The 71078-nt window shown below is 50.2% G+C and overlaps 2 protein-coding genes across 2 annotated transcripts; one reads left to right on the forward strand and one right to left on the reverse strand.

The window, feature by feature from the left end:
* Positions 1–22736: 22736 nt before the first annotated feature.
* Positions 22737–24850, forward strand: RASD1 (ras related dexamethasone induced 1). The gene is made up of 2 exons (XM_024205257.3): positions 22737–23090; positions 24155–24850. The coding sequence occupies exons 1-2, from the start codon at positions 22805–22807 to the stop codon at positions 24703–24705; spliced, it is 837 nt and encodes a 278-aa protein (XP_024061025.1). The 5' UTR covers positions 22737–22804; the 3' UTR covers positions 24706–24850.
* Positions 24851–28539: 3689 nt separating this feature from the next.
* MED9 (mediator complex subunit 9) lies at positions 28540–33669 on the reverse strand. The gene is made up of 2 exons (XM_024205281.3): positions 33469–33669; positions 28540–29354 (listed from the first exon to the last, which is right to left on the reverse strand). Exons 1-2 carry the CDS (start codon positions 33666–33668, stop codon positions 29138–29140), a joined length of 417 nt encoding a protein of 138 aa, XP_024061049.1. The 5' UTR covers position 33669; the 3' UTR covers positions 28540–29137.
* Between the last annotated feature and the right edge of the window lie 37409 nt (positions 33670–71078).

Raw genomic sequence — 71078 nt, forward strand, 5'->3', positions numbered from 1 at the left:
CGTAGACAAACCCTTACCCTAGTCCTGGTCACGTCAGTGGGGCCGGTCGTGTCAGTGCTCACCCTGGGGAGACAGGGTTGCACAATCTCCTCCTAAGCCAGTACAATCACTGGGGCAGGGGCAGCCCTTGCTTGTGTGTTTGTGCAGCACGCCACGCAGTGGGACCCCTGATCCTGATTTGGGCCTCAGGGCAGCATCTCCATACAGAGAAATACCTTCAACAGCCCCCTGCAGCAGTCAGTGGAGAGACTCTGGGTAGAACAGGGGTAAGCTCAGGATGAAACCAGGGGAGCTTAGTCTCAAGGAATCATAATTCAGAGTTTTCTTTAGATGAAAACATAGTGGGGGACACGCAGAGGCTAAGGACACTTCAGAGCATGGTTTTGCATCCCTGCCCATCCTGGACCTATCCTCCAGGAACTTATCTAGTTCTTTTTTGAATCCTGTTATAGTCTTGGTCTTCACAACATCCTCTGGCAAGGAGTTCCAAAGGTTGACTGTGCGTTGTGTGAAAAAATACTTCCTTTTGTTTGTTTGTTGCCTATTAATTTCATTTGGTGACCCCTAGTTCTTGTGTTATGAGAAGGAGTAAATAACACTTCCTTATTTACTTTCTCCACACCAGTCACGATTTTATAGATCTCGATCATATCCCCCCTTAGTCGTCTCTTTTCCAAGCTGAAAAGTCCCAGTCTTATTAATCTCTCCTCATACGGCAGCCGTTCCAAACCCCCTCATCATTTTTGTTGCCCTTTTCTGAACCTTTTCCAATGCCAATCTATCTGTTTTTGAGATGGAGTGAGCAGATCTGCACGCAGGGCGTACCAGGGGTTTATAGAGAGGCAGAAGAGAAATGCTAGGGGGAGTGGCCCTCAGGGAAAGCCAAAGAGCAGTGTGCTGGGCTCTTTGCTGTTTTGGGGGAAGGAGGTGGAACTGGGCCATTGCACCAAGCTGCATTTTAGCCTTGCTAACTCTTGTGAGGCATCTGGCAGTGTGATAGGTACAATAGCAATCAGCAGCGGGGCAGGCCTTGATTAACTCGCCACCAGTCACTGTGGGGCTGAGCCGATAGACCCCACCTGTGCTGCCTGCCGTCCCCCATCCCAGGCAGGTGCGGTCCATTGCTCTGAGGAGAGGCCATCCCTCTCACTGAGTCACTCCCTCTTGCCTTCCCTTAATTAGCTGGTCTGCCCCTTGACTGTGCCGCACACCTGCAGGCTATAAAGAGAGGAGGCTTGGGCCTGCTCCATGTTTAACTCCATAGAGATGTGCATGCCAGGGAGGGACTAGGTGGGAAAATGAGGCCTAGTTCGCTACATATAAGAACAGGGACCTTCGTGAACAGGGACAGTTTGGGAGTGGGTGAGTGAGAGGGAAGGAAAGAAAGAGCCGAGCTGAGGTGCAGGCCAGCTTAGAGCACAAGGCAGAGCAGGGGCCTGGTGCCTGGGCTGCTCCCCCACCCGCACACTGTGGAGGACTTTGCCTGAGCTTAGGCAGAGCAAAGGGATCGCCCTGCCTGGGTGCAGAATGGCAAATGCGGGACGGGAACAGCCAGCGCCTGAGAGGTGGAGACAGAGCCTAGTGGATTGCGGACCCCTTCCCACGATGTGGGGCTTGTGCTGGACGGAGGGTGTAGCTGAGCACCCCCGCCAGGCGCTTCCCTAGAGCAGCCGAGAGGGGACAGTTGCTCCTGTCTTGCTGAGAATTCCTGTAGGGCTGGCTCAGGGACATAGCTGGGTTGCTGGGCTGTGGGTGGGGAAAGGTCCTGAAGCAGAAGGGCCCCTGGACTGAGTGCGTAATTAGCCAGCTTCCGGTTACTCATTTGCATCTCTATAACAGGGATGCTAATGATACCTGACAGCCCTGATCTTCTGGGCTATTCAAGACCCAGAGCCAAGTCTTACAGTTTGAGACTAGCGCTACCATTGGGTCAGTTAAAATTGGAGTCTTTGCACCCAACTATGAAACCTCTTTCCCAGTTGGACAGCCCGAGGGCGAAGTCTGATCTCGTAGTAATGATGTAGCTCCATTGGCTTCAGTAGTGTGACTCTGAGCTTACACCAGAGTCAGTGTGTGGAGAATCAGGCCCCTAGTTGCTCAGATTGCTTTGCACAACTAAGATCTTCAAGCCCTGACCCCACCACCACCAAAACAAAAAACAAAAAAACCCAAGCCCCACCCAATGTCTAAATGCACTGCTCCTGCCACTCTCCACCACGGCTTTGTTATTACATTTAACATTCAGCTTCTTGCCATAATCTTTCCTGTCCCAGGCTATACCTGATGTCTTACACCAATTACTCAGTACTTCCCTTTCTTGACTTTTAAATATACGGTAGATATTTTGTTTTTCACTTACAAATCCTGGCTGGAATCCTTACCATTCCTTCTCTGTATTTTTTTTTCTTTTGTTGCTTTACCCCTCTGTGGTGTCACCCCCATGCAGCAGTCAGATGGGGAAAGTATGCTGACACTAGCTACAAAGGACCTGATTCTCCCATCCGTTTCAGCAGAAGCTAAGCTTACGTCTCTCCTTTTTTCCCCTTAAATTAGTTACAAATCCTTCTGGTTGCAAAGGCTACTGTACTAATATCTGTTGCAGTGCCGTCTTCCTGAATCTGCTAATGAACAGTCTGAAACACTAGTTCTGAGAGAGCTGAGCTGCCCTATTTGGCTCTTTGGGAGTGTTGACTCTGAAACCTAATAATGTCACTTTAGCTTTTCATTTTTTTTTCTTTTTTGCTGACCACTTGAAGAGAAATATTCAGCTACTCTAGGTTCATGGGAGGAGCATGGGTTTGTGGGCAGAGTGTGACTACTCCCACTCTGAACATTACCCCCCATTCATGCAAAAGGTCCTTTACTACAGTGCAAAACCATAGCCCTTCTCACTTTAGTTTTGCTTGAAAATAGTTTACAAACAGATTTAATTATGATTTAAAATCAGAATATTCTAAAAATGGGGGTGAGGGGGTTGGACCTCAGTCAGAACCAGGCCTGCTTGAGGTTTTGCAAAACTACTTCCACCCTTCGATTAGCCAATTTTAAATCAAATTCAAGCTACTTTGATGCTTCCCCATTTTTACATATCAGTCATGCACCAATTTTGTCCAAAAACGGGGACATAAGATTTCTCTGGTTTATGCTAAAAGTGTACTGTTTTTTACTACCTGATCTAATGGCATTGACATCTACTAATATACTCTGCTGTATGTTTGGAACTAGTTTTGCCTGTTGTGAATCTGGGTTTTGCAAAAGTCCGTTGGTAATTCATAGCCATCTGCTTTACTCCTTTAAAAAAAAAATGAGGCTACAGGTTGTGTTATAACAAAATTCTGATTGGGATCCAAGGTTTGTCTTTTTTTCCATACAAGTTATCGCTTAGATTCCATGGGTACCTGCATGGTAAACTCAGGTGTGACTTGGGTGGAATATCCTTTACTACGAAGGCCACAGTGGAAAAAAAAATACAAAGGCTCCCTTTAGAATTTGTGGACAATGTTTGACTTTCAGGGAAGGATTCTGAGGTTTAACTCCTCTCTGATGAACTAGTGCAGTATTTCTAAGAAGTTGAAAGTACTGCTTTGACATAATCTCTGAGTCTGGCAGCCTAGTTCTCGCCCCAGTAGGAGCCAGTAGTTATTTCCTCCATCAGTGGGGAAACCTACTTAGAACTAGATTGGATAAAGTGCTAGAAAACAAAACTGGAAGGGAACAATCTCTCAATAACTTGGGGATGGACTAGATGACCTAATAGATTTGGTAGATGTTTGGGCACTTTGTCTGAGCTCCTGCATAACACAGGCTGAAGCAGTTCACCCAATAACTCCTGCAGAGCGTCCAACAATTTGTGGTTGAACTCCAGCATCTCTGTTAGAAAGACATCTCGGCTTCATTTGAAAGCTTCAAATGATGGAGAATCCAACACCTCTCTTGGCAATTCATTCTAGTGGTTAATTACCCTCACTGTTAATTATTTCCAGCTTCAATGTTACTGGCCAGCCTCTGGATCTTGCTCTGCCTTCGTCTGCTAGATTAAAGAGTTTCTCGGCTCTTTGGAACTAAGATCAGGTGTAGTATTAGGTATCTAATAGGTCTTTTCCATCGCTGACTTCCAGGAGTCTCTTTTAACGTTGAACCTGGCTGGATGGTAATTGACAAGCTAGCCTGACTATTTATGAATGGCCCCCTTGTTGCACAGATCCATATCAGCCAACGTCTGGTCAGCACTTCTGTTGTGCATTGCAATGAAATTTCATTCTGAGCATCAGCGAGTGAAGTTACCCCTCGGTACCAAGTGAATGAGGAAGCCCCAAGAAATCATGCACAACATTGCTGATCCCGAGTCCAACTCCACCCTGGTGCGAATTGATGCAACTCTGGTGAAATGAATGATGCCTAGATAGGAGCCTTAGTGAGACCAACAGGGCTGATCTAGCTTCCATGGGGCGGGGAGTGGGACAGCATTGGCACGGTTTATGAGCACAATGAGGTGAGCTGAGTTTGAGGTGCCCGATCTTGGGTTCAGCCTTATCTTTGGAGTGCTGGATTTGGGTAGGTTTGTGTCACCCAAGGGATAAATTGCTCATGCCATAGGAAAGGGCCCCGGAGTCCCATGGCCATTAATGGGACTCCTGTGGGCTGATCCCAGTGTCCCCACTTATCTGACTAAGGCATGGACTCGATTAGGGGAAATGAGACACTCGAGGGGACATAACCCATTTCCAGAGGATTGGGTGAGTGGGGGTTGCATGAAAGGTGCTTGTATAGATGGGTTCTGCTTTACTGCGGCTGCACTTAACCATTCCAGCAGCATGGGATACATCTTGCATGGATGCACAAGGGCACACTGTCCTTCAAGGGGAGCCCTTTGGCAAAGCGGAGACGATAGGCCACGATAGTTCCAAGGCAATACACAAGAAGAGCCCCCCACGCCTCTTTGCTGCCCAGCAACAACAGAAAAACCTTGACATACACACGTGTCAGAAAGAGGTTCGTAAGTGGAGCCCTGATCCTCCTCAGCTCGGGGCGAGCAGTGTAATGGCAAAGGCCGTCTGTGTAGCTGCCAGTTCTGTTCTGTTCATTCAGAGCATAATTATTCTGAATCAGCTGCTCATAAAAATCAGGGTTTGTTTGCTCAGCCTCCTACGGGCTGGATTGAGCCCTACTGAAGCTCTGTTACTCCCCAAGAGCACCATTCAGATTGTGCAGATACAACCTCTACCATGGTATACAAAAGGGTGCTTTGGGGTACTACAGCTTGTCTGAGAGAATGAAATAGTATTGAATTGCTCCTGGGTGACAAAGTCCCAACTTGGTTACTCACATAAGAAGACACGTCTTTCCAAGTCTTTAATCCCACAGTGGGAACTTCCACTTTATTTGTTTAGATTTGAGCGACCAAAGCAGCTGATCGTGCCACTCAAAGGTAAGTGTCATGTGGGCTCCAGTCCCTTCCATGACCTCAAAGGCCAGGCTAGGACTTAGGGAGACGCTGTGTGGTTGACCTTAAACTGCACAGGAGGTGTTTGTTTAGTAAGTCTTGGAGAACACCCAGGGTTGGGTTGTGTCCAGCAGCCTCAATACAAGCTTCCCCATTAGAGTTAGTGAGGTTGTCTTCTGTCTCTCCCCTACAACAAACATCAGGAGAGGCAAGGTGAGCCACAACGTTTCATTCCTGGCCCGAACGTCCCCTGAGGGTTGAATTGGCGTGGTGGGCCCAGCTCTGCTTCGGAGTGACTATTTATTCAGGGATCGGAGGCACCTGGCATCTGCTGAGGCGCTAACCTACAGTCCTTTCACTTCAGGTGACCGCATGTTGTTCTGAAAACCAAAGACAGACCTCCAAGCCCTTCCTAACAGCTCTGGGGCACGTGTGATCAGTTGCTAATGTTTGCTTTTGCCCCCGCAAGCTGCATTGCTTAGACTGAGCTGGCATTGGGAGGGAGGTCTATCAGGCATTCACCACCTTAAACAAACACTGTTAGCCAGTGCAGACCTTTGAAGAATAAACATGGGCTTCAAGGTAAATAAACCCTGATCGTCTCATCTGAACTGGCACGAGTGGAAAATGGTTTAAAAAGAACTAGCATTTACTCTGCAGCACACCATGTGCTGCCCCACAGCACGGCTGCACTTGCAGTAATAGTATTTGAGAGGCCAGAGGGAAATGAATGCTTCCCGCTGTTTGCCCAGCTCGACTGCATGTTAGCTCCAAGACTCTGCACCAACATTAGCTAATTCCTCCTTCTATCTCCCCTAGGAGTCAGGCTGTGGTTCGGGATCTCGGGGAAACTGAGGCACAACAAAGTGACAGGTCTTGCCAACGGTCAGACAGTGAGTCAGTGGCAGATTAGAAATTAGGAGTCCCTGATAGTGACCCGTGTTTTAGTCCACTAGACCACGCGGCTTCCAAGCTGAGGGAGATGCAGCCGTAACAGCGTTATTAAGAGAGAAATCCTCCTGCATAGGCAAAAGCATTGGAGTGTTCTCTGCGCCAGGAGAGATCAGTTCTGAACAATTCTACCCACAAGAAGATCCCCAGCACGGCAGGGAGTGACAATGCACTCAACTAAGGAACCATAAGGTAAAGTCATTATCAGAGATGGGCCCAAACCAAAACCCTGGGTCCTGAGCCAAGCTCGGATCTGAGTTTGCCACTTGGGAAATCCGGGGAGGTTCACACTGGGATCCAGTTTTTGAATCTACAAGTCCCAGAGTGCAGGGATCTGGGATTCTGGTTCTGCTCATCAGGGAGAGATCCAGATCCTGGATCTGCAGTTTTGTTTTGGACCCTTCATTGGCCGTTCCATTGTCAACGCAACTCCCATTGGCTGACTAATGATCTCCTAAGCAGACCAGTGCCACTTAGCTCCTTTGTACATGAACCTTTTCCCGGGCCCCAGACCACAACTACAGGGGAAATTTCTTACACAAACACCGACAAAGAAATGTGGATACAGGAAAGAGGCTGTTGTGTAAACACACCTGGCCCACGTTGTGTGTCTTTCGGCCACCTTTAAGTGTTGCCCAGGAAGTGGTTTGTGGCCAGGAATCTCAGGCTTGTTTGCTTGTGGGAACTTTCAGAACCTCATAATTAAAACCCTAGGCTAACCTGCATCTCCTAATCAATGCCGGAAAACACCATTTTCATAGGAGACCCTTGGGCTCCCTGATCTATAGGAAACAGTCACTCCCACATCTGATTCCAACCAGGCTTGCCCTGCTATCCACTGTCCCTTGATTTCCATCCGTTCTTCCCAGTCCATTAAATTTTCTCATAAGAACTAATATACCAGCCTGGGAAAATGATTGAAAAAGAACAATAACTACAGAGCACGGATTCCTGGAGACCATTTTCCTGTTGTTCACAGGTGTTGTGGTTGTTGTAGGCTGATCAGCACACTGGGTTCATATTTGAATCCCTATTAAGAAAGTAAATGGACAGCAGCAAATTGCTGGGCTGTGTTGGGATTTCACCTAGGGTATAATCCAGTGGTTCTCATCCTATTTACCATTGTGGGCCGCATATGCAGCTCTCTATGTGTTATATGGGCCGCAGCCACACAATATATATACTACCTGTATGGTCCTGAGGATATCACATGGGCTGCAGCTGTGTGCTGATCGGGAAGTGGCCTGTGGGTAGAGAACCACTGGTATAATCTGTATTGAAACAATCAAGTGTGCATGTCTGTTTGCCAGAAGCTGGGAATGTGCGACAGGGGATGGATCACTTGATGATTACTTGTCCTGTTCATTCCCTCTGGGGCACCTGGAACTGGCCAGTGTCGGAAGACAGGATACTGGGCTTGATGGACCTTTGGTCTGACCCAGTAGGCCCATTCTTATGTTATGTTCTATTCCTTTTCTCTGCTGGCTGGCGTAAGAACTGCTCAGTCATGCATCATCGGCCTTATATTGCTCACAAGTTATTGCAGATTCTGCTTTGGCCAGCGCTTCTGGAGCGGGAGGATCTGAATTCCACCCTTGATGGTGGCGTGAAGTTCCAAGCGGCCAGGGTAGTGCTGCTAAGCGGTTGTGTTGCTGATGTGCCACCAGCTGTGAGTTACGGGCAGGTCCCGGGTCTCGGGACTACCAGCACTGGTAGTTTGGTGGCAGTGGCATGCGCCGGAGTGACCCGCCACACTCAGCAAGAGACTTTCAGAAAGTTCCTGCTGTTCGAAGCTCCCCAAGCACAGAGTGTTCCTTTAGAGGCTGCAGATACATCAGCTCTATGCACTGTTCTGTGCTAAATATTAGAGGCCACTAAGGATCTCTGACTGAGACCCTCTTCAGCCATCCCACTCAGCTGAGCACAGCCAGTACATTATCGGGGAAAGAATCAAAGTGACAGGCTTCGCTCTGGCCATTTCGCTTCCCATTAACTCCCTGAGTCCCCTGTCAAGAACAGGCACTGGGAGAGGAAGGAAATTCATCTTCCAAGTAGCATTCATTGGCACATCAGCTGGCTGGATGTTTGCCTCTTGCCGATGAATTTCACTGGAGTCAGAGAGTCAGTAGCAACACTGACACGCAGTTAACTACATGCAGGAATATTGTTTTGTGGCTGTAAATAAATAGCAAAAGATGGGAACCTCAGCTGCTTCGGAGGGAATCCTTCGTCTCCCCAGGAGACGATAATCCCGTTATGCCAAGTTGTCTGCAAGGCGACTCCACAGACTGCAGCCACATCAAGTATTGTACAGGCGTACTTGAATCACTCCTCATTCTCCAGCACAGGCGTTGGGCTCGTGGAAGTCTACGGGCCATTACACCCCACCTACCTTGATGTCATAAGGGACCTACAAAAAGAGGAAATTTTCAGGAAGAAAACTGACCCGCCACATTTCCTCCTTGGTAGTGTTCCATCGGCTTTGCATTGGAGCGAAGGGGCCGGTAGCACCAGCTGTGTTAGTACAAGATGATGCCCTCTTGTGGAAAGCTCAGCTGGGTGAAGAAAATGCAGCCATTCACCCAATCCAGCACAGGCCGCAGAAATGCCGCCACCTTCCCCACTGATGTGGGACATGCGCTATTATCCTATCACAACTGGATGGTCTCGGTGGGGCACGGCTGACTCGATCTGATGGCAGCCCAAGAGTGGGAAGGAACAGATTGTTCCCCTCAGATCCCCTGATCTTGTCCTCTGTACCTCCCACCTACCCTGAGATTCAGCTGATTGCCTGGAAGACACCTGAGAAATCCCAGAATCGCCCCAGCTTAAGCAGAAAGTTCCGTTTGAGTCACCACATCCACATCCCCATTTGCTTTGAGCTCACCAGCCAAGCTCAGTAAGGACAGGCTAGGTCAGTACTTGGATGGGAAGTGCCCTGCTCCATCCCACAACCCTGCCACGTGTTGTTAAAGGCCTGTGCATTTTAGTTGCTGCATCATCCTCCCCAGCTAGTCCTTCATACTCCTTCCACTTAAGGAGCTACTGGGGTACATGATCCTTACTCTCCTTTCTTACACGCTGTGATAAGCAGTGAAATATTTAAATATCAGTACTGTTAACTATCATCATTGGCATCGGAGTCAACACCCATTGAGATGAATGGAGCACTTCTCACCTCATATCTGTTGTTTCAGGCTCTCTGCAAACTCAAGCAAACATCACTGCTTCACATTTACACGTTTTCCTTTGCCATCATAAGAGAGAGAGACTTTCAATTTTCATTTTTTTAAAGTGACTCTGGAACAATTGAGACTCTAGCCACACACCCACAGCTAGTCCTTCATGCCCCCTCAAGAGGAGTACACTCACACTTTGAGAAACACTGCATTAGCGGGATGTGTCAGACAACACAAATCCCCCAGTGCTCTGTGAAATTGCAATACACCTGATAAGTTTCCTGCCCGGCCAAATCAATCCATAAACTGATTTATCTATCTGCCTCCTTAGACACACAGGGTAGAGTATGGAGATCGGATTGTTCTTCAACTGGCACAGTAGGGACAGAATCCTAGATCAGGTTGGAGGGTTTTGCGTTTCAGACTTTTATCCTATTTTGTCGCTAGTATTGAGAGGCTTGGGTTTTTAGATGCACTTAGAGGGTTTGTTTATTTATTTGAGCCAATTTCTGTTTCATCGAGTTGGTGGATGAGCTTGGAACGTGTTTGCTCTTTCGAATAGCTGGCCACTGAGCTGAGCCACTGCAGCGAAGGGCGAGTTGCTTTCCAATCTCTGTCCAGCTGGTGCCGTCTTCCTCCTCCTGCAAGGCCTTGAGCTCTGTACCACTGAAGCGAGACATGGTCTCATTAGACTGGCCTGCCCAGCACTGATGGGGGTATTCTCACACTCTGCCAGCGGAAGGCGTTCCCCAGCCCCAGCCATAGGAACGGACGTTGTGGCTGACCCCTGGAAAGTAAATCAGACACACTTTATAAATCCTGATGCCTTGAGTAGGCTGGTAGGTGAGGATGGAAAAGATGTGGAGGAACTGAATGACCGTGACCATTTCCACACCTGTGTGTTTGGGGAAGGAAAGTCACAGCAAGAAGCAGGGGGTCCCCTCTCTCTTTTATTTCCTTTCTAAAACCACAGCCACCCCGCCTCCATGAGAAAGTCTTGAGAGAAACACGGCCTGTTGCTGGGCTTTGCTCCATTACAAAGGCCATGAGAAGGGGAGGCCTGGTATGGCAGGCGGGCTTTGAAGAACAGAGGTTGCTGCTGGAATGATTGAAGCCAACAGCACAGAAAAGTCCGCCAAGGTGCTGGTAAGTTAGAACTGTGCCGGTGGAAAATGAGCACAACCCAATGATGGGGCCTCCTAGCAGCCACGTGCCCAGCTGAGCTGGGTGAAGGCCAGTGTCTTGAATCCGGAGTCCTTTGAGCTTCGGAAAGTGGGGAAGAACAACTTGAAGCCACCTTCTGAGCTCAGACTCCGTTCCGATGGTGCGGTTCCAAGCTGTAGGGGCCAGTTTTCTGGTTGCGATCGATACATCCTTTGGGGCTACCAATCTTGCAAGAACCGCTGGTGAGATTTGGATTCTTCAAATCCCAACCCTGGCCCTGCCTCAGCCTAAACTCAAACCCCAAACTCTAGCCCTGAGCCGAACTCAGATCCCAAAACTCTCGCCCTGATTTGACCTTGAACTCAACCCCCAAACCCTAATACCAAGCTGCGCTCAAACCCAGAGCTTAAGCCTAACTCCTGTCCTGGCTCCAACCTCCTCAGCTATCTCTAGGCAGTGGGGGGCAAAGCGAAGGACGTGGGGCAGACAAGTGACACGTCTAAGTCTGTAATATAGTCTTCTGAGACCCTGGCCCGTGCAGCCCTTGGCACTGTCTCGTAGTGGTGAGGTTGATGCGCCCTGGTATGCTACTTCTGTCCTTTGAAGGGCTTTGTTTCCGAGATGTTCCATTGGTAGCAGCTGATATTTCCGCAGGAACCTGCTTGAATCCTGCAGCGACTTGGCAGCCGGCTCCCTGCTCTCCATGCCCTAGATTTCAGGGAGGGCTGTACTTTGCTCAGGGTGTCTCTGGTTACAGGTGACATTTTCTCCCTAATCCCAGGTAGGCTGCCATGCTTTTAAAGCAAACAGAAGGGACAATTCTGGGTACAGCTCTGGTACATGTTAATGCCTCCCACCCCGCTGTCAGACGGACACTGAGCCATTCTTCTAATCACCACAGCACAATAGCGAATGTTATTTCTAAACAATCGGTCCTGCATAACCACTGTCCCAGCTGTCTAACTAGGTGAGGCTCATGTGAACGGGTTTCATTCAGTGCATCGCTTATAACCAGGTAGGTATAAAGCCTCTGGTTACGGGAGACAGAACAAATCAAGGTACATTGCTTCTGCTATCCATGTGCCGTGCAAACAGCTGTGCTGTTGCGTCTCTATGGCGTTAATACCAGCATGTGGCCCATGTTGGTGAGCCCTCCTGCAAATGAGGAGCCGGTCTCTGCACCTTCAATTTCATGGGAAAGGGCCATGAGTGACAATGCTGTGCACGAGCAGGTTCCTAGGGCACGGTAACATAGTGGGGAAAGTGCTAAGTGCATCTGGGCCTTGTCTACACTAGAGCTCCCAGCAGCTGGGCTGCGCCCTTTGGGAGTCCCAGTTCCAAGAGGGCCTTGGGCAGTCAGAGAATTAGATATGTTCATGGCAAAGGCCCATCAATAGCTATTGCCAACATGGCCAAAAGGTGCAAACCCATGCTTGGGGGGACCCTGAATCTCTGACTGCCAGCAGCCGACAGGGGAAATAGGAGCAGATCTCTCCAGAACTGCCCTGTTCTGCACACTCCCCCTAAAGCGCTGGCAGTGGCCACTGTCAGAGACAGGATGCTGGGCTAGATGGACCACCGGGCTGACCCAGTGTGGCCGTTCTTATACTGAACATTAAAGCTCTTTGACGCTGAGATACGTTACCATAACTAGCTCCTGCCCCGCGCTGTACTACCTGGTGTCCCTTCAATATCCCAGCCTCATCCATGCACCACCACTTGCAAACCAACGGTGGTGAGGCACACTGCGTGTGTCTTGTTTGCGCCAATCTCGCCAGCACTCCTAAAAAACTCTTTAGTCACCTGTTGCTCTACACCCAGGACAAGTGGGCGTGTGTTTCCTCTCCATACAAACGGTAGGGAGGCAGCGCTGATAAACGGGGGCTGGGGAGGAGGGTGCTAGACAGTGATCTAAGTTATCAGCTGTCCCTTTCCAGCTAGAAAGATGACTGGGCCAAAGAAAAAATCCACCACCTTACACAGAGGCCGTCGCACCCAAGTGCTAAGCACCCAGGAGGGCTTCTCCTACTTGCCAATGTTTTCTGGAGGACTGATGATTAGAGTGAGCAAATAATTGATTTTTCGGTTTGGGGGCCAAACTGGACAAAGAAAATCGCTTCGTTTCGAACCAAAACTGAAATTTTTTCCACATTTTTTTCCTGCCAAAACAAAATGGAAAAACAAATTCATATTGGTCAAACAAAACATTTCAAATGTCGATTCGAATCAACATTTGCTAAGTGAAATTGTGAAGCGTTTTGGTTTGAAAACGTCAGAATGAAACAGTTCAGTGTTTCCAGGTTTATTTTTTCAGGTTTATTGTTTGTTGTTTTTTTTCGGGGGTGGGGGGTTATGGCTAAAACTATTGGCTACATTTAACCCAAATTCATGAATAATTTCACTGCCCTGAAACAATTATTTTTGGGCAAATTCACCAAAAAAAATTCACCAAGCTCTGCTGAGGCCAATTTTTTTTAAGACTTATGCAGCAAGAAGAGATAGATCTCACCCATCTCCCTGGCTCCTTCACAACTCCCAGCCTCTGCAGTATCCCATCTGGCCAGGGGGTAGCGTGACCAGGTAGCAAGTGTGAAAAATTGGGACACTTTTTTTTCCGGGGGTGGGGCAGGGCGGGATAATTGCACATATAAGACAAAGCCCCTAATTTCAGAACATCTGATCACCCGAGGCAACAGGTGGAGTCTTTCCCCAACCGACCTTTGCTGCTGACATCACCCGAGTCTAATAAGGTCACGGAATAATTTTTCAAGTTTGTGCGGATGCTATTGAGTTAAATGCTGTTTAGCCCCACAAAAGCTGCGGCCGGCATTGTGTGCTTTGTTAATAAACATGAGTTTACCTACCTAGTTATGGAAATTAAAAGCACTGAGCTATTGATCGCAGCATGTGTGACTTCCTTATGCACCAACATTTAGATACAGTAGGTAAGTCCCTTTGATGTGTTTGTTAATGATAAAAAAAGTGTATTGAATTTCACTCGGGTCGTGCTCTGAGCCTTGAATTGTCAGGGGCTGTCACTCCTGTTCACACCCAGCGCTATCCCTCGCTCCCCGGATGGGAACCAATAAACAAAAGAGAGAGCAGTTCAGCATGCTTCCAGGCAAAAGACCTATTTGAGTCCTAAAGACAGTCCCACCAGGAGTGTGTCCCTTCGGATGCAATTTAATAAGAGTCTACATGTTTAGATTGTAAGCTCTTACTCTTACTCTAGGTACGTACACCACCTTGCACAATGGGGCCCCGACCTCATTCGCCTGTGGGCACTACCACAATATAAATGCTAACTTATAATACTTTAGTGCCTTTTACCCCAATGCCACCAGTGCTGGAACCGGGAAAAGGGACCAGGGGGCCATGCCCCCCCCACTTTTTAACAAAAGAAACATAAGCACAGAATTCATGTCCCCTGCAGATTCCCCCCCGCCCCCCAGAATAATTGATTATGCTGGGGAGGTGCTGCAATTACACCTTTCACCCACCAGGGGCTGCCATGGTGCCAGAAGAGAGGGCAGTTGGCTCACTGCCAGAGCAGCCAGCCATGGAGAGGGAGGAGGCACTTTAGCTTTGCCCCCCCACACACACACACTTCTACAAAGTTTCCTGTGCCCTTGCCTAAAGTGCTTTACAAACTATACATCCATCATCATTGAAATGCAGCCACCTCTGGGGTGGAGGATTATGGCCAGCAGATGCAGAGCACAGCAGATGGGTAGAGGAAAAATGTTCTGGGGCAGACCCCATACTCTTACAAATATGGGCCAGGGGTTCTGTAATGCTCACACAAAGCAGAGAGGACCCTGGTTCTTAAGGATCTGCACCCTGTAAACTACACAGAACTCATTTTGTCTGCCTCAGAAGGATCAGCCATCCCTGCTGGGGTTTGAACCTGTGTTTCCCGGGCAGCCTGATTTGCAACTCATGCTGCTTGTACCGAAGCCTGAGTAAGTCGGAATAAATCAGTGGCAATCTTCAGTTCAGTGCCAATAGCCTCTTAAAACTGCCAGCTTGGAAAGCCACAAGACAACAAATTGCCAATTCAGACAAGAAATAAGGCATGCCTGGCTGGGTGCAGCTGTCAGTTTGCAACTCATATGCTCCGTGGATGATCTGCTGTTTCCCAGACACCCAGGTCTGCACTAGAAGCATGTGAGCTCCCAAGGCAGATATGCCATTGCACAGTCTGATCACTGACACAGCAGGGAGAGCTGAAGAGAGCATCCAGCAGGGAACTGACAAGAAACAACACACCCTGCAAATGTAGCATAAGCAATGCAGGAAGCTAGCACTTGTCTGCTGTGGGGGTGCAAGGTGTCTGTCTTCCAACACTCGGGGTATATCCACGCTGCAAAAAAAGACCCATGGCAGAGCCTGGGTCTACAGACTGGGGTTCATGCGATGGCAGTGTAGATGTTTCTGCTCCAGTTGGCGCTCAGGCTCTGAAACCTGGGGAGGTGGGGGGGTCTCAGAGCCCAGTCTCCGGCCTGAGAAAGAACCTCTCCACCGCTAGGTTTAACACTGTAACATGAACCCGAGTCTGTAGCCCCAGGCTCTGAGACTCACTGCTGCAGATTTGGGGTGGGTTTTTTTGCAGTCCTTGAAGAGTCCAGAGCCAGCCTTCAACAAATTAATAGCAAGACTTGAATTGACTCCAATGGAAGGTGGTTGGAACCTGCAGTACTCACTAAAAGTAGGGTGGCCAGATTGGAATCACCAAAGCACAGGGTGCTAGAAGAACAGCCCAAATGAGGTGCAAGGTCTTGCCTCCATGTGCAATCAGGCAGAGGATGACCTCCATGGGCTGCCGAACTTGCAGATGCTTTGTGCACGCTGTGGATTGCTGGCAAAATGCTCAGCTTGCAAAAGGCCTATCCAGGAAATTGTGACGGGGAATTCAAAATGTAATAGGAACTTATCGGAGGTGGTGGAAGGGAGTTTTATGGAAGAAGATATGAATTGCCTTGGAAGGCTATTGGAAGGGATGCTGCATGTCTAATGCCCTCTTTCTAGCAGACAACTTATCTCTACAATACTGTGACTGTGCTAGTGTAGACTGGCACTGTTTTGCCTACACAGTGCACTTCTGCTTTTGATATCACTCTGAAGCTTCTTTGTAGAGTGTGCATCCATCTCCATCCATGGTATCTTCCAAAGTACTTCCACATCTTCCTTGCCTAGCCTTGTGTTCTTCCAGGCTCTTCGATTATATCATAATGTAGCTCCTTGCATCAAAGAAGGGACTATCACTATCCTTCACTGTCACACACCAAAGAGCAAAGGGCCCCACAGTCAGTAGAGGAAGGGCCTAGAAAGAAAACAGCATTTCCACTTCTGAGCAGTCCAAGATGGGTTTGAGTTTCTGGAGTGGGCTAATTCTTTGCTGGGAGGAAATACAATGGACCCAGACGGCATGGAACCTGGGGGGAAAGGCAGGAGTTGCAGTAGGGAAGAGTTTGGAGGAGACGTCAGGAAATCAGTCCGTGTACACATGGCTGGAATGTTAAGCAGCAGCTGGAACAGCTCTGCAACGAGTTGCCAATGAAGAGCCTAGCCAATGCTTAACCCCTCAAAATAGAACTTTCCACACGTGGGTGAATGGCACGCAGTATCTGCACAGCTCCCATCCACCTGGAACATTATTGTGTGATGCAGCAAAAGGCAGCAGCCGAGCTGAGACACAAGTCGCTCTATTTACTCCAGCTAAACAGAGTTCTGGAGTGTAGTTCCCCAATTCCAGGGTGCCTCTCTGTGGCTGTGTAAAGCCTGTTCCCCACAGCTGGGTTCCACTCAGACTGTCTCAACCCCACCCCTAGCCACTTCTGTGTTAGAGGGGCCACCCTTGAAGTCACTGTCTCAGTACTGCCAACCCCAAACATTCAAAAATCAAGAGATTGTCTTAAAAATCATGAGATTTTTTTTTTTTTAATGTGGGTTGTTTTATTTACTTTCTGGTTTTTGCACCTTTAGGCTACACTAGGGTCTTGTTTTTAAGATTTTATCCCTAACCCTCAGGACTAGAAACTTTTTTTTTTTAAATGAAAGCTGAGAGTCTCATAGTTTCACATGACTTGAGTGGCTGGAGCTGTAAGAAACAGACCATGTCTCATGAGAATCAGCAGCACTGTTCCCTCAGCCAGTCAGAACCAGTGCCCAATTTGAGACACCTTGTCTTGAACGCGCCATGCGGAGAACCAACCTCTTTTCTGTTCTTATTTGCAGTGGCCCTGTACCCTCCCCTCCCCCCCAAAAAATCCCAGCAAAATGACAATATCTTGGTAATAAATGCAGTCTGTCTGGAGCCAATGTCATGCCATGAGTCTGATCCAAAACCCATTGAAAGAGTCTCATTGTCTTCAATTTGCATTGGATCAAGACCTGTTTTCAAGATGATTAGTGATTTCCCTGCTTTGATGACTCAAGAAATTAGGGAAATCTCAGGCTTTCAAGGTGGTTCTGTATCAAATCCCAAGTACTGGAAGAAATCGAGACACACACAAAATCACTGCCAGAGAAATGGGCAAATCCCCCCCCAATCCACTAATAAAATACTTAGGGTTCTGTATTGCATCCCAGCTGGGAGAAATTATATGCTGCAAAGTACATACAGCTGTGGAAAAGTCTTAGAGGTGATTTAATAAAATGAGGCAGGCTAATAATATATGGAATTAATAGAACCAATGGCTGTTGCATCTTGAGTTAATCAGATGCTTTCCCCCAATGGATGTAGCTGTAGCACCACTGTTGGGCCCCCCCTTTCCCTAACCAGCATCTCTCCTCTTCACCTTAAAGCTCTCTCATTCTTCTAGCCATGGGTCAGTCCTGCAGCGCTGACTTCAGGCTAAATCCGGTCCTCATGTATGGGAAGCCAGTAGGAATTGCATGTAGCCGAACACCGAATTTTGACCTTTGTGTTATTCATTATTATTATTTAGTATCCATATTGCAGTATTGGGTGGGGCCTCAATCACAGACCCCCCATTGGGCCAGGCGCTCCACAAAGGCAGACCCAAAAGACAGGCCCTGCCCTGAGGCATTCACTCGCCCCCCCCTGCCAAGGAGACGTACAGCCCTGTCGTCACCTCCTGCCCCCGCCCAGAGAAAGGACGGAGGTGCAGAAAGTTGGGAACGTTTCTGGAAAGCAAGTGACAGCAGCAGCGGCCCTGGGGACGAGAGCAGAAGGAAGAAAGAGAAAGCTCTCCTGTTAAGAGGGCTCTGGGGAGCCATAGCTCATAACTGGCTCCAGGCTGACGTCAAAAGATTGGTGAGAAAAAGCCCAGAGTAATATTTACCAATTGCTTTCCAAGCCCCCTCTGTTCCAGCAGGGAGAGATGTTATTACAGCGCTTCGGACGGAGCATAACAGAAGGCCCTTAATCAAGAGAGATGAAAAAACCTATGACACACAATGCATTTGGGGCTCTTTATTAAGCTAAGTGAGGGGGGATAATAGAATCAATGCGCTCCTCGTAACTGCATGCTCTGATGAAAGGAGCGCCTTTTAGAGAGCCGTGGTGAGTCAGCACCACAACCCCAGTGGGGAGACATCAGGAATGAAGTCCCTCCCATTTGGGGTTGTCTCTAGAGGCTACAGCAAGGGACTGGAAATCCGGACTCCAGGGTTCTGTTCCCAGCTCTGGGAGGAAGTGCCATGAGACTGGGAACCAGGATTCCATTCCCGGCTTGCGGGAATTTGATTTGCTGGTTAGACCAAAGGGGGACTGGAAGTTCTGTATGGGTCCTGTCATTGGCTCCCATGTATGATCTTAGGCAAATTGCATAAGCCCATTTGTTCCCCCATCCACCCATCTGTAAAATGTGCAAAAGACGCAATACCATCCTCCCCGCGCTGCAGGATCCAAACTGGAGAGCCAGGTAATAACAGCCATGTTATGCTGATCAGTGTTAACTGCTGCCAGCAAGGGGCTGTGTGTCTTAGATCCAAAGACAATCACGAACCTTGGTAAACCCAATGGCTGGGCCACATGCTCGCTGAACGGTTCAACATATGTTCACCTGACGTGTGTGTTTGTAGGGATTCAGCAAGCTCCCGCCGCCCTCACGCCCCCATGATCGAATGCTGCTTTGAACACTGTTTAAGCCTCATGAACTCCCACCAGCTTTTGATCCCGCAGGGTAGAAATCTCACAAAATCATCTCTACGCCTGCACTTTCTGCTGACTTGGGCCCTGCGAGAATGGCTGCTCCAGCATCTTGGGGTGTGTGCAGCCAACCGTGGATGAGAAAACAGGTCGCTGGAAAACAGATGAGCCTGGCACCGTACCCTGAAAAACAACACAGTTGCGGTTTGTCTGACCGGAAAGGTCAGTGGGTCTGATGGCCCTGCATTGAGAGCTCCCTGGCCCTGAATAGTCCCACCTGGGCATGGTTAGCAGAAGTTACCTAGGTGTCCTCAGCCATTTCAGTCATAGGACAGGGCTTCTCAACTAGCTGTTGACTCATGGAGGGCCTCAAGAGGTCATCTAGTCCACCCCCCTGAACTGAGACAGGGTTAAATGCTCCAATACATCTGTTAGTCTTAAAGGTGCCACAGGACTCTCTGTTGGTTAAATATAGTGAGACCATCCCTGAGAGGTGTTTGTCTAACTAACCTGTTCGTAAAACCTTCCAGCGATGTGGATGCCACAACCTCCCTAGGTCACCTGTTCCAGATCTTAACTAGCCTTAGAGTTAGAACATTTTTCCTAATAGCTCACCTAAATCTCCCTTGCTGCAGATTAAGCCCATCACTTTTGCTCTGTCTTCAGCCGATACAGAAAACAATTGATCGCTGTCCTCTTTATAAACATCTTTGAAGACTGTTATCATCAGCCTTCTCGTCTCTAGACTAAACATGCCCAATTCTTTCCTCGTAGGTCATGTTGTCTAAACCTCTTATCATTTTTGTTGCTCTCCTCTGGACTCTCTCCAATTTGGTCACATCCTGCTTGCAGCTTGCACCCGAATGGAAAACTCAAGTCCATTCCTGATCCTAGCTGCACCTTCAGCCATCGTCCCAATTTCCGGGCGCCTGGTTTTGCCGTTCAGCATGTGTCGGTGGCATGGAGCAGTGTCTGGATGAAGAACACGCTGCCTTTCCTATCACCGAGGAGCCTCACAAAGGGAGCAAATGGATTTTCCACGTACTGAGAAGAGCTAATTTGAGAGGAGGCTTTGAACAAGCTATTTTTACTCCCCCGGGCGTGATTATTAAGCGTGTGGTTAGTGATAAATTCTGATTGAGATGTTCGATTTGTCTATCCCCAAGGAACAGGCAATTCCTAACTCCCTTGTTGTTTTCAGTCAACCACTTCTATTAAGTGATCTTTGTTATTTCGGGGATTGATCAACTTGTGCTTTAGGACCTAATAAACCACCTGGCGCTCTCATTTATAGATCAGGAACATTCCCAATTTGGGAATTATACGTTCTCTGCCTAAAATCCCTCTTGCAGCTTCAACTGGCTATGATGTTTCCCAACACCTGGGTTTCTGTGTGCTGTTTAAATAGCTGCTGCATTCCCCCCCCAGAGGCAGCAGCATTTTATAGCCGTAGGGATGGCCAGTGTTTACAATCGCTTCTGGATTAGGATTCGGCTAGAGTCCAGATTTACGGCCAATGCGGATTAGGTTCAATGGTATCAGATTTTCACGCACTGTTCTTGTGAAACGTCCATCATCTTAAATCTTACAAGGTCAGATATTTGGGGTGGGGGGATTTCTCTCCAGCCACATCTGAAAATAAACCCTTCCAATACAGGGTCTGCTCTACAATCAAAGCTGCTTGGGATTTTAATCCAAGCCATCTCATTTCCGTGCCCCAGCTATGGTGATCCTGGCCTGCATCATAGCGACAAAACAGCCATAATGCACCAGTTCAACCAGGGTAATATGTCCCCATGGGGCTCCTGAATCGATGGGGTACTTAAGCAAGCAAGTAGGTTCTATCCCTTTCTCCTCTGTCTTGTCTGTTTAGATTATAAACTCTTTCTAGGCAGAACTATTGATTGCTGTGTTTGTACAGCACCTAGCACTCTGGGCCCTGATCTTGGGTGGCAGTACTGTGAGCAGTATGATTAACTGGAGAACTTTAATCACATGGGTAGTTCTATTGAAGCAACTGACTTCAGTGGCACTGCTCCTGCTCATGTGCTTGATGCGTATACACTTGCATAAGTAGCTCACTAACTCAAGGTCTACATAAGCCCTGCCAATGGAGCAATGGAGCCCAGGGCCATATGGCCATGCCAATGGGTTGGAAAACTGCCATAAAAGCCCTGACTGCAAATTGCCATCTTCAGATTAGTCAAGAGCTCTGTTCTGCTGGCGTTCCCCGCTCCCTTTGACACCCTAATGTCTCCCCACACTTTCACCTGGCCATGAATGTGGCTCACTGCTTGTGGTTCCATCCTGGCCCAAAGCAATTTTGTTTCAAGCACTTTTTCATTTCCTGCTAACTCTGTCTTTTGGCAACTGATGCAACTGATGCTCTACAGTCATCTGCGTGGGTGACTGAGTTTGTGGGGTTCCATCTGCTCACCTAACATCTGTTTACTCCGGTGCTTTTTGACCTGTGCACCCTTAATAAAACCTAACGTTGCGCCCAGGAAAAGGGACCAGCAAACCGCACCCTCTGCTGCCCTCTAGCGGAGACACTCCGCATTACACGGCACTTCAATTTGGCCACTTTCTGATCTCGGCATCTCTTCTCTTTTCAGTGATTCGTTTTCCCCTGTGTTTCGAGGCATCCGTTTTTTCTTTGCTAATTTTTTAAATGGGAAGAATAACAGCCCTGCTGCAGCAGCACATAAATAACAGCGCATACGGCGTAATGAGCCAGTGGAGTGGACCCTTCTGGTTTGTTAATGCTTGCTGACGATTACTGGACCTGCTTTGCCACTGCTCGCCCAAGGTGAGTGGCTTTTAGGCTGTGAGAAGCCCCGGGCAATACAAAGAGCCAGACTTCAATAATGCATCACAAAAGCTTCCAACCAGCAGCATCAGGAGGACGGGAAAGTGTAATGGATAGTGGGAGCTGACCCGCAAAAACCTGTTCCATGTTTTATGAGTCCTCTTCTCTGCAGACTGTTTCCATCGAGAGAGGGAAATACACAGGAAATGAACCCACAAGGGAGCCCAGTTCCCCAGCCACCCGCAGCCTGGATAGAAACATGGGGCTAAACTGAAACGAGAAAATCGGGGGGGGGGAGGCAATCATCGGAATAGATAGGACCCGCCGGAGAAAGGGAACTAAACGGGCTTTGGGTGGTGGGATTGGGAGGCTAACTTTGGTACCTACATTAGAGGGGGGGAAATCGAGGCAGCTAAATAAGTGACTCTTCGGTGTAAGTGACAAGGGGCTGAAAGAGACACCAGAAATGGTGCGTGTGTCAACAACAATCCAACGTGTCCCGCTCAATCGACGGCCCCTTTTCAATGTCTTTAACCGCAAATATCCCCTGTCCCCCCGTCTGTGGGGCTCACAAAGCCTTATCCGGCATATTTGTATGTATAATTGACAGACAATAGCCATCGATTGTTCCCCTCCCCCGGCTCCACTTCTGCCCGGGAGCAGATCCCGGAACCGCCCGGGAGCCCTGAAACCAGCCCGGAGCTGGGTCGGTTCTGGCGGAGCGGGGAGCCGGGGACCATGTCTCCAAGAGGGAGGTGGCACCGAATCCATCTGGAAGTGGGGAGCGGGGGTCATTGCAAATTGCCCAGGGAGATTGCACGAGCCCCGTCTCATCCAGGGGTGGGGGGCTCTGCATGCCCCGGGGATCGGGCTCCAGCAATGCCGCAGGATGGTTCCCCCCGCCACCCCGCCCCAGCGCAGGCAGAGCCAAGCGGTCGTGCCCCAAGCCGCGCCCCCGGAGGGCCCGGCCAGCCGGCTGCAAGCGGCAGCCTCCCCGGGCTGTGACGCTGCCGAGGGGCGGGCGCGGGCAGCTCTATATAAAGCCAGCGGCGGCTGGGGCCGCTCAGACCGGACTCGCAGCCTGCGCAGGAGACGGGGCGCCCAGTGGCCAGCCGTTCCCCAGACCCCCGCCGCCTCCTTCCATGAGACCCGCCGCCATGATCAAGAAGCTGTGCCAGAGCGAGTCCGAGCTGAGCATCCCGGCCAAGAACTGCTATCGCATGGTGGTGCTGGGCTCCTCCAAGGTGGGCAAGACGGCCATCGTCTCCCGCTTCCTGACGGGCCGCTTCGAGGAGCAATACACGCCCACCATCGAGGACTTCCACCGCAAGTTCTACAGCATCCGCGGCGAGGTCTATCAGCTGGACATCCTGGACACGTCGGGCAACCACCCCTTCCCCGCCATGCGGCGCCTCTCCATCCTGACAGGTACGGGGGGGCCGGGGCTTGCGAGGCGGGTCCCCCAGCCATCCCGGGGGCTGGGGGCTGCGGCGTCCCTCTGGGTAGGGAAGGGAGCCGGGGACAGTCACGGCTGGGAATGCTCCTTGTGCCAGGGTCAGGGGACAGTCAGTCGGGCACAGCTCTCTCTCGGCCACTTCTCCCACTGCCCCACAGTTTGCATGTGCCACTGATAGGCACTGGGGGGATCGAACCTGGGATTGCTGGAGTTTCGTGCATGAGCTAAAAGCCAGAGGGCTGTTAGCTAAGACTGGAGAGCAGACTTATTAATCTCTCTCTCTAAGTGGTCTTGATGCCACTAGATGGGACAGAGCACCACACCCAGAAGCTGTGTGGGTTACACTAGGAAAGCGAAGGAAGCAAGGGCCGGGCGGGTGTGTTTACCCAACACCCATGCAGGGGGGCTGGAACAATTTCGATAGCGGGGATGCTGAGAGCCATTGAACCAAACTGTAAACCCTGTATAGGATGGAAACCATTACAAGCCGGGGAGTGCGGCAGCCCCCCTACTTCCAGCACCTATGTGTCCCAGGTGGTTTGGATGGGGTGTGTGGGCTGCTCACACATGGCATGCCTTGCAATGTAAAGCTAAAAGCAAAGCCTGGAGCTCACATGGCTGCTTCTCTCCCCAGCTGCCCCCTCCCAGTCGAGCCAAGCCCCTCCACCCAAGCTGGAATTTGCATGCAAGCTCAGCAAACAGCCTGGTGCAGGGAGTTTGCAAACTTTATTTCCCTAGGCAAACGTGGGAGCAAATAGGGAAATGCAGAGCACTGCTGCTGGTTAGTGGCAGGGTTAATTAGGGGCTGTCCATAAATTACCTAAGGCATATTTTGGTGATTTTGTTTTTGAAGAAGCCCCCCCCCCCCCCCCCCAGCCCTGAAACAAACACACAATTTTACATACTGCAGTGCGGTAGTTTATGGACAGCCCTTAGGGCAGTGCTGAGGTTGGTGAGCTGATTGGGGACAGGGCTCTGCCTCCATTCAGGACCAGGTCCTAACGTGCCCTCTCTCTGTGCCCCCTCTCTCCTACAGGAGATGTCTTCATCCTGGTGTTCAGCTTGGATAACCGGGACTCCTTCGAGGAGGTGCAGCGGCTGAAGCAGCAGATCCTGGAGACCAAGTCGTGCCTGAAGAACAAGACCAAGGAGAACATGGAGGTGCCCCTGGTCATCTGTGGCAACAAGGGCGACCGAGACTTCTACCGGGAGGTCGAGCCCCGGGAGGTTGAGCAGCTGGTCGGGGCAGACCCTCAGAAATGTGCTTACTTCGAGATCTCCGCCAAGAAAAACAGCAGCCTGGACCAGATGTTCCAAGCACTCTTTGCCATGGCGAAGCTGCCCAGCGAGATGAGCCCGGACCTGCACCGCAAGGTCTCGGTGCAGTACTGTGACATGCTGCACAAGAAGGCGCTCAAGGGCAAGAAGCTGTTGAAGGAAGGGGCCGAGGGCAGCGGCGGGGAAGCCTACGGCATCGTGGCCCCCTTTGCCCGCCGGCCCAGCGTGCACAGTGACCTCATGTACATCCGGGAGAAGGCCATCGGCGGCGGGCAAGCCAAGGACAAGGAGCGCTGTGTGATCAGCTAGGAGCCTCCTGCCGCCCCGCTCCCCTACCTCCCCCAAAAGGGAGGGAGATACATGGGGGGGGGGGGGAAGCTTGTTTTACCATAAACTCTGGCTGCCCAGGGGTGGTATGTGCCCCAGCCAGGGTGGCATCTGCCCCGGGGGCAGGTTAGCTCCCACCTCCTGCCCAAGGGGATGATTTGCATCTGCTGCCCTCTGCACCCACTTTTGGGGTGCAATGGGGGGGGCTGCTGCTGGGGACACCCTCCCCCCCCAAGGGTGAGAGACTGAGGACTTTGTGAGCACAGATGAGGCGCCTGGGAGTGGAAAGACATTGACTCTAAGACACCTCCCCACCTTCGCCAGCATGGGCCAGTGCACTGCCTTACAGAAGAGACTTGGGGGGGAGATATGGTTTGGACTTGAGAAACCAGCCAACACTGAGCTCTGGAAAGGGGCTTTGTGTGTGCATGTGCGTGGGCATTTCTCTGAGCCAGGAGAGCTGCCGGAGGACACTTCCGGCTGTTGCAATCCTCTCCACTGGCCCCTCTTACAGAAGCAGAGATGGGGGTGTGGGTGGGTGTCAAAAACTGACTTTTGTTTACATTTGTCTTGTCTGATTTGGAGAGAAAAAAGCGCATTTTTTTTTTTTTTAATAGGCACTTTATGTAGGGTAGTGTGTGTCCTGGACATGAACAAAATCTTATCCAAGTGTTTTCTACGCTCCATGTTTTATGTTTACTATTTTTTCTACAAAAATAAAACCGTTTTTTAAATTAATCTGTGCTGGGTTTGTCTTTGGTTCCTCTCCGTGTTTCTCAGCATTCTCAAAGCCTCACCCTATGTGGTATGGAACATCTATACTGAAGCTGAGCAACTGTTCAAATCAAAACCTTTCCTCTACATACTTCCCTTCATCCCCAGACCAAAGGTTCCCCTTACTGAAAGGGCTTGACAAGATTTATTTCAGCACAACAAAGTAATTAGGGGGAGGGGTGAAACGAACTGTCCTGCCGAAACAGATCACTGATTGGGCTAAAACTTTTTCTAATGACTGTACCTTGCATTGAACCATACAGTGACATCTAGAGGGCAGATGGGAAAGTGAAGGATTTCAGATCCTAGCCTATAAGTGCATGTGATCATAAATACTAGCCGGGCATTTGTCATAGGAAATGTGTGTAAAATGAGACATGACACAACTTCATAATCACTTAAAATCGCTCCTAGGACCAGGCACTACAGTAATAAAACTAATAATCTCTTAGCCAGTTTTTCACACTTGAAACATCTGCAATTCAACCATAAAAGGCTTTTTACAAATACTAATTTGCACTTAAATCAGAGAGACCTTTTTTCCTTTGCAACACACCTGAAGGAAACATTCCACTTAAAAAAACCCCCATCTTTGCATTTGAAAGAACTACTGTTCCAAGATTGCCAGAACTGAAAGACAATGGGGAAGGAATAAATTCTCATTTTTTTTTCTAGTTTGGTTTACTTGGTGATTTTGAAAACACATTAGGACTGTTTTTTCAGGGCTGCTGAATACCACTAGCTCCCACTGATCTCAATCGCTCAGATCCTCTGAAAAATTAGGCCTTTTGTGTTTAGCCAGTCTCCTTGTTTCACTAGTCAGTTTTCCCTGTTATTTCCCTTGCCCCCTACCCCAGCAATAGGGGCCAGAAATATATTTTTAATTTAAAGATAAGGAAAATGTGCTTATGAAACCATAAAAATAGGCAGGGAGACTGATGTAGCACCTGAAACAGCTTTAATAAAAAAAAAAAAAAAAGGTGACTGGATTTTAAATTGAAGGGGTCACTTTCACCTGCAACTCCACATTTCTCTGGACTTGTACTTGATTCTTCCATCTCTTCAGTATGTGCACAGTTCACTGGAATGTATATTGAAAACGAAATGGATTATTTCACCATCTGAAATAGATGCCAAATTTACTGATCTTAGACAATGGCTGGCAGAAATGCACTGCCCGTGTTCATCTTCTATTGCGTATTTTTGAGTTCTGTTTCACGGAAACAAGGAAGGTTTATCCCAGGCCACATTTGCATCTTCCCAAAGAAATGAGTTTAGCACTATTTTAAATGAGTTGCAGAGTGGCATATAATAAGCAAGCTGCTGGTAATTTGGACTATCCCAGCATGGTGTCCCTGACCTTACCAGAAACACTTTCGTTCTGGCTGGCAAAGGGAAAGCAATTTCAAAACAGATCTCGTTGTTGCTCTTTATAGGAATGAGCTTTATCTCCCTTCTGGGGACTCTACCGGCTTCTCTGTGTCCTTGTGTTATATGCAAATAACCTGCATTCTAGTGACTGGCACAGTATTTCATCATAATTTATAAGAGCACTTCACAAGGCTGGGACCCAGCCAACCCTGGGCACACATGCTTGAAACTGTACACATAATACTTTTATTAGCCAGTGAGATACAGTGCTACTTACCGAGATCGCCTATGATAACCGTGTTTACCTCCATTTCCCATGGAAGGGGCAGGCAGGCAGCAGGAAATTCTGAGCTAGAACTCAGCAAACTGCCCCTTGCTCTATTTGAACATGATCCAATGTTCAGCCATTTTCATGAGTTGTAACTGGAGGTGCCCTCAGTTACTTCCATGGAAACCCACTGGGACGGATTCTCATCTCCAGGTCCAGTGCACTGAAGCCAATGTGTTTACATCAGGGATGAATCAGACCCATCCAACTCTATTTTAAGTGGGTACAACTAAGGTGCAGAACGGGCTCGCGCCACCTCGCTACATTGATGGAGCAGCCCATGGCCCAATCCACCACCGCCCATATCCCCAATCTTGCTGCACTCTTCCCCGTCAAGTCTACTTCTCCTCCTGCCTCTAGTTTATACAGTTGAAATATTGGGGGGTGAATTTGCTTCTTGTGAAAGCGAAGGCAAAGCAGGCCTGGCTAGCACTCCTGCTAGTATCGGCAGGCATTAGACAAACTTCCCCCTGCCCAGCCAATACATCTCAGTCCTGGTCAAGTCCCAGGCATCCCTTGAGCAGAGACCAGCTGTTATGCTGTAGTGTGTGGTGGCCGCAGTGTCCATGGGGTGAAGGAGGTGAACCCACAACTGTTTTTATACTGGTGACCTAGGCCTGGATCCTGCAAACCTCACTCCCATGGCAGGGTGGTGCTCTTAAACCTGAGTTGCACCCAGGTCTGAAGAAATGAAAGGTTAGAGGCCTTAATCCAGAGTCACCAGCCTATCTATGGGCTAAATTCTTCCCTGGTGCAGCTCCACTGACTTGAATGGCCCAGTTGCTGCTAGTTGGCTATGGGGCCAATCTCCCTTCCCATCTCCATGGGGCTGTTTACTAGATACTTGCCTGGGTCCTTCACTGGATCTGCACAAAGCACTTCATCTCCATCCACAGCTGAGGGGGGGTTAACACAGTAGTGGACAAGTGTCCCAAACGCAGGAAGAGGCCCATGTAGGCAGGCAGTGGATTCTGCCCTTGATTAAAGTACTCTGGGGCATGCAGCTGGCCTCGAGAGATTCTGCTCTCGGCCCCGCTGGCGGAAAGTGAAATAACCACTACAGTCAACAGGGTTAGGCAGACTGACCCCAGGGCAACCAGGAGTGACACTGCCTATGTGAGTTGGGAATCGAGGTACCTAAATCCCTGTGACATTCACTCAGAGCTGAGCACTGACCACTCCTTTTAAAATTCCCAGCCTAACTCTACTCGGCTATTTGGCCCCAGCCCTGCTTTTAGAAAAGCAATGGAAGGATAAAGCACCCAGGCCAGCTCCGCGGTCTCCCGTGCTTTCAGAATATCCCTGTGCCGTCCTCGCAGGCTCAGTACAGACGCAAGTGCCACTCAGGGTTTTCAAATCTTTACTCAGATCATCTCAGGTACAAACATCACTTATGCAAAAAAAATAAAGGTGATAAATACAAAAGCAGTTGTAACCAATCCCGTCTCTCCAGACAACACGCTCTGCAACCGACGCAGGGGGAACCGCATCTGCTGCCTCCTGGGAGCAGGACAGGGAGCTTCATTCTGCTCCTTTCAGTCCCCCCACCACTTTGCCTGGTGCCAATTTCCACAAAAGGGAAGAAAATGCCCCCTCTTTCTGGCTGCAGGCAGTAATGTCACCACCAGATTATTTACTCCTCATAGCGAGGGGGAAGCGTAATCCTTCCTGCGCGCTTGCATTAAAAAAAAAAAAAAAGACGCACTCCAGAACAGAGATATATATATAAATACACGCAGTCCCCCAGCAGATCAAAGCAAACGTACCGCTGCAATCATCATACGTCAGGTACACAATGTTCTCCCGGGTTAATGTCACATGGCTGTGATCCACACAGCAGCAACCTTGTAGGAAGAAGACAGAAAAGAAGGGGAGGAGATGTCTTGCTTTCCCCTGGGGTCTCAGTTCCATACAACAGAGTCCCGTCCCGTCCCTTCCCTCCTACTCCTTGGGGATTTCAAACATGCAAAGGCTCTTGTATTTCTGCAGCAGTTCATTCTTGGTCCTGACTTGCTCCCTCAGGCCGCGCAGCTGCTGTTGCTGCTGCTCGGGGCTCACGCCGATGCCGGGCATGGCGCTGATCATCTTTCTCATCTCCTGGAATTTGGTCTTGAGTTCGTTCAGCACCTGGTGGACATCCTGGCTGTCCTTGTCCATGCTGCAGGGAGGCAGAGAGCAGATACGACAGTTCACACCTTGCATCAGACGGACTCACGGGGCTACGTCCATCCCTACATAGACTCCTCTGCAGCCACCCACCCGAAGCCGTCAGGGATGAGTTCGCCCTACAGCGCCCGCCCACGTCCATACATCCACCCCGAGAAGAGGGGCGCAGCCACGGGCGGTTAGCTACATATGCCCAACTCTGACACGACTGCCGATATTCTGGGCAGCCTCTGTTCAGTGACGTTACCCTACAGCCACATGACGGCTCTGGCTCATGGTGTCTTGTTGAACGCACACACCCACGGGATAGTCACACGGGTCAGGGGCAGACGGCTTGAGGCTCTAACGTTTACCACAAATCCGGGCAACTTTCCCCGCTGTTAAGCCCCCATCCCTCTCCCTTTAAAGAAGTCCCATATCACCATCACGTTCCTCTGGCTAGAAAGGCTGCATGGGATCCCTTCTGGAACCTCTCAACGACATTCGTTGACCAGCCAGGGTGTGTCACCATAATATGATGCACACTGTCCTCTGGCCATACCCACCCTCGCCCCCGAGCTTTTCTCTCTGCCTAGCCCAGAGGGTGAGATAGAACCAGCGCCCCCAGCTGTCCTGGCAGCCGAGCAGCGATGCTGAAGGGCTTCAGGCCTAGATGGTCTCCCCCAGCTTCTGTGACTCAGGCTCACAGGTGTTGCCTCCTGTTGCACTTTCCAGACGTGATAAAATGGTTTCGACTTTAATGAGCAGGAGAGGGGCTGGGGGGAGGAGGAGGGACCGAGAGCCGACAGGCGCCAGAGGGAAGCTGCGGGTGCACGTCCCCCAACGCAGCTCTGCTAATGCCCCTCACTCCTGACCCGCAGCCCCAACACGCCTCCGCCTCGACCTGCAACACGGCTCCATGGCTCCCTATGTCCAGCTCTGCCTCCAGCATCCTGTTATTCCAGCCCTGCGTAGCATAGGATCAGATCTGTTTTGAGGCAGCACTGTCCAGCGGATAAGGACTCAGGGGACCTTGGGCAAGTCACCCCCTACTATACCTCAGTTTCCCCTCCCTCATTTTGCCTGTCTCCTCTACTTAGACTGTGCACTCTTCAGGGCAGGGAGTGGCTCTTACTACATGTACGTACAGCGCTTAGCACAGTGGGGATCCGATTTTGGTTTGGGGCCTGTAATACAAATCATTAATAAACAACAGCCTCACTGGTAGCTGACAGGAATCAGATGCATTCTGCCATCCAAGCTACAAACAAGTTCCTTGAACTCAAAAATAAGGAACGCCAGAGAAAACCACGCTCCACAGACTCAAACGGACTCTCGCTCTCGCTGAGGGGACAGCAATGCACCCAGAAAGGAGAGACGGTGCCCTATTTTAAACACAGCTGCTTCCTCAGCATGCTCCATTTTTAAAAAGAGCTGCTTCACTTCACACCAGCGCAGCTCATTAGTATCTGCGAGGCCATTGTTAACACTTAGCAAAGTCTCACCTGGCTCAGAGGAACAGGCAAGAAGTTGCTTCCCTGCTTTGGAAAACACTTGCTAATGGGTAGAGTGGGGTTGTAAAGGCCTTTGAAAACCAGAAGCCTGCTCAATAGCTCTAAAAATAAAACCAGGTGGGCACTGCAGGGGCAGAGGGGGACTCAGTCATTTGGGGAATAATGACACAGCCCAAAGGGAAACGTTGAAGCAGATGCTGCCCATTGGTTTGAATATGAATTCTTTCCAAGCGTACTCAGGTAGGACATTTTACCAGCAAAATATTCATCACGCTCTTTGTACGTAAAACTGCAGCTGGATGCTGTGAATGAGCTGTCAGCGAGCGGGCATCGAAATCACGATCAGTCACGAGCACCCAGGTAGAATTGAATGACGGCGGGTAGGCCCTTTCGGGGAGAATCAAGTTCATCTAATCCTCGACTGGCCTCCTCGCTCTCCCGCTGGTGTAACTCGAACTTCAGCGGGATCCCTCCTGATTCACACCACTACGAGAGTTTAGAAGTAAGGCCCTACGCGTCGGCGAGGGCCTGCTCCGCAGTCTGTGGAAAGACTCCCACTAACTCAATGACATTTGGATCAAGCCCCGAGAGCGGTGGAGCTTTTTAGACGGAGGGCAAAGAGCTGGCAGAAATTCCAGGGACTGAAACAATAGGCAAGGGGGTGTGTCCTTGAATGTCTGTTAGCTTACAACACACATCCCCAATGACACTGGAGAGCCGAGACACGCTACCTTATGTTCAAGCCCCGACTTCGTGCTAAGCGATCGTTTGACAGGATGAGACATTTGCCACCTGCCATATGAACGAATACTCCCTAGACCAGGAAAGCTCAGCTCCCCAGCTGCCAGTTGAGTGAAGCATCACTCTAATGCTAGCAGTTAGAGAGAGGCTGGCTGCTAAAATCATGCTGGGATGGACATAGGGACTGGAGAGTGGATGGTGATCAGAGGAGAGTGGATAGCCCAGGGATGGGCAATGGGATACGTGGCACCTTTCATCTCTTGGTCGCAAGGTCATTGGCGGATGGCTGTTCGGAGACCTATGTGAAATGGGTTGGGTGAGTCTCAGCCCAGTTTCCAGCAGACAAACCTTCTCATTGAAGACATGCACAGCCTATGGCCACCACCGAGATCCTTCCTGAAAGTCCCCCCCTCTCACGACACCCACCAGCCTGTGAGTTCAAAATGATCACTTCAGTTATTCCCCCTCCTGTGTTCATTCCCCAGTGTGTCCTGCTTTCCCTGGGCCTGCCTGTCAGGCTGCAAAGTCTCCGGGCATCTCTACACTGCAATTAGATACCCACGGCTGGCCCATGCCGGCTGACTCGGGCTCGGGCTAAGGGGCTGTTTAACTGCAATGTAGATGTTCGTGCTGAGGCCCGCGCTTTGGGACTCTCCCCCCTTTACCTCCAAGTGCCCCCTGCAGAACAGGGTTAAGGCACCAGGGTTGGGGCAGCGTGGCAGGAGTTGGCACCGCCACCCTCTGTGCTGACCCTGTTTTGTGCATACATGGCAATCTTCAGTGCCCAGGGCGGTTACGCCAACCCTGACTTCACACAAACAAAACATCAGGGCTAGAACTCCACAGGTGGCCCCAGATCTACTCAGGACCAATATACTTGTCCAGACACTGATCCAGAATCAGAAAGACAAAATTCCGATCGCTACCATGAGATGATCCAAATTTATTTGGGCCTAAGCTTTCGTGGGCTAGAACATTCTCAGAAACTCTGAGCCAGATCGTCAGCAGGTGTAAACTCCACGCCACCTGCTCTGATTTACCCCAGCGGAGGCTCTGGCCCACAGTGTCAGTGCCGGAAAGGTACAACTAGATCAAGATGCATCAAAAGGTAACGAAAATAACTTCAAACTAACCAAGCCTGGAGTTAAACGGCCTCATGAAATCAAAGCAGCAGGTAGAACCGAAGGTGTTGCAGACGGAATTCCATCACCCTCAATGCAGGACCCTTCCTTACATTTTACCACCCCTGCGAGGGGATTCCCATCCCCTTCCTCGATCCAAGTGACTTATGGTACCCACCCGTGATGCCTGGCCCCAGAATGCCATGCTGCTAGGCTCCAGATAGCAGGCGGCATGCTAGGAACACTCATCTCTGCCCAGGACGCCCTTCCCTGCTGAAGAGGACAGTCTAAGCCTTCGCCCTGAATGGCTCCACAAGCAGAGCTTTGGCCATCCTCTGTAGGGCGGCTGGTGGTCTGGGGCGAGCAGGGGACCCAGGATGGAGGGGATCCCCGGAACCCAAGTGATCTTGGCCCTCTGGAAAGCAAAGTGGATCATGCCCTAATTCTCTGCTTGTGAGATGGGGGATACGGAGAGCTACCCCAGGATCTCTGGGAGCACGGGGGGGGATCCCTAGTGATCTCTCTGCTCCTGGGAGGGTGAAAAGATTCCCAGATCTCTAAAGGACAAGGGGAACCCCAGCGAGATCCCTGGAGCAGTCCCAGGGGATATCCCCAGTGATCTCTCTGCAGAACGGGGCGCTGGAGGGGGGGAACCCCAGGATCTCTCCCCGGAGCGGGGCGCTGGGGGGGGGAACCCCAGGGCAGCGCCGCCTGGGGGGAGGGCGAGGGGGGGGGAGCACAGGCACGTTACCATTTGATGATATCATGGACCAGGGGCAGGAAGGAGAAATCCTCCTGGCCCTGCTGCTGGGACGGCGGCGGCTGGGGCGGCGGCTGGAGCTGGGGCTTCTGCTCTCCCTGCTGCTCCGGGGGCTGCGGGGCTTGGAGCGGGGGCGGCGGCGGCGGCTCCTCCACCGGCCGCACCCCCACACCGGCCCCGCCAGTCGCCATGGTCCCCCCTGGCCCCCTCCGGCTGCAGCCCGTCGCGGCTCATGCGCGTCCCCCAGGCCCGGCCCCTTGCAACCAGACATAGGCCGATTGCAGCCGCGGCTCCAACACGTCAGAGGCGCTGGGGGTGTGCACGGGGCTGGCTCGCCCGGCCCGCTGCGATGGGGCTCCGTGCTGCAATGCCCGCGGCTGGGGCTCTCTGCTGCAAGGGGCAGCGCCCCGGGGGCTGGGCTGCAGCCGTGCACCGGGCGGCTCCAGCCCGGGGGTGCAGGAGCGGGTTTGCTGGGGGTGGCCCTGCTGCAGGCATGCATGAGACAAGCGGCGAGGCCCAGGGACTTGGGGGCGGCTGGGGTATGGAGCAGTGGCCCGGCCCTTTAGCAGAGCTCTCTGCCCGAAATGTTGGCCCCTTACCAAGGAGCTCTGGAGGGGGGGGGGGCATGTGTAGGTCTCTAGTTCACTGGTTCTCCAACTTCTGTCCTGGTGACCCCTTTCACATAGCAAGCCTCCGAGGGCTACCCGCCTTATGCATTAAAAACACTTTTTAATATATTTAACACCATTATAAATGCAGGGTTTGGGGTGGAGGCTGACCGCTCCCGACCCCGCATGTAATAACCGCGCGACCCCCCGTTGGAGAACCCCTGCTCTAGGGGCTTGCGTGCAGACATCCTCCAACGCGGGTGGGGTTCATTTTAAGTCGTTTTAAAAGGCCTTCCCTTGAGGGAGGATTTTTGGCCCTGCACAGGGATCCGTTTTTAAGGTCACTCATTTGCGGCCCTATTTGTGTGGCTCCCACAAACATTAAAGGGAGCTTGTTCTGCAGCAGCGTTAACCAGCCCCTCTAGCTGGGGTAGTATCAACCTTGGGGTCTAGTGTGTAGTCCCTGATTTGTGTGTTAGTGGGTTGTGTTCAACGCTGCAGAAGACTGATGTGTGTGTGTGTCCTAGGGTGACCAGATGTCCTGGTTTTATAGGGACAGTCCTGATTTTGGGGTCTTTTTCTTATATAGGCTCCTATTGCCCCCTCCCCACCCCCGTCCCGGTTTTTCACACTTGCTGTCTGGTCACCCTAGTGTGTCCGCACATCACACACACAGTGAACAGAGAGCTGTTAATAAACAGTTCAGTTAGGAACCCACAAGGGAAAATTAAATGCACTGATACAAAATGGGGAATAGCAGGGGAGGCTCTGGTACTGCAGAAGAGGATCTGGGGGTCATAGTGGATTATATAATGAATATGAGTCAACAACATGATGGTGTTGTGAAAAAGGCAAATATCATGCGGGGGTGTATTAACAGGAGTGTTGTGCGTAAGACAGGGGAGGTTATCATTCTGCTGTGCTTGGCACAGCTGGAGTATTGTGTCCAGTGTTGGGTGCCACATAAGGAAAGTTGTGGACAAATTGGAGAGAGTCCAGAGGCGAGCAGCAGAAATGATAAAAGGTTTAGAAAATGTGATTGATGACAAAAGGGGTGGTTGTTTTTTTTAGAAAAGGGCCTGTTTAGTCTAGAGAACAGAATGCTGAGGGGGAACCTGGTAACAGGTTCTCATAGGTTCAGGGCTGTTATAAAAGAGGTTGATGATTGATTGTTCTCCATGTCCAGTGAAGGTGGGACAAGACATAATCAGTTTAATCTGCCACAAGGGAGATTTAGTTTAGTTATTAGGAAAAACTTCCTGACTACAAAGGAGGTTAAGCACTGGAACAGGTTACCTACGGAAGGGGAATCCTGGAAGTTGGACGAACAGGGAAATACAACCTGGATGGAGCTACTATAAGGTGGGTGCATAACTGGTTGGAAAACCGCTCCCAGAGAGTAGTTATCAGTGGTTCACAGTCAAGCTGGAAGGGCATAAGGAGTGGGGTCCCGCAGGGATCAGTTCTGGGTCCAGTTTTGTTCAATATCTTCATCAGTGATTTAGATAATGGCATAGAGAGTACACTTATAAAGTTTGTGGACGATACTAAGCTGGGAGGGGTTGCAAGTGCTTTGGAGGATAGGATTAAAATTCAAAATGATCTGGACAAACTGGAGAAATGGTCTGAAGTAAATAGGATGAAATTCAATAAGGACAAATGCAAAGTACTCCACTTAGGAAGGAACAGTCAGTTGCATGCATACAAAATAGGAAATGACTGCCTAGGAAGGAGCACTGCAGAAAGGGATCTGGGGGTCATAGAGAATCACAAGCTAAATATGAGTCAACAATGTAACACTGTTACAAAAAAAAGCAAACATCATTCTGGGATGTATTAGCAGGAGTATTGTAAGCAAGACACGAGAAGTAATTCTTCCGCTCTACTCCGCGCTGATTAGGCCTCAACTGGAGTATTGTGTCCAGTTCTGGGTGCCACATTTCAGAAAAGAGGTGGACAAATTGGAGAAAGTCCAGAGAAGAGCAACAAAAATGATTAAAGGTCTAGAAAACATGACCTGTGAGGGAAGATTGAAAAAATTGCGTTTGTTTAGTCTGGAGAAGAGAAGACTGAGAGGGGACATGATAACAGTTTTGAAGTACATAAAAGGTTGTTACAAGGAGGAGGGAGAAAAATTGTTCTTAACCTCTGAGGATAGGACAAGAAGCAATGGGCTTAAATTGCAGCAAGGGCGGTTTAGGTTGGACATTTGGAAAAACTTCCTAACTGTCAGAGTGGTTAAGCACTGGAATAAATTGCTTAGGGAGGTTGTGGAATCGCCATCATTGGGGATTTTTAAGAGCAGGTTGGACAAACACCTGTCAGGGATGGTTTAGTTAATACTCAGTCCTGCTTTGAGTGCAGGGGACTGGACTAGATGACCTCTCGAGATCCTTACAGTTCTATGATTCTAAGTTTTTAAGAACAGGTTAGACGAACACCTGTCAGGGATGCCAGGGTCCTGCCTCAGAGCGGAGGGTGTGTGTGGGGGTTTGACTAGATGACCCTCAAGGTCCTTTCCAGCCCTGTAATTCTATGCCCAAGGTGTTCTAGCAACACAGGAGTCTGCAGACAAAGCGAGTACATTTTGGCATTTGTTCTGGGATAACCCGTTTAGATGGTCTGTAAAACTGCTGAGACGTGGTGCTCGAAGTGCCTCAGAGATGGGCATTTTTACTTTAACCTGGGAGGAAATTATAATTAAATTAGTTCAGGGGAAGAAAACAATGGTAACAATTTAGGGCCTGATCTGAAAGCCTTTACAACCCCACAGCTCCCAGTGAATCAATAGGAGTTTTGTCTTTTGCAACATAGGCACCAGCTGCACTGGGCAAAATTACAAACACTTTCCTTCTGGTTCCGCTGAACTGGGGTTAAATCTGATGGGAGCTGTCCTATAGACACAGCTCCAGTGGCAGGATTGGGGCTATAGTGAAGTGGTATGGAAAAAGTCAGGTGCTCAAGTGAGTGCAATATAGACTGATAGAAAGGAAAAAAGACTTTCACTCTAAAGTCTTGATCCAAAGCTCAGTGAAGTCAATAGAAGGCCTCCTCTTACTTAAAGGGAACTTAGATTAGGGCCTAAGAAAGATGGTTCTACTGCATTTAAACGTTGGATTCAACACACCCGGATTATGTGTCTCTTTTGGTACAATAACACTAACAGTCACTGGGTTTTTTTCCTTCCTGGAGTGATATATAGAAAACATACAACTTAGTCTCCATCAGATATTTGCATTTGTCAATTATCACAGGAAGAGTAGGGGCAGGAAAGCCACTTTCTTTTTTTACACTCATTTATGTATATAAATAAATATGAACAGGCAGATGCTAATTATATATCAATTGCAACCTTATTAAGCAGATATACACTGGCATATTGGCCATTTGCTCTAAAAATAACTAACGCAACCAGTGACTGAATACCTAATGTTGGAAATAAACACCAGCTACGACCCTGATTCAGAAAAGCCCATGCTTAAGCGCTGTGCTGAATTGGGCCCTCAAGCTGGGATGTTCAGGGCAGCCGATGGGACTTACCTACGTCCCTGCAATCAAATTCCAGTCAGCAGGATTTGAGCACCAGATAGTAATCCTTTAGCACTAATTAGAAAAAAATATTATAGCTACATTCGTTTCCTTCTGCTCGATAAATAGGCAGATAAGTTTATTTTTACGTATTGTTCTACGGTCTGTTTTGAAAATGTCCATTGAATTTAACAGAAGGGTTTTTTAAATCTTTTGTACGGGGACGATTTTTTAAAATGTGGGCTTATTTTGTTGAGCATTCTGTCTAATTGCTAAATTGCTTTATTCATATATTTGGTGATTTGAATTTGACAACTTGCTGCCAAGTTAAAGAAGTATGGGCTGGATGAATGGACTGTAACGTGGATAGAAAGCTGGCTAGATCGTCGGGCTCAACGGGTAGTGATCGATGGCTCCATGTCTAGTTGGCAGCCGGTTTCAAGCGGAGTGCCCCAAGGGTCGGTCCTGGGGCTGGTTTTGTTTAATATCTTTATTAATGATCTGGAGGATGGTGTGGACTGCACTCTCAGCAAGTTTGCAGATGACACTAAACTGGGAGGCGTGGTAGATACACTAGAGGATACAGAGGGACCTAGACAAATTAGAGGATTGGGCCAAAAAAAACCTGATGAGGTTCAACAAGGACAAGTGCAGAGTCCTGCACTTAGGACGGAAGAATCCCATGCACTGCTACAGACTAGGGACCGAATGGCTAGGTAGCAGTTCTGCAGAAAAGGATCTAGGGGTCACAGTGGACGAGAAGCTGGATAAGAGTCAACAGTAGGGTGACCAGATGTCCCGATTTTATAGGGACAGTCCCGATATTTGAGGCTTTTTCTTATATAGATGCCTATTACCCCCCACCTCCTGTCCCGATTTTTCACACTTTCTAGCTGGTCACTCTAGTCAACAGTGTGCTCTTGTTGCCAAGAAGGCTAACGGCATTTTGGGCTGTATAAGTAGGGGCATTGCCAGCAGATAGAGGAACGTGATCGTTCCCCTTTATTCGACATTGGTGAGGCCTCATCTGGAGTACTGTGTCCAGTTTTGGGCCCCACACTACAAGAAGGATGTGGAAAAATTGGAAAGAGTCCAGCGGAGGGTAACAAAAATGATTAGGGGTCTGGAGCACATGACTTATGAGGAGAGGCTGAGGGAACTGGGATTGTTTAGTCTCCAGAAGAAAAGAATGAGGGGGGATTTGATAGCTGCTTTCAACTACCTGAGGGGGGGGTTCCAAAGAGGATGGAGCTCGGCTGTTCTCAGTGGTGGCAGATGACAGAACAAGGAGCAATGGTCTCAAGTTGCAGTGGGGGAGGTCTAGGTTGGATATTAGGAAACACTATTTCACTAGGAGGGTGGTGAAGCACTGGAATGCATTACCTAGGGAGGTGGTGGAGTCTCCTTCCTTGAAGGTTTTTAAGGCCCGGCTTGACAAAGCCCTGGCTGGGATGTTTAGTTGGGAATTGGTCCTGCTTTGAGCAGGGGGTTGGACTATATACCTCTGGCGGTCCCTTCCAACCCTGATATTCTATGATTCTATGAAATAGGTAGGTTAGAATATCAGTGGAGCATGAGGCTGTGTACACACACACGGAGCTGAGCTCTAATGAAAGAGCTGTAGACTCACATTTTTCTCTGCCATTTGGTTTCCGTTCTCATTTTTCCTGTGCAGTTCATACCATATCAGTCACACCGTAGTCTGGTTTATTTTTGCACCTTCTCTTTCTCATGATGTGGCCCATCCAAACCCAATCACTGCCATGGAGAGATCCTGCATCTCTCATGAGCCCTGGATCTCTGCTCTGGGGGATCTCTCTATGCCCAGCTGCAGAGGGGGTGAGGTTGAGTCCACTAGCTGTTCTCACCCATGGAGGGGATTGTACCAGCTACTGCAGCCTTGAGGTGCAGGACATTGGTAAATTGGGCCCAATGGGAATTACGCGGTTGATGAGCTCCTTGTCCAAGAGGATACTTAGGCATAGTGCAGATCTCTCTTCAGTTCTGTGCTTGCCTGTTGTGTATTCTGCATTCATTCCATGGACAGGTCACCTATTGATGTCCATACATATTCTACCTGGCTAGAATGTGCCATAGAAGGGGGACTGGATCTCTCAGGGGCCTGACGAGTAATGGGATATGGAGCCTTTCAACTTTAGGAGGCATGTTCATAGCTATCCTCTGAGACAGTGACCCAAGTTGTTTCCATGGGATGGCTATTTGGGGAAATGATTTCACCCTCTCAGTCCAGTTCCCAACAGATAGGCATCCACATCACAAAAAGCACCTTCGGGCCTGGTGTTAATTGGAGCCCTTCTTGACAGCCTCAGCAGAGGTCACAGATTGAATGGGCCATGGAGACTGAACCGAGCTCTCTTACGTGTATCTGAAGTGGTCCCTCCAGGTCGGGGTTGGGGCAGCCTGGCAAAAACTTGCACTGCCCACCCCACGTTGGGTCAGTTGGGGGGCTAGACATGGGACCTCGGCCCCCATAGTCATCAGTCTGGAACTTTTTCCCATACATTGGATTCATCAACAAAAAGGGATGGATGGTATGCTACAACAGCTCATAACAAAGCTTTCAGACAAAGACAAGAGTATGTAATAGTGTGGACAAAAGGTGCTTATTAATAGGAGTAAGGGAAGATAATTTCACCCTTGATTTGGTAATACAACTGACCTGCAAACCAGTACATCCTATTTTTTCTCTGTATAGTTTTGATTGTAATTTTTAATGTAATTCAGTTGGGCGGCGCTCAATTCCTGGAACTTTCAAATGTCTCAAAACTGCCTGATCCTTTATGTCTTAAAACCAGCTCATAAACTCATTTCTTATTCAAATGGTTACTTAACCTATTTTCCTGGAGACCAGCTGAATAAATGAACCTTATCTATATTACTAATATAACTTCCCTTTCTGTCATCCCATTTTAAACTGCTTCCCCGCCTCCCAATTCCATCTAGTTTCAGAGGTTACTTTCTTTCTCTTTGGATTTATTATCAATCATTTCATGCAACATCATCCAGTTCTTTTTGCAGCTCCCCTATATTAGATTTTATTTGTTAATAGCCTCATATTTCAACTTGATCCACTTCTCTTTGCATTGCTGTCATGGTTTTACTCTATCATTATCGGTACCATTAGGATTTTTACTCTATGGCCATTACCATTTGCAGCTTTATCTCATCCCACTTCAGCAGACTCACACCTTTGACCTTCTGGAAATCTCACTGGGTATTCTATTTAAAGCTTGCAAGTCTCGAAGATTCTTCAGAGGTTGTGTTCATTTAAGGACCACAAAGCCTTCAAATGTTCACCAGATTCTGGACCTGATTCTGGTGCCATTAAATTCCATGGCAAAACTCCTACTGGCTTTGACAAGCACAGAATTCAGTTTCTTGAGACTCTATCAGCTTGCAATGCCACAGGAACTGGAATTTGCATGAGATTTCTGCTATCCCCAGCTCCTGATGGGTCCAGAATTACCCTGAGAAGTAATATTTTGGCTTCCAGATCCAAGGAACATAACTGTGAAAAAGCAGGGATAATAGGGGAATAAAAACTTTTTGTTTGGTTCCTCAAAGGTTTACCTTAAAATTCAGTGCAAGATGGGCCCCGTCTTTAGGAGTTGAGCTGCTTGAAAAGCATTTGACGGGACAGTTTTCCATCAGACCATGCAGCGGAGTTGAAATGGAAACATTTCGCAGAGCATGAATCTTTCAACACAAATGTGCTTGGGAGAATGTTGAAATGAATCTGTCACAGCGTAGCTGGCCCTCAGAGGGGGTCAACCCCATCCCTACCTATGACAGGCTCCAGTAAGGAGAACAAGCCAACCCAGATCCACCTGTGAGTAGTTAAATTTCCGAGATGGCTGGGTGGCAGTTAGTAAGTGAAGGAATACTTGGGCCTTGTAAAGGGTTATGAGGTCTCAGGCAGGGCTCCCAGAACATACAGAGGAAGCCTCAGGAGTAGGATTTCTCAGGGGAGCTGTGTAGAGAGCTCGACAGAAAAGGGGACCTGGGAACAGCGATCCTAGGTGAAGCCGGTTCCGAAAGGTCTATGAGTGGCAAAGGCCCGAGGGAGACTGAGTCCCACTGAAAGGACCTTACCCAATAGCAGCAAGAGGTCCAGGTTGTTGGGGAAGTACAGGCCGCTCCAGAGAAGAGGTGCAGTGGTTTGACCTCTCCAGGAGCTCTGAGGCTAGAGAAGGAGCCTTTTCCCAGGGGAGGACGGTTTAGGTTGGGGGAGGTTTAGGTTGGATATTAGGAAACACTTTTTCACTAGGAGGGTGGTGAAGCACTGGAATGGGTTACCTAGGGAGGTGGTGGAATCTCCTTCCTTAGAGGTTTTTAAGGTCTGGCTTGACAAAGCCCTGGCTGGGATGATTTAGTTGGTGTTGGTCCTGCTTTGAGCAGGGGGTTGACTAGATGACCTCCTGAGGTCCCTTCCAACCCTGATCTTCTATGATTCTATGAGGGCAGGAGGTCTGACTCCAGAATCAGGGGTGGGATGTAGGAGAAGGGATCTGGAGTGAGGCAGCAAAGCAGGAACCAGGAGCGGAGGAAGAGCCCCGGTGAGGATAGGAACAAAGTGGCCAGTAAGTTTCAAAGAAAAATAGCGATTGGTCTAAAAAAGCTGACCAACGTGTCCCAGAACAGCAGGAGGTGCGATATGCATCCCTGTGTCGTCACGCTGGGTGGGGTCTGTGCCTCTGTGTCATCACACTGAGCCTGGGGTGGGGCACGGTCCAAGAAAAATAAAAGCCCACAGAAAAAGCAGATAAAGTGAAAAGCCCCGCGGGCCACAACTAAGTAAAAAACACCACCCAGTCTTGAAAAGAAAGCCCCAAAGTGACTTGCAACAGGCTACTTGGAACAGGCTACATATCCATCATCAGAGACCCCTAGCGAAGGATCGCACAAGTATACACACATGGCACTTCCCCTTTCACAATGACAAACGAGCCTTGAAACCTGTACAAACCTGAGAGCTCAACTCTTCAAAGGGTGGCATTTTTCCAGATGGTCAGTCAGATGAATGCCTATGCAAATGTCAGTACAGTGTATCCCCTTCTCCAGAGTGTTTGGCGTCTGGACAACGTAGGCAGCTTGGGAGGTATTTTTTGGGTAGGGCTCTTGTGATCTGCTAAGCCTCTGGGAGGCTCCCTTAGGCAACAATATCTGTGATCCCACTGCCCTGGTAGCTTGCAGCAAGTCACTTTCCCTCTCTGTGCCTCAGTTTACTCATTGGTAAAATGAGGTTTATGAAATTTACCATCTGGGCGGGAGTGTTGCAAGACGTAATTAATTCACATGTGTGAACTGTGGGAGTCTCCGAAGAAACCTGCTATAGCCCTGCAAAGTAGTGCTATTGTGGGGGCAAATTCACCCGGATGTAACTCCCATTGGCTTACTCCAGGAATGGATTTGACCCATTATTCTGATTTGGCAAAATCAGTCTTTAATTGAGAACTAATTGCTCCAAGGATGTGTAAAACGTGCCCCAGTCAAACAGCAGCCATTAAGAGACTGTAATAGAGAACCCTGTGTAATCCCTAATACTCAGACACGGGGCTTCCTTCCCTGCGTGAGGAATGCACACAGCACGTGTGGCAGATTCTGTATTATCGCCCCCAACACGTACCTGTGAGAACTGTTCTGATTGCACTTTATGCACATGGAGAGTGCATCATAAATGTGCTGACTGATGTGGGTGCATGCTACCCACTACTGGATGGGCACATAACAGCTCACCTGTGTTTCATAGGCAACGACACATCCAGCAATATATTTCTTTTCCGCTGAGTTGGTGGTAGCCTGGGCTTTTGGAGCTCCAAGACCTGACACATTGCAGAGTGTCATCTTGGAATGGCTTGATGCCTGCAGGTTTGTTCCAATGTTTCCATGATCCACACATTGGGTTTGGCCTCTCTGCGCTCTGTCAGGCAGGCAGGTGCCAGCCCACGCTTCACCGGCATTTGCTCAAGTCTCCTCCTGCTCCGACTTTCCTCCCATAAGATCCACTGCTGCAAAGGCGTGTGGTGGCCCTAGACTAGGTGTACTCCTAGAATTGAGTCGACCAGCTCTCTGGGCCTAGCCTAGTGGTTGTGGTTTATTCTCACTAGTGGCTGCAGAGTGAGGAGGAATGCTGACGGCAGTTCTTTCTCTCGGTGAAAGGTAATGGCAGGGCAGGGAGTACCCAGGCTGGTCAGAACTGGAACTGAGCAAAATCAACACTGGCCTGGACACTGTCCTCCTCCTTGTTATTTATGGCCCTTTTGTTTTGCAAACCAAACGGCCTTGCACAAAAGCCTCTGTCTGGATATGCCCCGGGCGTGTCCCCCAACACGGAGTGTGGCAGGCAAGGTTTCCTGTGAACAGCAAGGGTGGAGCTTTGCTGCCCGGCTCATCCACCGTGTCCCAGCAGAGGCGATATCAGGGTCAAGCCAGGATTTGCAGTGACTTAGATGAGCTTTGCTTATTCTCGTCTCTTCTAGAGTCTCCATCCTCTCTCCATAACCAACCCTGATGTTCCTCCCAGGGATCAGCGTGGGCCCATTGCAATTACAATGGCACAACCTTGCTGGGTAGTTTTTAAGCCTTGGGGAAGTTCTCCCAAATGGGACGAGACAGCAGATGGAGCAAATGAATGAGCCAGTGCTGGCTTCACTCTGACGCCTCGCTGAGTGTTTCTAGTCCTGGTGGGGCATGTATAGACGGAGTACTGCCGGCTACTGTTATTTGTGTAGATGAGCCTGGCACGCCTGATTGAATGGGCTCAGGACACAATGAGGCCCAGTCTAATGCCTTTGCCCTGGAGTGGAGATTGCTGTCTCAGGCTGTATGCGCCCAGGTGTGGGGCTTTCAAGGCAATGCTGGTTTTGACACAGAAGCTGGGAGGTGGAACCAGAGAAGTTTGGGTAGGGTGACCAGACAGCAAGTGTGAAAAATCAGGACAGGAGGTGGGGGGGTAATAGGAGCCTATATAAGAAAAAGACCCAAAAATCGGGACTGTCCCTATAAAATTGGGACATCTGGTCACCCTAAGTTTGGGGCATGCCTCCCATTGCAAGATTGGGGCCCGAATCAGTTGCAAAACCAGATTTGTAACTCGGGCATTCCTGGCTCCCAGGAACACATTCATTCCACTACTACATTGCTTCTCAGTAACCCACAATGTAATGCAGACTGGTGTATTCACAGCAGCCTGGACCCAGTAAAGCCTTCTAATTAAAATGGAAATGAAGTTGGATTTATGATACCATAAAATGACTTCTTGCCCAGTGTGAATTCCCTCTGCTTTCACACCGTGTTTTTTTCAGGCAGCGGCGCTGTACAAAGACATGTTTGTCTAGATCTACGCGGCAGGGCCTTGATAATGGGGCTCTGTTATTTTCCAGGGTGCTGTTGAAATCCCACTTGCTTCTTGCCATTGTCCTTATTTTGCTGAACTGGGTCAGGCTGAGTGGGAGTGTTGGTTTTCTCTCACGTCCCACAGGCAAAGTAATCTCAGAAATCCATTTTCACAGAGCGAACCCTGGGCGTTCCAATCCGCAGTGAGCGGGGCAGGAGATGGGTTTTGTTTCGACTTTTCTTGGCCATTGTTGAAATGGGGGCAGGCGGTATTTCAGCCGGCGCTAGGCACACAGCCTTTCTCCCTTTCATTGCGAATATGGTGCTTCGATAATTGGCCTAATTACTGAAAATAGACGAATGTTATGTGCGCTTTGTAGGATGAATCAGACATCTTTGGAGAATGTGTTTTATATGCCAGGGCAAGGGGTTTCTAGGACAGCGAGGCGTCTGGTAGCCGACATAGGCAGAGCCACCTCTCTGCACTCTGTTTTATGCAAGGACGTCTCTCATTTTTCACCTATTTTTCTCTCCATCAAGCCTGGTGCCCTTGTGGTCCTGCTAGTCTGCAGATTATTTACATCAGAGACGTTGAATGGTCGACCTGGAGTTAGGCTGGAGATGGAGACTAGAAGGGATAGATAATAGGACAGAAAATATCATATTGCCTCTGTATAAATTCATGGTACGCCCACATATTGAATACTGCGTGCAGATGTGGTCTCCCCATCTCAAAAAAGATATATTGGAACTGGAAAAGGTTCAGAAAAGGGCAACAAAAATGATTAGGGGTACGGAACGTCTGCCATATGAGGAGAGGTTAATAAGACTGGGACTTTTCAGCTTGGAAAAGAGACAACTAAGGGGGTATCTGATAGAGGTCTATAAAATCATAACTGGTGTGGAGAAAGTAAATAAGGAAGTGTTATTTACTCCTCATAACACAAGAATTAGGTGCCACCAAAGGAAATTAATAGGCAGCAGGTTTAAAACAAACAAAAGGAAGTATTTTTTCACACAACTCACAGTCAACCTGTGGAATTCCTTGTCAGAGGATGTTGTGAAGGCCAAGACTATAACAAGGTTCAAAAAAGAACTAGATAAGTTCCTGGAGGATAGGACCATCAATGGCTATTAGCCAGGATGGGCAGGGATGGTGTCCCTGTCCCCTGTTTGCTAGAAGCTGGGAATGGGCGACGGGGGATGGATCGTTTGATGATTACCTGTTCTGTTCATTCCCTCTATTGTACCTGGCATGGCGACTGTCAGAAGACAGGATACTGAGCTAGATGGACCTTTGGTCTGACCCAGTATGGCCGTTCTTATGTTCTTATTTTACCTCTTGTTAAACTCAGTCGGTAACTCACCTCTGGGCCCTTTGTGACTCCAAACCAGCTCTAATGGAGATATGGGGATGGATTCTCTGCTCTGCCAAGGCCACATCTGTTCCCGTCACCCCTGCCCCCCCATCCGTGGTGTGAGGGAGATGTAAGGGGCATTCCAGAGCAGGGAATGGAGGGGATATGGTGGAGTAGAAGCAGAACTTGAGCAACTCCAACCTGTGCTGGGGTTGAGACACAATCAGCTCCTTACAGCCCTCCTCTCCCCTCTGTCCAAACCCACGGTGTTTTGAATGAATGGGCTAGCTAGTGGGGTAGCTCTCCTTACAGGGCTGCTTAGGGGAATGCCTTTTGGGAGGAGCTACCCAGAATCCGTAACGGGACGTTAGGTGCGTCTGCCTTGGGAGCTGACTTCAGTTGTAGTTGATCAGACCCACGTTGGGCTCCCAGAAATGGAGGCACCCAAAACCAGCAGCCGCTTTCGAAAGGCGGAGCCTTCTCCTCTCTGGGTCAGTGTCCCCATCCATCAAACGGGTTTGATAACGCACGCGTCCGACCTCTGTGCAGTGCTTTGAGATCCTCAGATGAGAACGCCCCGAGCCCCGTCAGTGCAGAACTCACAATAGGGAGCCAGCCGGTGCACATCTGCCTGCCTGATTTGCAGGCTAACCAGGCTCTGCAGACATTCCTTTCTCCAGCAGGCTTTGCCAGCATCCCCCACTGGCAGCCCTGCTCCCTCTTCGCCTCTGACATTCCTGGGGTTATATTTTTTAATGTTGCGACGGGTCCCTGCCCTCGGTAAGCGGCTTTCACGTGGCTCTGAACTCAAACGTGACTTAATGCCGGCCGTAATCTCTCTCCACAACGGGGCGTCCATCCACCAATTACAATGGCTTGCCTTGGAACAGGATTTACTTTTAATTAAGCCTGGGTGAGTGCAAGCAGTGCAGAGAGGAAAGGGCAGCTTTGTCAAGGGAACACTCTTCTGTTTCAGCGGAGATCTGGGTCTCCGAGTGATCCTTGCCCAGCACCCAAGCTCTAGCCTATAGCTCCAGCCGGGTCAGCTAGCCTGGGTTAAAAGCACCACCAAACTCGGATAAGTGGGTTTTGTGTGTGGACAGGAGGGGGGTTGGGGTAACACCCAGGTAAGAGCCGGGTTAACACTGCAGTGGAGACATATGCTGTGTGGAATGGGGGACTTCCAGGTTCTTGGGAAGTGACGAAATCAGCTGCCAGGGCTGCCCGGAGGGGTGGGGGCAAGTGGGGCAATTTGCCCCGGGCCCCGCGAGCCCTGGCCGAGAATCCCTTTCCTGGCTAGAGGCACCTTTTTACTTACTAGGCGGCGGTCCGGGTCTTCGGCGGCATTTCAGCGGTGGGTCCTTCAGTGCTGCCGAAGACGTGGAGCGACTGAAGGACCCACCGCCGCCACAGACTCGGACCGCTGCCCTGTGAGTATGTCCACTCCCCCGCTTTGCCCCAGGCCCCCTGAATCCTCTGGGCGGCCCTGTCAGCTGCTAAGATGAATAATGCAGGGAATGCATGGGCTCCAATCTTAGGATCCCCAGCCGCACTTTGGACTGGCTAAGCTGTGCCCTCCACTCACACTTCCCGTGCTTCTCCCAAAGTTGTGGTGCTTTTGGGGACAATGTTTCCATCTGTCCAGTTTATGAGGCATGTCCTTTATATATATATATATATATATACACACACACACACACACAAAATCCCATGATCTCCACAGACAGTTCAAAGGTGTCTTTGTTCCAGCATTCAGGGTAAACGTTCTCCATTTCCCTTACTGTGTGTGTGACTGGAGCAGAGGTGTTTTGGGATGGCAAAGGATTTGCTTGTAAGAGGTGGGGCCCAGCCCCAATCAACACCCGCCCTCGCTGCTTCTGCAAGTTGTGCACTTTTCGAGCTGCATTCATGACCCCTTGAATTTTTTATTCTTTGCAAGTCTGGCTGGCAGCAGCAGTGCATTGCAGACAGGTGAAAAACTCTCTGGGGAGCTGCCGCAGACCCAGTCATGGACCACTAGTTCAGCGGTGATGGCAAATAGAGGTCGGGCAGATGCTGCCTCAGGCAAGCTCCATTCCCAGGATCCTACTAGCAACAGTATGGGACTTCCTAATCTTGCTGCCCTTATGGGGAGGCCAAGCTGAGACAAGAAGAGGAGTAACTGGCAAAAGCAGGGGTCCAGGTAATGGCTTCCAATGGGTCCTGGGCGAGCCCCCCAAAGAGCATGACTTGGCGCTAAGTGCCCAAGCAGTTTGGATGCAGGACTGTATCCGGACCTGTATAATAGGCAAAACTGCAATTGCCCTAAAGCCTCCTCCCAATCCAGTCACCCTCAGACGTTTTAGGAGGGACTGAAATCCAAGCCTGGATCCAGAGCAGCATGTTGGGTCCAGACCCTGGTTTGACTGAACCTCTCCACATCCGGTCACGCACCCCTCCCCCCCCCGCCTCAGGAGCGAAGCACTGATCCCATAGTTGGGTCTCAGGCCCGTCGGTGGGAGGAACAGGCTCTCTGGTGAGATTTGAGCCCCGCCAGACCCAGGGAGAGCAGTGGCCATGGACTAGGGAGGGGAGCTGAACTTTTCCAGCCCTCACAGAAGGTCTGGTCCAATTCCTGAGGGACACTGTGGGTCAGTTCCTTCTTTAGCCCTTCCCAGTGTGTATCCCTGGGCTCATGGGGAGGCATTTTCCCATCGTTCGTCAGCCTCACACGTTCCAACCCCGCCAACGGGGCTGGCACAGTGAAGGGGGGTTCGCTCCAGACACTGCCCAGCAGGGACACTCCATCCTGCTTCTCTTGAGTGCTGAGCTCAGTGTGTTTAGCAAACATAGGGAGACGCCCTCCTCCAACGTGGGCTGGTCAGGGCCCATCTCTAATTCGTCGCGGCTTCCAGACCTAACGCTGAGCCAGGGCACCCTATCAGGGAGAGTTTGCTGCCAGAGCCAGGCCACCGCTTCCTGAAAGCCCTCTGCACTACCAGGCATGGGGTCTGGCTGTTCGCCAAGGCACTCTCCCTGAGGAGGGGATTGGCAGGAGAGAGAGATGTTGGGGGAGGAGGAATGATGGAGGGAGAAGAGCGGAATGCAAGAGGGAAGATGGGGAGGGGGTGTGAGGGGAAAGAAAAGGGCCAGATCCCCCCTTTCTCGTTCAGGCAAATTCCCATTGCTGATCGGTTCCAGAAAGGGGGAGGGGAAAGAGAGGGGGAGAGAAGAGAAGATGGTGGCACAGAGTGAGACGGAAAGAAAAACTAAAGAGGAGGAAGGGAAGCAGGACAAGAGGTCACCTCTGCAGCATTCTGCTCTCAGTCCCACTGGTGTAAATCAGGAGTGACTCCACCAACTGCAACAGAGTGACTCTGGAGTGATGCTGGTGTCACTGAGATCAGAATTTGCCCCTCTGTGTTGTTGGGTAATGCCCATCGCGACAGTTCAAAGCAAGCACTGCACTTGGGAAACACAAGGCTTGGATGGTGAAGATACTTTCCATTTCTGTATCATCCTCCTCTGAGGATCTATGCAGATATTAGTGACTGAAGCAAAGATCACTTCGGGTATGTCTACACGGCATTGTAGACTGGGCCCAGAGTGAGGTTTGAGACCAAACCCTCCTACCATCCACACACTAATCTGTCTGACTTGGGTCAACAAGCACCCAGGACCTGGCTCCTAGGACCCATCTGGAAGGCGGGGTTAGGTCTGAGTCCAAATCCTGTCATTTTGCGGTATGAACACAGCTCAAGCCACTGACCCGAGTCAGAAGGTCTGCGCAGTGCAGTATGGATGGTTAGAATGGCTGTGAGACCCCGGTCCAGCAGTTGTAAACCCAGGGTTACATGCAATGTGGACACTCAAGCATGGACTTAGACACCGAGTCCACACGCCCAGGTCCATGGAAGCAGGTTTACAATGCAGAATAGACGTATCCTCCCAGGCCTTGGGAACGTTCCGGTCTGAATCATGCTTGACCTGCAGGTCTATAATGGGCTGAAGCAAGCTGCTCTGTACTGGTGCAGTGTCCTCCACAGCATGCACCCCCGGTCTCCCCTTCAATATCTCTGATGTGTCAGCCACGCCCTCTGGCCCCTTCACTCCCCACACTAGCCTGCTGCCCAGCTCTTGTGGTAAAGCTGTGAGGGTGGAGCGCCCAGGCCATTGACTGGTTGGATTCATGTGTTATTTTCCACCTGCGGCACATCACAGTGCATTCCTATTGCTCCCTTTGCTACCCTAAAACATTCTCAGTAACTCATTCACAGGTGACACACGTGTGCGCAAAGAGGCTAAACCAGGGATCGTCAACCTTTGCGTGCGGCCCGTCAGGGAAAGCCACTGGCAGGCCGGGACGGTTTGTTTACCCACAGCGTCCGCAGGTTTGGCCGATCGCAGCGCCCACTGGAAGAGGTGGCCCGGCCTGCGCCTCTTCCCGCAGCCCCCATTGGCCTGGAACAGCGAACCGCGGCCAGTGGGAGCTGTGATCGGCCGAACCTGCGGACGCGGCAGGTAAACAAACTGTCCCGGCCTGCCAGGGGCTTTCCCTGACAGGCTGCGTGCCAAAGGTTGCCGATCCCTGGGCTAAACATCTGTCCAGAGACAAGCGTGTTGTCACCCAGGTGGAATCTAAACAAAGGAAGATAAGGCCACAGAAATGCTATCAGCAGGGTTCTCAGCTACTAATCTCTTTATTGTAGTGATAATAGCAAGAAAAAGGAATCACCTGGAATGTAGAGAGACCTAAAGGCCATGGGTACGTTCTTTAAAAGAAACTAACATCACAGCTTAAAATAAACAGGCATCTATCCATCTATCTATCTATCCCCATCCACCCTATCTATCTATCTATCTATCTAAAAACCATCCCACCCCTGAGATACACACGATATGCAAAAAGTCAGGCTGAAGCAGGCACGCACTATAGCAGGTGCCGTGGGGCTGCAGTCAATACCATTTAGCCTTGCAGCAGAGGAGGGATGGGTCATGAGGAGAGAAGGGCAACGTTTTCCCGGCAAAGCCCGATGCAGGAAAGGCTCGGCTGGGTTGGGCATTTGTCTGTAAAGCCGAGAGTCAGGCTGAGTTCGTTGTGGAGGTTTGCAAACCAGCTCAGTGCCTGGGAGAGGAGCAAGCCTGGAGGTTTGGGTCTGGATTTGGGGCAAGGCCAGAGGCCAATAAAGGTGCACGCCTGGAGCCTGCAAGTTGGGCCTGAGATAAGAGTAAGCCTAGGTCCCATAGAGGTGCAAGCCCAGAGCCTGGATTCAGACTGTGCAAAATGCTCAGGTGACACATTCCTGCGCACTGTGATATGAATGCCATCTTATAGAATTAACAACCCCTGCGCTTTCCCACTGGTGGCTGGCGTGAGGCGCCCTCCCAGCAGGAGAAAGCACTGTGGGACCAGCAGGGCCGCTGAGAGCGGGTTCGGGCCCCGGTGAAAAATTTTTTTCGGGCCCCCCAGCAAGGACGGACCGGCTAAACAGGGCTGACGGGGGGGGGGGGAGCCGGGCCCCCTTCCGGACCACCGGGCCCCAGTAATTTGTACTGGCTTCCCCCTCCTCCCCCTCGGGCCTGGGGACCAGCACGCACCCTGGGCCTCACCTCGAAGATCAGTGAAGCCAGATGACCTAAATATGAGAGTGAAACTGGCACATGGAGCTGAACTCAGAGCCGTGATTAAAGATTGGAATCCATCTGATCCCAGGCAGGGCTGGCGATCCCATCCTGGCTGCCTCCATCGCCACAAAGCTGGCACCAGCCACATCCCCCTGTCCTCCCCTCCCCCCCGCCCATGGCGTACCTGGCTCCAAAAGCCAATGGTGCAGAGATCATTCCCCAACCCTGGCTCCCAGCCGGGCTGCGTGACCCCGTTGCCCTGGTCCTGCCACACTTCTCTTTTGTGCCATGGTGTCATTGAGTTCTGTTTGTAAGGGGATTAATAATTAGCTGCCAATAAAGAAATTACATTGGAGACTCATGGGTAAGCACTTACTGACCCGGTAATAAAATTTTCCATGGAAGTTTCCCTGTCTCTCACATAGCCCCAGGGCACTCCAGCATGGCTGCCTAGCTCAGACACTTGCTGATCAAGGGGAAACGTTCTGTGTTTTCCCACAGCTCTGCTCCAGAGAGCTCAGGAAAGTCAGGCTCTTAAGCGATGAGGAATGGCATTTCTCAGGGCCAAAGAACATTTCATGCGTCTCCCCTGATACTTCGGTGGGGGGGTGGCAAATTTACCGACTGCCCCCCACTTCACCCAATCTGAGTGAGCTCCGCCTCTCCAGGCATGACACACAGTTCGCAGTAGAAATCTGCTGCACTCACAATTAAAACTTATAAAGGCGGCTCCAAGACTAGTGGTTAGAACAGGAGGCTGGGTCCTATCCCCAACTCTGCCACTGTCTGACTCTGTGCCCTTGTGCCAGTTAATTAGCATTGGTTTCCCCCCTGTAAATGGGATAGTAATGCTGACCTGCCTTCGAAAAGCAGTTTGAGAACCTTGGATGGAAGGCGGTAGCGTCTCGATCAGGTAGAACTGGAACTGCTCAATTGTGTCTCATAGGCTTTATACTACTAACAGCTCATGAAGATTCTCCTTCGGCTCAGGAAGTGGGGGATCTGTGATTCTGAAGCACACGGAGTCACCATGAAGTTCCAAGTGGCTTGTATGTGCAGCAGAGTGACAGTCGTGGGTGGGTGTGGATGTGTTATAATACAGGGTTCTATAACATTCCTGCGGTATAGGTAGGGTTGAATCCAGCTTGGCTTGTTCACAGGAGTACCGCTGGTGAAGTTAATGGAAAGAGACGGTGGTGTGTTAGACAAAGCAGGTTTTTGGCCCATAACATCATTTTCCAGATCTCCAGCAGAGCTTTCAGTTACACAGATCCGGTTTTCTAACTCAATTGCCAACAATTAATGGGAAGAAATGCGTGCTTGGAACTTTTTTATATAGAATTTGACATGTTCCAGGCTCTGGAGAAAGACTAGCTAGAAAGAGAGCTGAGTTTCAAAATTAAAATAAACTTCCCCCCAAACCCCAATCTCTCTCTGTCTCACACACACACACACACAAACCCCCAAATCTTCAGGCATTGCAGGAGAAGATCAGGGCATGCTACATTTTTTTAATGATAAACACAGCTCCTAACAAGCCCAGGTAACATTCTCTGCTCAGAATTATACAAGCAAGCCGGCTGCCGGCTGGCCCATTCCGGTCTCTCTCAGGAACTGCAAAGGTAATTGGTGTGAGTCTAATTGTTCCTGCTAGATAATGAGCATTTTGCACGCTCATCACCGGCTGACCGGAGCATCATTCGAGTAGCTATTTTGCGGTGTGGAATGGAGCAGCTCTGGGCTAGGTAAATGTGCACAAAGCTGGCTTCTACCATTATAAAAAAAAAAAAGCTTTCACTTAACCTGGAACCGCAGAGCATAGGACATTATGAGGAAAGGCGCTCTCTCTCCATCCTGACCCAAGAAGTGAAAAATAGGCCAGATTCTCTTCTGGTATAAACCAGTGGAGCTTCATAGAAATTAGTGGAGCTGCATCAGTTTATATGCACCCGAGAATCTGGCCCAGCTGCTCTTTAGTAGACCTGGCAGCAAGTTATGGATCTTTCTTGCACTGCTCAGGGTCAGCTGATGCAAAAAGGAAGGGAAGTTGCTCAGATACAATGGGGTGAGTCCCATAGAAATCCGTTCCATTCTATGCATCCGATGAAGTGGGCTGTAAATAAAGTTGTTAGTCTCTAAGGTGCCACAAGTACTCCTGTTCTTTTTGCGGATACAGACTAACATGGCTGCTACTCTGAAATAGAAATGCTTGTGAGTAAGGAAAAGTAAAGATCTTTTCAAAAGATCTCATGGGAGCTGGGAGACAAACTGGCTAGAGGGTGGCTTCCCTGTGGCGATGGTCTGTTAGAATCCTTAGTATTTATTAATCCTCACCGTTCCTCTGAGGGAATGGATTATTGTCCCCTTTTGTCCCCTATTGTCCCCCGACACTGAGGCAGGACCAAGTATACCTCGGCATCCCTGAAAAGCGTGTGTCCAACCTGTTCTTAAAAACTTCCTGTGACGGGGATTCGCAGCCTCCGTAGGTCACCTGTTCCAGTGCCTAGCTATCCTGATAGGTTACAGTGGTAGGCCGCAGAGATGAACTGTAATATTTGGGTGTTCCTCAGCGGTCCCCCGTCCAAGGGCTGACCTGTATTGCCTTATGCTTCATCCCCCACCTACGGCAGTATGGGATGTCCCTAAATGCAGCATCAGAAGGGAGCAGGTGCCTCAGCTTTTGCTGATAAGGCCCCCAAGCTCTGGACTCCTTTGAATAATGATTGAGATGAACAAGCACCGTCAACCTGAGTTTCGAAGCAGGCCAGTGATGGTTTTGTTTCCCCAAGCTTTCCAATCAATCTAGCGGCACTCGCTGAGCCAGGCCCCAAGGACCTGGGACGAATATTGACCCCGGGAGCTGTTCTTTAGCGGCATTTGGTCCCTGTGAGACTTGGCAGAGCAGACAGTACTGGCTCAAGTCAAGCAGAGTGGGAGGCAGACACTTCCTTCTGCCCTGCCAGCGAGGTGCTGCTCAGTAGCACATGTGAATATTCCAGTTCTGGGACCCCCACGCAGTCCTGCTAATGCACCTCTGGGCCGACCTGCAGCGCCTACCGTTCCAGTCCTGGGAGGCCACACTGCCCCGCTAATGCAGCTCAGTCCTGACTTGCTTTGATCTCCTGCTGTTGGCAAGACCCTGAGATGCCACCTCTTCAGCCAAATAGGCCTGAATCAGGGCCGGCTCCAGGCACCAGCCCACCAAGCATGTGCTTGGGGCGGCACCTGGAGGGGGGCGGCGCGGTGCGGCGCTCCGGCCCGAGAGCGGGGCCGCGACTGGGCTCGCCGCCCTCCCCGCAGCGCTCTGGCCGCCGGGGAGAGCGGAGCCCCGGCCGGGCTCTCCGCCCTCCTCCCGGCGCTCCAGCCGCCAGCGGAGCCGCGGCGGGCTCGCCGCCGTCCCCCCAGCACTCCGGCCGGTCAGGGAGAGCGGGCCCGTGGCCGGGCTTGGCGCCCTCCCCTGCTGCGGTCCCCGCCGGGGGGTGGGGGGAGCGGCGGGAGGCTTTTTTGTCTGGGGCGGCAAAAAAGCCAGAGCCGGCCCTGCTGCTCTAGGGCCACCAGACAAATTCACCCCCTCAGCAGAGTTCCCAGGAGAAAACTCTGCCTCTTCCTTCCTCAGCTTCCAGTTGAAAGCTATCGAGTGACTCCGGCTGGCGACTAGATTTAAGGGCAGGGCAATGGGGCTTTTGGGTTCCTGGAGCTACTGGTTCTTCACAGCGACCGGCAGAAGGACTCTAAAGGCAGCTATTGGGCTTTCCACTAGTCTCTCTCTGTGCCCCTCCCCTCTGTGCCCCTCCCCTCACAGTAAATCTACGGTGATCCCTTAGTGCTCTCCAGACGGGAGAGGCAAGTCTCCCTGCAGGAATCTCCATCACTAGGCTCTTTGAACCCTTTCAGAGTCTGAAAGGGAAGAGACGAACCAGAGGCACTGAATCTGCCTGTGACTTCCCCCTGTCCAAGAACAACTGTGGAAACCTCAACCAGGCCACCTGGACAGGAATAACTCCAGCTGGCACCAGGGCGTGCGCCAGCTGCTTCAGACAGAGACCAGCATTGCTGCACGACTGGTGGCCTCAAGCTGCCACGCTGGCTTCTCCAATTACCCTGGCATACCAGATCTCTCTTTCTCTCTGCCTTCTCCAGCGTGCAGTACAGTAACACCCTGGCTCTTTGGCGTCCTTTCCTTTGTTTTCTCTCTTTCCCAGAGATACTGCTCCCTGCTGTGGCTTGGCTGCAGAGGATCTGGCTAGATTTCCGCACCGCCTATGCTGCCCGGCTCCCTCGACCTCCCGTTTAAAGGCCTGTTTGCGAGGACGTCGCTGGCGCGCTGCCCTGGGACACTGTACTGACGTAGCAGGCCTTCTGTGCACATTCCTGGAGCCCTAAGAGGCTCACGGCAAAGGAACATCCCCAGCCTGGCCTCCTGGCTAATCCATCCCTCATCCCCCCGAGAGGGCCTGTCTCTCCCCCCCTCATCTGCAGAGGAAGCGCAACAGCTGGAGAAACCTGCAGGCCTCTTCAAAGAAGCAACTTGGCCGGCCCGAGACAAGTGAGTCATGTCCCCGGAAGATCTGCTCCTCTCCACAAGCCGTGGGGAACAGGGGGGTCATTCTGCCCCCTCTATAAGACCCTCAGAGCACCCTCCTCCACCACATGGCTCAGCTGCCGCACAGTTAATAGACTCTGCTTTGTTTCATGCATCTGTCAACTGCTTTCCAGATGCCTCATGCTCCTTAAGGCTCTGCACTTCCTTCCTCTGACGATAGCTCAGCCACCCACCTTGTCTGGCTCCTCTTTGCTCCCTGCTCCCTGCAGGCTCTTGCTTTGTCTCTGCTGTCCTAACGGAGTCCAGGCCTGGTTTCTCCAGCCCCTGAATCATCCTGGGTGCCTCTGCTGAGGCTTCTTCAGCTCCGTATCATCCAAAAGCATCTCCAGGATTTCCAAAAGATGGCAGGGGAGGGTACAAGCCACTCTGGTTACCAGCAAAACCTGGCCCTAAGGTCCTTTTGAGGGTTAGGCAGAGGTGAAAGTAACTTAAAGGACTTACCGGTACTCCGGAGTCCTGAGCAGGGGGCGTGGCTTCAACCGGAAGAGGCGTGGTCTCAACCGGAAGAGGCGGGGCCTTTAAATTCCCCAGGCCCTTTAAATCACCAGCCGGTCTGGTCCGGCATGGTGTACTGGCCCTTGCCGGTACGCCGTACCAGGCCGTACTGGCTTACTTTCACCTCTGGGGTTAGGAGGACCTCCTATTCCATATGCGTATGCCCCCTATGATCTGAGCTAAAGGAGAGTCTCTGGGAGTGGTAGGGTTATTTATAGCGTCTGCAGTCTTTAGAAACCCCCCCCTCCCCCGCAACATATTGCCTAGCAGTGGGCTGCAATACATAAACTAACTCAGCGGTTCTCAAACTTCATTGCACCGTGACCGCCCTCTGACAACAAACATTACTACACGACCCCAGGAGGGGGGATCAAAGACCGAGCCCGTCCAAGCCCCGCCAAAGCTGAAGCCCAAGGGCTTCTGCCCTGGGCGGGGAGCATGTAACTTTAGCCCTGGGTGGTGAGGCTCGGGCTTCGGCTTCAGCAGTGTGGCCTCCCAGGACTGGGACGGTAGGCGCTGCAGGTCGGCCCAGAGGTGCTCCACACCAATCATGATTTTATAGACCTCTATCATATCCCCGCTTAGTCATCTCTTTTCCAAGCTGAAAAGTCCCAGTCTTATTGATAAAAAGAACAGGAGTACTTGTGGCACCTTAGAGACTAACAAATTTATTTGAACATAAGCTTTCGTGGGCTACAGCCCACTTCATCAGATGCATAGCCAATGAAGTGGGCTATTGCTCACGAAAGCTTATGCTCAAATAAATTTGTTAGTCTCTAAGGTGCCACAAGTACTCCTGTTCTTTTTACGGGTACAGACTAACACGGCTGCTACTCTGAAACCAGTCTTATTAATCTCTCCTCATACAGCAGCCGTTCCATACCCCCAATCATTTTTGTTGCCCTTTTCTGATCCTTTTCCAATTCCAATATATCTTTTTTGAGAGTGGGTGACCATATCTGCACACAGTATTCAAGATGTGGGCGTATCATGGATTTGTATAGAGGCAATATGATATTTTCTGTTTTACTATCTATCCCTTTCTTAATGATTCCCAACATTCTGTTTGCTTTTTTGACTGCCGCTGCACATTGAGGGATGGATGTTTTCCCACTGATCTCTTCCCTCCCCCCCCCCAAAGTAGAAGACCCAGGGGACACTCCAAGAATTTAATAGGCACTAGCTGTGGCGCCAATCCCAGGAAATGCTACAGTGCATGCTGTTTATTCTGTCATCAGCCGGTGGGATTCACTATTCCAAGGAGAGGGATGTCCGAGGGGTGAAGAACTATATGACCGGCAGTCACACTGGTAGCTGTGCAGAGCTGAGATGGTTGCGGCTGACCCACTGCGGGCCCTGTGCAAAATAACGTGCGCTTTCCTCACCTGTGACTGGCTTCCCCCAGCCTCTGTGTACCCAAAATGCTCCCTTCCACCCGATCTCTGCACCTGATTACGAAGCTGCTTTGGCTGGCTCTCCAGAAGAGATCTGGGAAGCCAGGAAGTGGGGCCAAATAGCATATTAGCCAGAGGGGAACCAGAGAATTTAGAGCAATGTTAGGAAATTCAGTCCTTGCCACAGCCCAGTGCCAACAGAGAGAAGCACTGCTAGTGAATTGGGGATGCTGCTGTGGCTAGCACACTGGGTTTGCATGGTGGTGTGTGGGCTTACATATCTGCTTAGGTTTCATAGTCATAAGGCTCCCACTGCTAGATAAGGGTAATCAAATCACATGCTTCAGGCCATCAGCTGATCAGCACCAGGTCAGGAAGTAATTCCCCTCCTCCTTACTGTGTACAGCATTGCACAGTTAGCTCAGTGCATCCAGTAATGGCCACTGCACATTCTGTATTAGATGGACCAATGTCCTGATGTGACAAGGCTAATCCTATGTTGCAGGGCTACAGGGGAGACACTTAGGGGGAGTCGCTACAGAACGGGAAGGCCGGGAGAAGGCGGGATGCATGGAGGATTATTTAGAGAGACTATGTGGGTTATTCAGTTCTCTATACAGAAACGTAAACGCTAAGGACAACAGAGAACAGAATAAAGCGTTGAGTGAGTGGGAGAAGGATCAATACTGGATAGTCCTTGAACTTCCATAGCAAGGCAAACAGGGCATCATTGCTCTTATATAAAAGGACAGAGAGAGGTCTGCCCTCCATTTGGTGTGCGTTATGTAGTGTCTGTTATATAATAAATGGGCCAGGAGCACAGCTACCCACTCTGCAAGCTCTAGCTGTGGAACACCGACCTTTTAAATGTGTGACAAAGACCCCAAATAATAGCTGTGCTCCTGCCTCCAAACCGCCTGGCCTTCAACCACTAGGCAGTGCTTCCTGGAGAACTATCACTAGGTTGCAGTGGAAGACAGGAGTAGGGTCCCAAATGAGTTACATGCCTCATAAGCTCATCTCAGTTGAGAGGGCTGGGTGGGAGGGAATGTTACAAGTATCAGAATATGGAGCCATGGAAAAATATGTCGCTGAGCGAGTGACTCTATGGGGAGCTCCAAGAATAGGTGTTAAATCATGGAGATGTCGGGCTGGAGAGGTCAGCAAGTCCAGCCCTATGCGCTGAGGCAGAACCAGGTAAACCTAAACCATCCCTGGCAGGTGTGTGTCCAACCTGTGCTTAAAATCTTCAGTGACGGGGATTCCGCAACCTCTCTTGGAAGACTACTGCACAGCTTAACTACCCTTACCGTTAGAAAGTTTTTCGTAGTATCTAACCTAAATCTCCATTGCCGCAGATTAAGCCCACTACTTCTAAATGTATTGCAGTAGCACTTGTGCACCATCATCCTCTATTGGATGGACTCAGAACTGCTCAACTGCGTGTCATCAACCTTATATTGTCCACAGCTAATGGAGAGTCTCCTTTCACGCAAGTGGTAGAGGCTTGGGCTTCAGCAGCAGCGGCAGGCCCCTTGTTGTCACAATGGGGTTCCCGCTGACCATAGAGTGCAGTCTGATGATAACAGTGAAGTGGCTACAATTTTGTTATTGTGTTTTAATATTTGACTCTGTAAAGGAAAACAAAGGGTGTGAATCTATCGGTTGTTACCACAAGCATCAGCAAGTGAGGTATTGTTACACATACATAGTCTTCCAAGTTCTTTTTCTTATTGTGTGAGCAAGGTTTGACACTTGGGGAGACATACCGTGCTGCTAGTTTTGGTTTATGCAAGGTTTGGGTCGAGAGGCACCTTTGAGGGAGGGGTAGCTGTGCAAGCCGCAGGATAGTTTGCTCTCTGCATTGGTCTCTGAGAGGAGTCAATTCTTAGAGCCACGTGTTTTACGCAAATGCAAAAGAACATGAAATAAAACTCAAAACAACATATGAAACAAAATAAAATGAAAAACTCAGCCCGCAGCGGTGGTATCTGCAGCTCCCATCCTGCGGGACAGGGCCCGGCTCCCTGCTCTGGGGGTTGCAACATAGCGCATGGGGTCACAGCACCACTCCGGTTTGGCCCTGCCCCCCTCCATCATGATGCTGGGGTGAGAGGGGTGGCCGGCCCAAATCTGAGCGAGTTGGCATTGCAACCTGGCACACGGTGTGGCAGCACTATTCAAATTTGGCCCAGCCACCTGGCCAGTCATCATGATTTCCCCTCCATTGGAAAGCCAACCTGCTACTGTTCTGCAGAGGGGCAACGCTGGTGTCAGAAGAAAGGATGGGTCAGTCTATCTATCGATCTACCTATCTATCACCATGGCCCATGCCTGAGTGAATCTGTGCATGAACTTTCAAATGCATCTGGCCAAGGAGCATGCCACCAGACAAAGCTTTCCAGAAAACGCTTTGCTTCCAGCAAGAACTCCCTTGTAAGTTTCCACGCACTTTGGTGTGTGCGTCCTTTTACACAGGAGAGAAAGATGCTTGTTTAATTTTATTAAACAGCTATTAACTCATGTTCTCTCTGCGACAGTAATGAATGCCCTTTGGGGGTTTAAACATTTCTGCCTTTAATATCAGCGCTTTCTCACCATCTGATCTGGGGAGCACGGGGGGGATGGACTCTTTGTACTGGAACAATCGCTGCTGATGCCAACTGGCTGTTTTGGAAGAAGGGACAGGAGAGAAGGAGCCGTCCCACAGCAGCTGGTTGAGCGCTCCATGGTTGATTTGGGTATATTGCCTCCTAATTACAGTTCTTGATGTTCTCTCAAAACAAACTGTGTAATTAGCCAGAGGACAGGAAACACATGGAGCTGGGACCAACGTGTAATAGCACAGGATCGCATGTAGGGCTGAATCTGAGAGGGCGGCTCGCAAAACACAAGCCTGGAGGTGTCACTGCAGGAGAAAGACGGTTTTCTACATTTCTCTGTGAATTTTAAGGCACTAATAGTAGTGCCACTGGCTTGATCCAGCAAAGGCAGCTGCTGTGCAAGTTTTCTCTGTCCCGCTGTACCCCTCAATCCTGCCCCACAGCCCTCTGCTATTCCAATCCTAGGATCCTCCCACACCTCGCTGCTGATGCACCTCAATCCTCCCCTGCACCCTGGTATTCTAGTCCTGGGCTCCCCAAACACTACCAATGCACCTCAATCCCAACCCACAGCCCTCTGTCCTTCCAGTCTGGGATCCCCGTACACAGCTGTGCTACTACGCCTCTGTCCTGGTCTGTAGCACCCCCGGGCTAGTCCAGGCCAGAGCAGACTCATTTGTAAAGTGGGTTTTGAGATGAGCAAAGAGGGGGACCCACATGCTCATTTTGACCTGCGCCCCTCAGCTTGCTTTGAACTTGGCTCTGTCTTCGAGCCGCTGTGTCGTCTGGGGACCCTGGGAATCTGTTTTAAGCAGGTGCTATGGGAACAGAGTACAGTATGATGCAGGAGGCAACACGAGACACGGTGGCGTTTACAGTTAACCCCTAAGAAAGTGCGTCTTGTGCAGATGCTGCCTCATGCAGCAGGGAAGCGGGTGGTGCGCAGATACTGTGCTATGTAAGGGCTCTGTGGTACATATACTAGACGCGCAAAACAACTCTTATTTTTTGCAATCAGCTGATGCGTAGCGTTGGAATACACCACCCGTTTGCACCGGCTCTCCCCTCTCCGAAGCACATTCAGAACGGGCCAGGCGGCTGCCATCCCACATGAAGCAGCAAGAGGACGGGGCTGGTGGGACAAGGCAGGCAAAGCGAGTACAGGGAGCGTCAGGCTGCACCCGGCAAACCCAAACGATGGAGGTCGGCTTTAGCTAGGCCCGTACCCTCGTCAGTCTCTCGCTACGCTGGAGTGGCAAACCCAACCCGAGTGGCTATGTGCATACAAAAGCCACGAATGCAGAGCCCGTCGCAAGATGCTGTTAGGTGGCCGCTCGGGACTCCAGCAGGTCACAGAATGAGTATTTGGGTAGTTATCACATAGCCTAAGCATGCAACAACCGTGCAATGGTGGGTGATATTTTTCTCAAGCGAGTCAAACAGTTCTTTTTTCCAATGTCTCCCTCCTCCTCCCCCCAGTTTGCTTTCTGTTCTTTTCTCTTTCGACACCTGTGAGGAAAGGTGAGTTGATGACATGATGGCTTCTGTTTCCACATACGCACTCTCTCACACACACACACTCTCTCTCTCTCTCTCACACACACACACACACACACGCTTCTCTTGCAAGATCCATCTTTGTTGACACTATATACCGTGTAATCCACCCGCCCACGGAGCGTCGGAGCTGTACTGAGCTCTCCAGGACAGAACATCCCTTGTGAATACAAAGGTCAAAACACCTGTCAGCGCTGGTGCATTAGGCCTGTGTCAGCGGGAATGTCAAAGCTCCTTCAGTTTTGAGTGCTTGGAGCTGGCTTTGATAACCTAGGGCCGTATGATCCCTGGGAGAGGAGTAGCAGCATATGGGCTGGGAAAGTCTATGGAAGTGGAGAAGGGTTGTGATCACATTGCTGGGATAAGGTCAGGTGGGCGAACCATCCGTGACTGCTGGCCTGTGATTGCAGGGTGGAGCTTACCTATAGCTATACTCTCATATGCCTGTCTAATAAATCTGTGTAAAAACAGAGGGCCTGAATCTGATTTGCCGGGCACTGCTATGAATCGGGGTAATCCCCCTGTGGCAAATGGAGCTGTACAGCAGGACAACCAGAGGAGTTGAGATCAGAATCAAGCCCGTGATTACAATGGCTGGGATCAGATAATATTATATCGGGGATGCAAACAGAAATCTCTCCCCTCCCACTCTCTCAAAGGAGAATGCATTCTGCCTCGCCTCCCGCCACATGGACCTCACGGCTCAGAGATGCCCTTTAGCTTGTCTCCAGGCTGGGAGCGCGCTGCCTGCTCGCAATCCTCTTAGCTCCAGCAAGCAGCCTGCTTGTCCATCGTTGGGTGCCAAGAATGGAAATTCGGTATCTCTGGAGGTTCCCAGCTGCCATCTGTCCTGCAGAGACGCCCAGAGTTGGACTATCTGTCTCTTGGGTCCCCCCAGCCCATCCACTTCTGCAGTAGAGGTTGCTTTGATGTTGCGACTCAGACTGGAGCTCTGGCTCTCCAGCCCCCACCCCAGGCTAGAGAGTCCAAACCCCAACCTTGAGCTGCTATTTTTCGCGCAAGGGCCCTGCTAGCACCAGTCGGTGGACCTGAGGTCAGAGGCTCGCTCCCAGATGCTGTGTAGACGTACCCAGAGAGAGCTGTGGCACTGGAAAGCTGTTCTAGAGCACTGCCTAGCCTGGAGCTGAGGTCCCTAAGCTGTAGTCCATGGAGCACTGGTGTTCTGTACAGCACTTGCTCGTGGTCTGCAGAGCGGTGGCTGGTTCCCCGGGGTTGGCTCTCCTAGGTTATGTCTACACTGCACACTAAACCCGAGCTCTGAATCTGGTTTGAGCCCAAGCCCCGCTTCCATCCACACACAAGTCAGTCTGATTTGGGTCAGCAAACACTCAGGATCCCGGTTCTAGGACCCTGCGGAGGGGGGTCTCACTGTGACTCAGGTCCAAGCCCTTGTATTCTGCCGTAAGGACACAGCGCAAGCCACAGACCCAAGGCAGAAAGTCTGTGTAGTGCAGTGTGGACGCGTTAGCGCGGCTGTGAGACCCGGGTCAAGCCATTGGAAGCCCAGGTTTGCAGTGCAGGGTGAGCGCTCAAGCAAGGTCTGCAAGATTAGGTCCCACGGATGTGGGTTTAAAATGCAGTGTAGACGTACCCCTTCTTTCCAGCTGCTACATTGCATTGAAAGGCAGCTGGAAATCCATTAAATACCATCCCAATATTGCTTTTCCATGGAAGCAATTTCTGTCAGTACCACAGGGACATTGTGCAGGCATGAGTGGGAGAGGAGGTGGCCCAGGTGCTAATGAACCCCAGGGGAGGTGATCTATGGAATTGGGTGGGAGAGGAAGTGATTCACACAATGGTGAACAGGCATGGAGGTGCCACAAGCCAATCTCTGTATTAAGGAGTCTGGCTCTGTAGCTCTCAGACTGAACGACGGCCTGTACTGCTTGGGGTGCCCATACAACGTACCCCTAGAGCCTGGCCTGCAATGATCAGCCCTGCGTGAGATGCTGGTGTGACGGGTTGGATCACAGAAACCCCCTGGGAGCTGCCATCTGATGTGCCAAGACTACCTCTGCTCCTGTTTTATGTATTAATACCTGGGGGAGCAAACAACTGTGCATCTCTCTCTATCAGTGTTATAGAGGGCGAACAGTTTATGAGTTTACTCTGCATAAGCTTTATACAGGGTAAAACGGATTTATTTGGGTTTAGACCCCATTGGGAGTTGGGCATCTGAGTGCTAAAGACAAGCACACTTCTGTGAGCCACTTTCAGGTAAACCTGCCGCTTTGGGGCAAGTAATTCAGACCCCGGGTCTGTGTTGGAGCAGACGGAAGTGTCTGGCTCAGTAAGACAGGGTGCTGGAGTCCTGAGCTGGCAGGGAAAACAGGAGCAGAGGTAGTCTTGGCACATCAGGTGGCAGCTCCCAAGGGAGTTTCTGTGATCCAACCTGTCACAGCTGGCCACTCCAGACTGCCTCCAGAGTGTTGGGAATATTCATAGCATGTTAAATAGAGAGATTTAGCTCAGCGTGAAAGGTGTTTGGATCTGGTTTCCTGTCGTCTTTGGCCAGGATGGCCTAGGATGGGACACATACAACTGAACACCCTGGAGAAGACCTTCCTTTGACAGGTGACTAATGGAGCATTATGCCTGAGGCCTCTTCCTAAATCGGAACTCACCATGACCAGTACTGTAATGGCCACAGACATTGCAAGTGGTGCCTGAGCACCAAGGAGAGGAGGCTGGCAAGGCATATCCCCTGCCCCTGCCCCAGGGTGAAGGGGCTGGCTGGGCATGACTCCTGCCCCAGCCCCAGGGTGGAGGGGCTGGTGTCATATTCCTATACAGTGGCACTCCCAAAGAATAGGACATTTAGCCATCTTCTATTTTAGGACAGACACAAGGTAGCTTGGCCTGCTGAAATGTAGGACAGTCCTATAAAATGAGAGTATCTGGTCAAACACCCCCGAATGTGGTCATTACCACCATGCTGGGGACTGTACAAGAGCCTAGCTAGTCAGACATCTGGTGAGGGGTGGGTCAGTCTATACAGAAGATGATACATCGAGGGGACAGGCCAATGAGATAGCTATGTATAAATATTGGAAGGAAAGCAGCACATAGAGGGGTATAAACTGTTGACCCCATGCACCTATATTAATGCCTAGGGCATTTTCCAGACTCTCAGCCAAATGAAGGCTGGGGGAGGGGGAAAAAGATCACCATAAATGGTGGGTGCTCATGTATCATAGGCTTGGCTCTTCCCTGCACTATAGATTAACTACAGTCTCTTCTTCACTTCCTGCCCTAAATTGGTATGCAATGTTATTATGCGCTGTTAAACAGCTGCCACGTTTCATCTCAGAGGTGGCTGCATGTCAGTGGTGGGTGAAGTGTCTCCCCCAGGTATCTTCCTTCCCTACAGGACCTGACAGTAGGGTGGAGAAGATGATTAATTAGTTCATGTTTGAAAGGTGCTTTGAGATCCTCAGGTGAAAGGGCTGCTAGGAGTCCAAATTGCCATTATTTATTTACATGCTCCCAAGGACACACACACCCTTCCTCCCCCCAGGGGAGGGAGCTGTGAGAAGGAACAGGGTGAGTCAGCACCTGGACATACCAAACAGTGGATGAGGTCACTGCCGGGAACGTGGAGCTGGCAGGTCCCAGGCTGGGCTAGCAGGGTTGTCATGGCCCTGACCGCGGGTGTTTGAGTACAGAATGGGAATGCGATGGACTCTTGTTTTCGGTTCAGCAGCTAAAGCGAAATGTGACTTTCTTGCAGCAGTGCCAAGTCTGGGCCATTCCTGCTGCATTACAGCAGCCCCTTCTGCCAGAGAAGTGCTAGCACCAGGGAGCGGCCTGTCTGTGTCTGGCCTTGTCCTTAGGATTTTCACATCTAAAGCGAGGCTCCAGTGGCCAAATGCAGAGGCTGTCCAGATTCCAAACACCACAAACTTCAGGGGGGGTTCAGAGCTGGGGTTTGGATTTGGCCCACTGTAGAGATAGGGACTGTTTACAAGATTTGGATCTAGATCTGGGGTTGGATTTTTGAACCTTTTGTCCCCACGTCACTCAAGAGTTCCAGGGTGGGGGGGTGGGATCTGGAGCTTAAGGGTGTACCGCTCTCTATTATAAGCACTGGTTCCTCGCTGAAGCAGGACGGACAAGCTCTCCATTCTAGGAACACTCACCCCCACCCCACCATGCAGCGTTTTTATTTTAAGATACCTGAGTCCTGGAACCAGCTGTTTTTGATGGTTCTCCTGCTAGCTCCAAGACCTCCTTTGGGTTCAGTCGGTGACTTTATCTGTATTCTGTTCTAAACAGCTTAGCTCTGAGCCAATTCCACCCTGACGAGCGCGGGCCTTACGAAGGGGCTACATTCAAGTGCAAGCCTCAGGAGCTTTTGGGCTCCTGCACATGATCGTTCACCCCTGGAAAGGTGAGGCAGGGCAGCTGGGTGATGGATAGGCCAGCCCATGGCTGTCCTCCTCCTTTGCAGTGCAGGGCAGAGAACCACAAAACCACTGGTCAAAGAACATGGGCCTTAATCCGGCAAGGACCTTGAAAGCCTGTAGCCCCCTCTTCAGTTCGCGTCACTGAGCTTTGGGAAGTCTCTGCCCCTCAGGTGACAATTCCTGGGCCCAATGGGGTAAGTTATTGACAGAGTCTCACTCTTCACTTGGGCCAGTTCTACACTACAGACCTATATCGGTATAAATATGTCAGTATTGCAAAGACTAAACGTTAAAAAAAAATCACGAGTCAGGCCCCCCAAAAATCATGAGATTGGCTTAACAAATCACGAGTTTTTGGAAAAAAATAACACATTGAGATTTTTCTTTTAAAACTTGTCTTCTAGTTTCCAAACCTTTGGAGTGCACTGGAGTCACATGTTTATACCAGGGCTATAACCCTTTTTTAAGTGAAAGCAGAGGGTCTCCCATATTTCACATGACTCCAGGAGCTGAGGCTTTAAGAAAAATGTCGAGCGTTGTGAGGCTCACAATAAAATCCTGAGAGTTGGCAACACTAACTTGGGGTAGGGGTTAGGGTTAGCAACATAACTACCGACCTAACCCCCTGTGTAGACAGCGCTATGTCAGCAGGAGAGCTGCTCCCTAGCTACCGCCTCTTGGGGAGATGGATGAACTATGCCGGCGGGAGAAGTTCTCCCATTGGCACAGTAGCATCTTCACTAAAGCGCAACAGCAGCGCAGCTGCACCGGCGCAGCTCTGTCCGTGTAGACAAGCCCTCGGTGTGTCCTCGCGCTTGTTGTTTTTCTACACCAGTCCCTTCAATCGATCTGATTTCACAGTCCAGCAGATGAATTACACCTCACCTCCCGCCGCCGAGCGCAGCATTGCTGAGGTGATTGTGAAACAGAAAGGCAATGAGCGCTTCGGATGCACAGTCACTGCTGTGATTATCGAGAGAACATGCTGTGTGCACATGGAGAGCGCAGTTGCCGCATATCAACCCTCAGCATGCCGGGTTGAGAGGGGGTCGCGGGGCTTGTGCAGCTACAAGGAGCTGATGCCTTAGCCTGTCACCTCTGGATGTTTAGGGTCAAATCCCCAGTTAGGCCACAAGCAGGAGTGAGTTTATTGATTCCACCCTAGTGCAATGAGGGCATCGGCCCCTTGATCAGCAGCACTGCCATGGAATGTGGCACACAGCTGAGTCTCTGCACAAGGACAGTCCAGGACTAAACTAGAAGGCGGAAGTGTGGGGCAGGCTAGAGGTACACTGACAAAGCTGTGAGCGGGACTCCAGGGTTGGAACAGCAGGGAAGTGGCTGCAGATTAGGTTCATTGGCAGACTGGGATAGCGGGGGGTGCTGCATGTCAGGACTGAGGGGCATTGGTAGCTAAATGTAGGGACAGGATTCAAACATCAGAGGATGCTGCCATTCAAAATACGGGTGCCTTGGCAGGGCTGCACGTGACGGCCCAAGGATGGATGAGCAAGGGGGGGTTGTTGGTCTGGACTGAGGTATGTGAGCACTCCTGGGCACCCTACAATAACGAACCATTGTGCATGTTTAACCAAGGAAAAATTAAAGGCTTGATCCTGCTCCCGTTAAAGTCAATGGCAAAACTCCCATTAAAGACAGCAGGGGTGCTGGATCAAACTGGAAAGCTTTCAGAGACCTGAGGGTGGGGTGGGAATCACAGAGCAGGGAGGAAAACTCGTGATTATATTAAAATGATAAAACTGCCCTGGACAATGTCCCTCTAAACAATAAAGAGCATATGCAGGGCAGACAGAGAGGGGGGGGCGCAGGGGGAAGATTTACAGTGATGATGCAAGACCTTGTGACAGATGAAGGTTGCACTCGAGTAGGGCGTAAATTGCTGAGGTGAAAGATGGTATCTGTCCTAGCCTTTGCTGTGCCAGCCTCTGCTCATAGAAAGCACAGTGTAAATAAGGATTACATTGTTCTGTTATTGTCCAAGGTGACGGTGCTTAAGGCTCTAATTAGTTAATTGGTTTCCCTGCTCTCCTGGCTCTCCCTGGCATTGTCTCCTTTGCACTGGGTCTATTGGTTTCAGTGGTAGCCGTGTTAGTCTGTATCAGCAAAAAAAAATGCGGAGTCCTTGGGTATGTCTACACTACAGGATTAATCCGAATTTAGATAATTCGAATTTGGGAAACAGGTTGTATAAATTCGATTGTGCGCGGCCACACTAAGCACCTTAATTCGGTTTTAAACCACATTAATTCGGTGGTGTGCGGCCACACTACCCCATTAACTTAAACACAGTAATTCGGTGGTGTGCGTCCACACTAACCCTAATTCGAATTAACAAAATCGATTTAGGCTCTACTCCGTTCGTCGAGGTGGAGTACAGAAATCGATTTAAAGGGCCCTTTAATTCGAATTAACTGGCTCTGTAGTGTGGACGGGTGAAGGGTTAATTCGGATTAAGGCAGCTAAATCCGAATTAAAGTCCTAGTGTAGACCAGGCCCTTGTGGCACCTTAGAGACTAACACATTTATTTGGGCATAAGCTTTCGTGGGCTAGAGCCCACCTCATCAGACGTATGAAGTAAAAACTACAGGAGCAGGTATAAATACATGAAAGGATGGGGTTGCTTTACCAAGTGTGAGGTCAGTCTAACGAGATAAATCAATTAACAGCAGGATACCAAGAGAGGAAAAATAACTTTTGAAGTGGTAAGAGAGTGGCTCATTACAGACAGTTGACAAGAAGGTGTGAGTAACAGTAGGGAGAAATTAGTATTGGGGAAATTAAGTTTAGGTTTTGTAATGACCACTCCCAGTCTTTATTCAGGCCTAATCTGATGGTATCTAGTTTGCAAATGAATTCCAGTTCTGCAGCTTCACGTTGGAGTCTGTTTTTGAAGTTTTTTTGTTGAAGAATTGCCACTTTGAGGTCTGTTATTGTGTGACCAGAGAGATTGGGTCTATTGTTTCCCAATATCCAACAATGAACTCCCACCTGTTCATGCTCTCTGTATGTGTGTGTATATATATCTCCTCAATATATGTTCCATTCTATGCATCTGAAGAAGTGAGCTGTAGCCCACGAAAGCTTATGCTCTAATAAATTTGTTAGTCTCTAAGGTGCCACAAGTACTCCTGTTCTTTTTGCGGATACAGACTAACACAGCTGCTACTCTGAAACCTATCACATTCAGTGACCCCAGCTAATATGGCCTGGAGCTGGGATTTCAAAGGAGCTTAATGGTTAGGATTAGATGCCCAATTTCCATGGGAGTTAGGTGCTTAACTCCTTTACGCCCTTTAAATATCCCAGTCTAGATAGACAAAAAGGAATCCAGACTTTCCAGATCTGGTGAAGGATGCAGTAAACAAGAGGGTTTCTTTTGTTGCCCTGGTCCTTACAGAGCTCCAGAGAACCTCCTGATCACAGCCAGGCCTCACTGCTGAGATCTCCATGCTTCACAGTCTAGAGGAATACGGCAATCAGTATTGCAAAGACTAAACGTTAAAAAAAATCACATCAGGCCCCCCAAAAATCATGAGATTGGCTTAACAAATCACGAGTTTTTGGAAAAATAACACATTGAGATTTTTCTTTTAAACCTTATCTTCTAGTTTCCAAGCCTTTGGAGTACACCGGAGTCACATGTTTATATTTTTCTCCTTAACTACCAGGGCTATAATCCCTTTTTAAGTGAAAGCAGAGGGTCTTCCATATTTCACATGACTCCAGGAGCTGGGGCTTTAAGAAAAATGTCCAGAGTTGTGAGGCTCACAATAAAATCCTGAGAGTTGGCAACACTAACTTGGGGTAGGGGGCAGAGGACACTGGATCAGGTTTTTTGGTCAAGGTTTTACCTTGAGAGTTTGGAAGGAGATCTGAGATGAGAGCATTGTTCAGTTTAGAATCACTATAAGGGGAAATTTTTCATTAGGCTTCTAAGTCCCATTGGCAGTCAGTGATAATTGGGTAGCTAACTACTTCCTGTGCCTTTGAACCTATCCGGTAGGGGATAATAGACCCAGTCACGTGGCTTTCACTTTCATACG

This window comes from Terrapene carolina, unplaced genomic scaffold (assembly GCF_002925995.2).
Source record: "Terrapene carolina triunguis isolate 2854851 unplaced genomic scaffold, T_m_triunguis-2.0 Scaffold93, whole genome shotgun sequence".
Taxonomy (NCBI): Eukaryota; Metazoa; Chordata; order Testudines; family Emydidae; genus Terrapene; species Terrapene triunguis.

Bases quoted from the DNA above. Each gene is read 5' to 3' on its own strand.
- RASD1 (XM_024205257.3), top strand. From the start codon at position 22,805: ATGAGACCCGCCGCCATGATCAAGAAGCTGTGCCAGAGCGAGTCCGAG. The intron at 23,091-24,154 runs GTACGGGGGGGC...TCTCTCCTACAG, and splicing joins GCGCCTCTCCATCCTGACAG to GAGATGTCTTCATCCTGGTG.
- MED9 (XM_024205281.3), bottom strand. From the start codon at position 33,668: ATGGCGACTGGCGGGGCCGGTGTGGGGGTGCGGCCGGTGGAGGAGCCG. The intron at 29,355-33,468 runs GTAACGTGCCTG...GCCTCCCTGCAG, and splicing joins GTCCATGATATCATCAAATG to CATGGACAAGGACAGCCAGG.